The sequence below is a fragment of the Vicia villosa genome, unplaced genomic scaffold, assembly GCF_029867415.1.
Source record: "Vicia villosa cultivar HV-30 ecotype Madison, WI unplaced genomic scaffold, Vvil1.0 ctg.005573F_1_1, whole genome shotgun sequence".
NCBI lineage: Eukaryota > Viridiplantae > Streptophyta > Magnoliopsida > Fabales > Fabaceae > Vicia > Vicia villosa.
The window spans coordinates 35,898-107,986 of NW_026706647.1; the positions used below are offsets into that span (position 1 = coordinate 35,898).

General features: G+C 37.2%; 1 protein-coding gene and 1 pseudogene across 1 annotated transcript; one reads left to right on the forward strand and one right to left on the reverse strand.

Moving 5' to 3' along the window:
* Positions 1 to 25,654: 25,654 nt before the first annotated feature.
* Positions 25,655 to 25,753, reverse strand: LOC131642672 (small nucleolar RNA R71; annotated as a pseudogene).
* A 16,710-nt stretch (positions 25,754 to 42,463) lies between these two features.
* Positions 42,464 to 44,356, forward strand: LOC131642671 (uncharacterized). Its single transcript, XM_058912889.1, has 2 exons — positions 42,464 to 42,777; positions 44,302 to 44,356. Exons 1-2 carry the CDS (start codon positions 42,464 to 42,466, stop codon positions 44,354 to 44,356), a joined length of 369 nt encoding a protein of 122 aa, XP_058768872.1.
* The last annotated feature ends 27,733 nt before the right edge of the window (positions 44,357 to 72,089 follow it).

Sequence of the window (72,089 nt, forward strand, 5' to 3'; positions counted from 1 at the left end):
AGCCATTGGATAACGCACAAGAAAGAAAAAAAACTAGATCAAGTATAAGTTATCTCATGAATCCAATAGAACCCTTGATTTTGACTAATTTGTACTCTAATTAGGAATCCCCATTCAAAGGAGTCGGAACCCTAATGACGGCGAATTTAAACGTGACTGAAGGTATGGCTTTGCGGCGGCATCAGAGTGGAGTGATCGCGTCCGGTTGATGTGGTCTTCGCGTGGGGTCTGGCCGGTGGCTGGGTGTAGCGCGGTGGTGTTGCGTTTGCAGTGGCTGCGGTGGAGGGAGCGGTCGTGACTTGTTGTTTCTGCGATTGTTCGGCTGGCCGGAATCGGGAGGTGTGTACGAGCGCAAGGTGGTTCGTGATGGATCCAAAACGGTGGCGTCGTGACTCCTCTTCGATGGAGATATAGGATTCGTATGCGACTGCGGCGTTTTAACGAAACAGCAACAACTTCTTCTTCCCTCACCTTGGGATCTTCTTCCTCTTTTAACTGCAACCTGTAATTAGAATAAGAACAGCCACAGCAAGTATATCATGGAATGTATGGAGTTTTTCCTTTGACTATCCTGTGTGAAAGTTGTAAAAGCTATGCACCGGTTGCCCAAGCTATCGCTGAAAGGTGTCAAGATAGATTAGAATTTTCTCTCTTTTTTTGTCACATGCTTGGTAAAGAGTGTCAGCCAAAAAAAGTCGAGAGGGTCTTTGTGCTTGAGTCCTATTGGTCCGATCGGCCCCCCCCCCTTAGTTTGTTAGAAAGTTTTTCCTTTTATGTTAGTCAAATTAGGGTATTTCTACACCTAATGGGCCTATTACCCAACTAACTCCATAATTAAAAATAACCCTAATAATAATAATATCATCTAATATTAATATTAATATCAATAATAGAATTACTAATATTAAATACTAATAGTTAGAAATAATAAAAATTACTAATAAAAATAATAAAAAAAAAGTAAATGTTAGTAAAAGAAAAATAATATTAACAAATGATGAAACCTTGTAATAATTTGGGCCCCAGGTTTGGATCCCAAAACACCTGTTAATCGCACCCCATTCTGTTCTCAGGATATTTTATAAGAGGGCGGGTTTGACAATAGGAATGTCAAACCCCATGGCTCTTAATTCTAACCCTTGATGATTTCACAGACGTAGATTTGATCGGGCAAATTTTGGGGTACAACAGCTGCCCCTGTTCAATCTTCTTAAACCTAAAGAGTCAGATAGGCACGTCTGTCTATCGTAATCTAAAGGTAGAAGATGATTGAACACTGAAGTGCCCTAAAATATGCGTGTGTCGGGAAGAAATTCCGTGGGAGATGGGCTTACAGATGCCATCCAAGGTAAATACCATTCTCTTTTTTTTGTGTGATACATGATGCCTTTTGGAGTGCACCACGTGTTTTCTTGTTGTAGCACGGCCTAAAAAGGCAACCTGAAATTTATGCAATGTTATGATGCATGCGATGTATGATGCAGTAAGCCTCTCAAAATAAATGAGAGCGACGTATGTATGTGCATTATGTATGAATGAAGTATGTTAGTTGGATGGTGCATGATTGTCAGTTAAAGTATGTTAGTAGCTCTGAAAAGAAAGATAGCACCTTTGATTGTTATTGATGATGTTTTGGAGAATATCACTGCCGAGGGACTAACGTGATAAACCCAATTGAGAAACCTTTTGAAAATCTTTGTTGTAAAATCCTTTGTAAACCCCGTTTGCCTGAAAAAGCTCCTAGACGGGATGGAGTACGTCTTAAAGAAGACTGCTTGGAAAGACTCCTGCACCATTAGGATTACTTGTCATAGTTCTGACAAGCTCACCTGCACCATTTGGATCATCTGTCTTGGTTCGGACAAATTTACCTGCACCATTTAGGGTAATTTGCTATGCTTATAGCAACTTCACCTGCACCATTTAGGCTAATTTGCTATGCTTATAGCAACTTTACCTGCACCATTTAGGATCATTTGCCGTGCTTGTAGCAAATTCACCCGCACCATTTAGGATCGTTTGCCGTGCTTGTAGCAAACTCACCCGCACCATTTAGGATCATTTGCGAGGGTTATCGCAAATTCACCTGCACCATTAGGGTCATTTGCGAGGGTTATCGCAAATTCGCCTGCACCATTAGGGTCATTTGCGAGGGTTATCGCAAACTCACCTGCACCATTAGGATAATTTGCGAGGGTTATCGCAAACTTACCTGCTCCATTAGGATAATTTGCGAGGGTTATCGCAAACTCACCTGCACCATTAGGATAATTTGCGAGGGTTATCGCAAACTCACCTGCACCATTAGGATAATTTGCGAGGGTTATCGCAAACTCACCTGCACCATTAGGATAATTTGCGAGGGTTATCGCAAACTTACCTGCTCCATTAGGATAATTTGCGAGGGTTATCGCAAACTCACCTGCACCATTAGGATAATTTGCGAGGGTTATCGCAAACTCACCTGCACCATTAAGATTATTTGCTAGGGTTATAGCAAACTCACTTGCACCATTAGGATCCTTTGCGAGGGTTATCGCAAACTCCCCTGCACCATTAGGATCATTTGCGAGGGTTATCGCAAATTCACCTACACCATTTAGATCACTTGCCCTAGTCCGGACGAGCTCACCTGCACCAAAGGAATTACCTGCCATGATTCTGACAAGCGTACCTGCATGAAAGAGATTCACCTGTTTTTAGACTCACGACTCGAGGGTCGGAGACTGGGCTGTTGTCACAGTCAGACGGGAACTGACTACCAGACGGGAACTGGATTTTGATGTAACAGTCAGACGGGAACTGACTACCAGACAGAAACTGGATTTTGATGTAACAGTCAGACAGGAATTGACTTTGAAAATGATTTGGATGGCCAATAAAAATTGGGTTTTTTTGTGATATGTGAATGCATTAGATGATATGCATATGCTAGTGCGTATGTATGTTTGCTGATGCGTGAAAAGAACCGCAAGGTTGCTATCATCGGTGAGGTTACCGGAAAACATCAATCAGGTGATTGGAAAATAAATCTTAGTAAGGTTACTGGCATCGGTAAAGTTACCGGGAAGCAGATGGATAATATAGCTTAGCACCAGATTTTTGAATTGGATGTTTGGATGTATGGGATAATGCTTATGCTCATGCGTATGTTGAGTGGAACGAAGTAATGTCTTCTATAAGACTACCTGAAAAGGTTTCTGGAGTGGATGTGAATGTTTGTCTTAATCTGAAAAGATTTTTTAGAACTGATAGCAATTTGTCTTAGAGAAGACTACCTGGAAAGGTTCTTAGAATAGATAGAAATTTGTCTTGAAGAAGACCACCTGGAAAGGCTTGAAAAAGTTTTGCAAAGACTTCCTAAAGAGGTTCTTGGAGAGGGCAGTGAATGTTTTAGAAAAGACCACCCAGAAAGGTTCGTAGAATGTCTTAAAGAAGACTGAAAAGGATGCCAAATTGTTTTGAAAAAGACTACCTGAAAAGGTACTTAGAACAAGAATGTCTCGCAGAAGACTACCTCAAAAGGTACTTAGAGTAAGAATGTCTCGAAGAAGGCTACCTCAAAAGGTGTTTAGAAAAGGAATGTCTTGAAGAAGACTACCTCAAAAGGTTCGTAGAAAAGAATTTCTTGAAAAAGACTACCTAAAGAGGTTCTTGGAAATAGCGATAATTCGTCTTAAAGAAGACCACCTAAAAAAAAGGTTCCTAAAAAGGATCGTAGGATTTGTCTTAAAGAAGATTACCTGAAAAGGTGTGGTGTAATGTATCAACCAATGTATGTAATGCATGACTTATATGTATTCGCATGATACTCCGATGATAGGTTGTTGATAACCGAAGCGTATATAGCTCGCTGGAGTTGCAGGTTTGTTTGATAAGATGGGGTGCTAGCGCGATTCCCCAATACCTGCTTTTGAAGATCGTAGTCAGGAGAAATATTTGTTCGATGTTGTAAAGTGCGAGAACGCCTTTTTCCTTTTGTTGTGTGTCTTGCCCCAGTTTGATTTTTTTAGAAATACTCCACGCCTTTAACCTTTGGAGGTTCTCCACACCTTTAACCTTTGAATTGTTTGCCTTATGGATTTGATATCCGATTGCCCAATGTTTAGTGAAAATAGATGCCCCTGGTTGCCAAGTCATGAAGGAAATATTTCGAGAAATAACCTTATCATATGCCTGACGTTTAGATTAAAGGGTATGCTCTTGATCCCCAGAATATGGAGGGTTATCCATGGTGTTCTATCCTTTGAATTTGAATTCTTCCCATGTTTGACATGCCCCTGTTTGTCATGGCTTCGAGGTGTGCCCCGAGTCGATTGAACCTTAGAAAGAATGCCCCTGGTCAATAGGATGTTTGATTGCATGCCCCTGTGATCTTTGAAATTTTTACCCCTGTTTAGGAGAACCCTCTAGATGTGGTTCCCCCGACTCCAGGGTCTTTATTAGGAATGATCACCTTTGATTAAACCAAGTTTCGAGATTTCCTCGATGCTAAGTGTATATTCGTAGACGGTGTTGTACCTTTCGAGAAGTAACCCCAATGCGATGCGTATGCAAGTTTTGAAATCGAAGTCCGTTATGAATTAGGACTGGATGGTTTTGAAAAGAATGCTTGAAGAAGCATAGTGATTAGAAGTAGTTTTAACAAACATAGGAGTCAGTATAACAAATCCTGCTTAATATGCTTTCATAGTTAACCTTGCCTCAATTAGGACTTTTGAATGTTGTAACTTGGCCTGGTTCATGTTTTAAGAAACAATGGATATAAGGCTCGAAATTTTATTTAACCCATCCCTTTCTCCTTGATGTTCTCCAGATCCTAAAAATTCGCCTAATCCAATGAATGTGCTTTGTTTGTAAGACAATTTTTGCATGAACCAATTCCTTTGAGTTTGATCCATCGGGATGCCCTAATTTTTGCCTAAGTCATCTTTGTTTTTCTGAAATTCTCCATTTTGACTTAGCGGGCGTTTTTCTTTTGAAAGCTCCTTTTGAGATTTGATCCTTGGATATTGGATGTTGTGACTGCCATGTTGATTTTGATTTGTGAGCTTCGCCTTAGATACTTCCTCGATCTTGAATGATCTATTGAGGAAGAAGATTGTTGTGAATGTTATCTCCATTGCTTCCTCAATCTTGGATGAACGCGAGGAAGAGGATATGCTTGAACTTTATGCTTGAATCTTGCTTGAATTCTTGCTTGGATTGACTGATTCTCTTAACAACCAAAATACACCATTGAATTAATTGAAATCTACCCTGCCCCTGGTTAAAATCAAGGTTTATTTGACAAAGTAGAAACAAACTCCAACTCCTGGCTCGAGGGGGTAACTAGGGATTAACATCCTTATATCTCCATTGTTTGGGAAATGAAACAATGCCTGTACATCCTCGGCTCGGTCTTACTTTGAAAGCATATGTTTAGCTGGACTTAGTTATTTGTATTCGTCATTCTCCCTCAAGTTTGTTAATAATTGAAAGTTGAAATTGAAATAGAATAGAAGGGTGCGAGTGGAGAGTCGTAGTGGTGAGCGAATGGAGCGAATGAATTGATTTCAAAACATGCATGAATATTTCATTGAATTACTATTCGAGAGGTACAACGTGTTATATCAAATAGCATTTTGTGATCGTAGGAAATACAACTTGAAATGGTAAACCTATTGATCATAGGGGCAATCTCCTTTGTGGATCCATTGATCTTGTTTTACTCCTTAGCTCTTTAGACTTGTAGAAGTAAAAGGGTAACCTCGAATTCTTCTTGGGCACGTCAAACCTGTCGGAAGTAATTGTAAGCGATGGGTTTTCGTCGTATTGGAACTTCATGAGTTTCCTTTGACTAAACCTCTTTTGCTTTTCCTACGGATAGTACCACACCGTTTGCAACCTCTAGAGTTTGTAGATTGATAGAGAGAACCTATGACCCTTTTGCCCCTTGGTGTGGAGTTAACACACGTCGCCTTCTCTCCATCGTATTTACGCATCTTTGTTCAGGATTTTGCCCCAATTGGACTAATCCTTGCCCCCGGGTTATCGTAGAGCGTCCTCGAAAGTTTGATATGTTTTAAGATGAACCCCTTTATGACTAGATACATCTTGAGTGTATCTATGAGGGAAATCTTTGTTGAACTGGTCCTTGCTCGATGAAAACCTTTATTGTATTTATAATCCTGTTAAGCCAAGGCATGGACACGTGGCTGGCACGGTAAAAGACGTCCCCTTTTTTAGCAAGACCAAGATCTTTTATTCTCCTTTCTCCATAGTTTTTTTTTATCCTTTGATTTTTTGGCGAGTTTCGGGAAACCGGCTAGCACGGTTGGTATGGATGCGGGCGAAGATAGAAATGCAAATGTGAATGTATGAATGCATGAAAATGCAAATGCACGCGTAAGCGAGAGACTCCTTATATTGTAACTCCGTGTATGCAATGCAGACGTGTAACCTATGATCCTAGGGATAGCCTTAGAGGCGACATTAGACCCTCTTGGCATCTTTGCAGGGTAAATGTTATGACACGCTAAGGGAAATCCCTTGGATTCGAGAGTATGCAGAAGATAGCGGCTAGTGACCGTTCAAGACAGTCACTAAATCTCATGGTCATCGAGAGGCCAATCAATGTGTACCAATGACTTTGTCCCTCGTGGGAAGGTTCTCTATGCAGAACACAACCTATCTAAGGACGATATGGACGAAGAGAAATCCCTACAGGCTAGGGATGTGATGTGTAAATGGAGATCCAAACCCTAAAAGTTAGAGGGTGCGCGGGAATAAGCATGGAGTGACCGATCAGGACAGTCACTAGATTTCATAGCCATCGAGAAGCCAATCGAACGCATGCTAGTGAAGTTGTCCTTCGAGGAAGGACGCGTCGTTGTGAAAACACACGGGTGTGAAAGAAAATCCCTATAGGCTAGGGAGTGCGTAGGTGTAGGCACGAGGTGACCGTTCGAGACAGTCACTAGATCGCATGGCCATCGAGAGGCCAATTGACGTGCGTTAATGGAAATGTCCTTCGTGGGAAGGACGCGTAGTTGTAAGAATACAAGGATATAAAAATAAAATCCCCACAGGCTAGGGGATGCATAGATGGTGATGTCCTTCGTGGGAAAGACATGGTCTTTAGAAATTAGAGTCCCTACAGGCTAGGGACCACGTGGGGATACCTGCAAAATCGAAACGCATAGATATTCGAAGTATATAAATTGCAAACATATAAAGAGCACAGCAGCACAAAAGTCCTAGGTTCATAGGTTCGACGTAGCGGCTCTTGGGAGCCAACCTTTTATAGGGGGGTTCTAGAAGGTCTCATGGGGTCGTTCGTAGCCTCCGAGACTTTTTCGTCTCTTCGGATTTTGGAACAACTCATTTTATCCATGAGGTTCGAATTTTTGGGGTAGGTTCCCAGAGAGATCAGCTAAGTATCCAGTCCAGCCCTCCACAAAGTCAAGCTTCGTTTCGGACCTTTCCAAATACCTAACCCACTCCGAGTGGAGTTATCAGTGAGACTCGTAAGGCGATTCATGTCCCCTTTTGGTCTCAAAGTTAACCCCCACACTTAAGGTTTAACCGACATAAAAAATAGAGCAAATATATAATAATAAAGGCAAATATTTTCAGGCAGATGAAAACATAAAACAAATAAACAAATAAATAATTTAATGTTCATTAAAAGATAAACCTCCCCCCAAACCCTAAATGTGGCAATTTGCCAACCCTAAAGTGCGCCACAAACCCTAAACCACAAACCACGAGCCATAAACCTAAACCCACTCAAGCCTTAGGAGCATAATAATTAACTAAAAGTGTTGTCCCCAGCAGAGTCGCCAGCTGTAGCAACCTGCCCTAAAAATTTTAGCTTTAGAGTCGCCACCTATTCTACCAAGGCGAATAGGAAACCTTTAGTGATTAAGAGATCGGGGTAAGATACTATATTCAGGTCGAGGGAAGGTGTTAGGCATCCTCAACCCTTTCCTATTGGCTTTGAATCTAAGGACAAAGGTTTATGGCTAAATATTGAATAGGGGAAAAATTGAGATTTTAGGGTGGGGGACTCGCCTTATTGCCAAGTGCCTACGTACCTCCTTATGGAGGATCAGAGTCTACGTAGTTCGGGCACAGGATTGTACGCCTTAGAATTTGATTTGAATGGCTTGAAGTTGATTTGCAAATTGCAATTGTTTTTTAAATGCGAAGTTCGAAGGTATTTTGAATTACCTTATCGTAGTTTGAACATCGCGGAATTGAAGAGATGAAAATCCGTGGTTTGTGATTTGATGTATTTTAAGTGTTTTGGGCGTACAACCCTGATTTTAATTTGTACTATTAACCGCAACGATCAATAGATTCGATCGCCATAGTTAACAGATTAGTAAAGGATTGCTGGCAATTCTAATCGATTGATTCGATTATCATTTTTAGCAAATTGATGTATTTTAATTATTAATTTATTAATTTATCGTTACCCCTCATAACCGATAGTTTCGATTACAAATAATAACGAATTGATAAGGGGAAATATGCTAATCATCATAACCAATAAGATGGTTAAAACCATTTAGCAAAATAAATTTATTTGAATTTTAATTTATAGGATTTGATTAATTAAATTAATCGATTATTAACCATCGCGACCAATAGATTTAGTCGGAACGAATGATAAATTAAATCCTAATATCTTTGATACTTTTGGCAAATGGGATGGAGCAAACCCTAATACATCTAACCTTTCTGGTTTTTAGGTTTTTATTGTGATTTTTATAGTTAAAATTAATTAAATTAATTAACTCGAAATAATCGAGTAATCGGAGAAAATAATATAATCCTAAAACCTAATCCTAATTTATTCTAATCTAATTCTATTTAATTAATTAAACTAAACACAATAATTTAATTTAAATAATTAAACAAAACAAATAATTAAATAAATAATATAGAAACCTGGTTATGATCATGTGTGGCAGCCCTGGAAAGTCCATGGTGGAGGTGCAATCCCTGGACGTTAGATCTGGATCATTGGAGATCAGATGGCTATGAATTAGGGTGCATTATGGTCCCCTGTAGATGTCATGCGCTGAATCCAGCAGCTTGTCATTCATAAAAATAAATGTTGAGACCTGGGGTTCGAACCCAGAACCTTTGAATTACTACTCCTCACACATTGCCACCTGCGCTGACATATCAAGCTGTAAGTATAATGTTCCAAATTAATTAAATAAGAAACATTGTTTGATTGGTTAGTCCAAACAAATGGTCAGCCATGGGGCCCAGCGTGAACACGAGAGCCAATAGGACAGGGAGGGAGAATTGCGTTTGGTTGACCGGCCAGTAACATGATCACACGCATGATGGCAAAGGAGCAAGAAGTCAAACGCGCTGACTACCTAATCCAACGGTGCCACGCGTGCGAATTCCAATTCCTTGCACTGTTCATCGTCTTCTCCTTTTTTCTGGAATTATATTTGCTACGATTTGGCTATATTCCAGCTACGGTTTCTCCATGAAGGTTTGGTAGCAAAATCCTGCATTTCGAATACCTGCAAAAACCGAATCAAACACAGGTGCAAGTTACCCAGATCGACTAGGAATCCTCTTCTGAACACGAATATGGCCGTATCTTTCTCTGTAATGCGCTAGAAACTTGAATACGATGATGAAGCTTCATCATGCCCTAGCCATGGCAATGGCTTCTTTACGCGTTAAACGTCTACCACGATGACCCTAAACTTTCCTAAACATCCATGTGAACTCAAATCGATGGTTAGATTGAAGTGAAACAACTGTGCACACGTAAAACGAAAGGTGAGAAAAATGCTTGAACATGAGTATCATAATGCCATGGTTTCACGTGTTCAGGGACACATACCTTAACCCTTGCTTACCTTCTGAGAACAATGGTAGGGTTTATTTGCGCTTTTGATCCCTCCCACAAGGAGAACGAAAAAGTCAAGCTTTGGTGAATTTTTCCTTAGAAAACCCTAGCCTCTTTTCTCCAATCTTTTCATCCCCCCTTCCCCTTATGAATACTTTAGAATATATATCTTCAACTTAGGGCAAGAGATGGGCTTGGATCATATGTTATGGGAGAGATATAATTTTATTGAAAATTTATATTATTTTCTTTCTATTTTTTTGAATAATTTCTCTCCCTAACCATGAGCCATGAATTTGGATCCTCTTTGGATATTTCTTGGGCCCTTGGATGATTAGAAGTGGAAACCCATGATTTATTTCACTATTTTGTATTTCATTTTATTTATTTTGCATTTATATGAATAAAATTCAAATAATATATAAATAAAATACAAAAAGAATAAGAATGATTTTATAGACTCTTATATATATCATGGATGTGTTTGAAATATGAATTCTAGGCCCATTAGTTAAAAAACCAAGTTTTGAGCAATTAAGGTTTCATGCACATCTTGAAAATCGCCCCACTTCTAATCCTTGCATCTCCTTTACTTTTTGCCATATAACCATGTTCTAGGACTTTTTAGAAAGCCTGATGAGTCCTTTAAAACCTCCTTTTGGTTTCACCTCGATTGGATCTTCCATGCTCAAGTTATGAGCTTTGACCTAAAAGGTATTTCTTGTTGACTTTTTGGAGGACCTATAATCTCTTGTACCCTTCAGATGAAATGAGATGGGCAAATTTCGGGGTATGACAACGCTCAATAATCGACTAGTTAACCTAAAAGTCAAATTATGGTCAAACCATAGTCAAAACTTCTGATTTTTTGTCAATATCCTCATTATGAAGTATCATTCATCATTTGATCAAGTATTGATCATGATTCATCAAGAAAAGTTCAGAAATCAACAATTTCAAAAGTTTCTAAATTAGGGTTTTTCTAACTAAAAGTCAACCCAACTTTGACCAGCCATAACTTTCACATGGAACATCAAAAAATGCCCATCCAAAGCTCGTTATGAAGGAAATTGAATTTTCTACAACTTTGTCTCTCACATGCCAAGACCAAAAATGATTCATTTGAGAGATATGGGTCAAAACATTACAGGTCCTCCAAAAGGTCAACAAAAAGTCATATGTTTCAAAAGCTCATAACCTGATCATGGTAAACTCAATTGAGATGAAACCAAAAGGAGGTTTTATAGGACATCTTGAGCTTTCCAAAAGGAGGTTTTATTTGAATTTTTAATTCATTTAAATAAGAATAAATCATTATAAATATAAAAAAAATTAGTTTTAATCAAGGATTTGATTTCCAATCAATCTTAATCAATCAAGGGGATCAAATATTGAACAAAATTCGTGCAGAGGAGATTTGAAAGATATTTGGACCAAATTAGAAAGAAATATGTAATATTTTCTTCAAAATTCTCAAGGAACCTAAATGGCAAGGATCCAAGCCCAACTTCTTCCCTATGGCGAGTAAACGAAGATTTGAATCATTATCCATGCTTTAATGCCCTTTAGAACTCATATATCATGATCACCATGTTGACATACATTCTTGATTCTTGCACCTCGTGAATTACTATGTTTAAATAAGATATGATTACATGTACAAGGTCCTAGCAATGTATGGAGAAGAATAGAACCATTGGTTGTGAGTTTTGATGCAAGATACGAGTTGCACCATTGTTAGGGTTTCAAGAAGAAACTTTTCGTTTTACATGTTCCAAGCGTTTTTAGATAAAACTAACACCACCATTGGATTCAGAAGGTGCCAATTGGTGGATCTTGGTATGTTTTCATTTGTGTAGATCATGTTTTTACAGGTTTCCAAAACGCAACAATGGAAGAAGCAAACCTGCGGAAAAATCCGCAGGTAAAGGCGCAGCTATATTCATAAGAAAATCCACAGGTACCATTGAAGAGGACAGTGAATAGTGATTAAGCCCTTGAGATACGCGTGCGTTGTTTTGGTTGGTCGGTCAACCATTTACCCTCTCCTTCTGCGCGTGTCATGACTGGAATGGACAGACAATTCTTCTCCTTTATTCCCATTCGCTGGTCAGAAACACACGGGCCCCACGTTTGACCTTGTCTTTTCTGAATTTCTTTAATTAACATGTTTTAATATTTAACATTTGTTTTGTGTTTCTTAACAACTAACAATCATGGCATGGTTGGTCAGCGCATGGGATTGGAAGTGTACGAACCTGGGTTCGAACCCAGGTTTTTGCAAATATTTTCTTGTATTTTCTTGTCTACAGATCCAACGTCACCACTTCACGCGCGACTACGGTAGACCCCCAGAAACCAGCCTTCAGATCTCCCTGGTACTAGATCCAACGTCTAAGGATTCGGAGCTTAACATGCATCCTAAAGACTCACCTCACCTGATCAGAGTTGAGTCCCTTTTAATAATTTTTTTACTTTATTCTTTAATTGCATAAAGCACTCCTTTTTTTCTTTTCTATTTTTTCCTTTTTTCTTCTCTTCTTTTTTTATTTAACTATTTCATTTAGACTTTATATTTTTATTTAATATTTATATAGCCATTTAATCGAAGGCTCGATTTTCTCTTAACTTAAATTTTTTATTTATATATGATGAATAAATAGGGTTAACAATTAGTTTTCTTTTAATTTTTTTTATTAATTTTAATTTTTAGTTTGTTAATTTTAACCATTAATTGTATTTTTATGTTTGTTCATTAACCCTCAAGATTTAGAATTTATCACCATAAAAAACCCTCTGAACCTTATTGTTTGGCTAACCCTTATTTTAGGGCTGCAATGCACTAACCATTTCTCTTCTTTATACCCAGATTTTCAGGTTTAATCAAAGATCCGTCAGCCATGCGCGTTCAAGTCAAAAAGCTAAGTTTCTAATTATCTTTTGTTTAAAATATCATTTTAATTCTTATTTTGGCATTAAAATAGGGTTTGTTCCAATTACCAATGAATTTGTAATACACTCATCCCCCATGATTTTCATTTTAATTTTCAGGGTCAATCAAGGTTCGAGGAAATCAAGGCATTCAGTATTTAAAACTAATTATTAATCATTCTTATTTCTTCTGTTTGTTAATTTCCCCCATCCCCGCAGGTGTTTATTGTAATAGCGTAGGAACTTTAATTCCTGCCTTTAATTTCTGCCATTTTAACTGCGTGGTTAGTAAAATAGGGAGTGCAAGATTATTAATTGAATCTGGAATCACTTAACTACAAGATAAATGTCATCGAAGTTAACCACGTGATTGTGCCACACACACACCTTTAGGGTAATCCCTCTGGTTGCCTTGTTGCCTTATTATTGTTGCCTTAATTTTGTTGCCTAAAAAATAGTCAAGTCCCTCGATTCCGAGGATACCTAAAGCAATGTTGCCTGTCGCCTTCAAAGTTATTGAAACTCCCTTGATGTTGCCTTATAAAATGATTGTCCCAAATTGCTAAGGTATCCTCGCATGATGCCTTAAATGACTATTATATCCTTCCCTTAGACTACCTGCCCTCTTCATGGCATGGGGCAGTCTTATGGCGAACGATTTCTCTCGATGACCCGCACATCCAATTGAAAGGCTTCCTGCCCTCTTATGGCATGGATAGATCCTTTCGCCTGAAAACCACATAATTAAACAATCTCAAGGGATATTCGTGCTCCAATGGATATGTGATCATAAGGTGTTTGTATGTTTGTCTAAATTGAGTCTTATAGTGCATAATGCTATTTTTTTTTCAAAATGTGGGCAGGAAATCGATTTCCTCCAGAGGGAAATCAATTTCCACTCTGTTTTTTTGCGCCTGTTTTTGAAGTCTGAAGGCAGGAAATCGATTTCCCTCCGAAGGGAAATCGATTTCCTTAATGCAGAACACTTGTTTTTGTGGTTTTTGACTTGTTTTTGGTTCTAACTCTTCTTCTACTCCATTCTTTTGATATTTTCTTTGAATCACAAGTTAGAGGCCTAATTTCTCTCTAATTTCAATGGACTTAGGGCGTCGATAGGATGAGAATCAAAATCCGCAATATTAACTGATTGAAATTATGGATGAAAGGAGCTTTTAAATATGGTTCCATCTTTTATTTCTTTTTATTTTGATCGATGAAAGTCTTAATACCTTGAGAATTCTTATGGATTCTTGGTAAAGACTAGATCACTCCCTATTTTTCTTTTCGCGTGGTATTGCTTTCGGAGAGTGGTCTACATATCGCTTCTCTCGCATGCATTAGCACATAATGTTTTGACCGACCTCGTTGTAGGGTGATTTCTAAATAAATCACTTGGCGATCTGCTTAACATAGCGCAATATTTCGTGTCCAGAATAAAAAAAGATCAAATATGGAAGAGAATTGTATGCGGTTGATTTAAGACTTATGGAGGTTTATCGTGTAGTCGCTATGATTTCATCAAGCTTCTGATAAATGTCCATTGAATTTAAATCCGAGGACATCCTTCACTCACCATCGATCTTTATTACTAACTTTGATAACATACTTGACAAGTTTCAAGATGGTTATCTTTAACATCTAACAATTGACTTTAATTTCCGCAATTTATTATATTGCTCTTTATATTTTGCTTTATACTTTACTTTATCATTTCATCATATTTACATTCCGCTATTTTCTCTTTGTCCATTTGGACACTATGTTTATGTTTCCGCTATTTTCTTTTGTCCACTTGGACCATACTTTACTTTTATGCTAAAACACTAATAAACAACAAAAATCTAAAAAACGTTTAAGGCTCTTTCTTGGACTATCGGTTACTATCCTGGGCATTTTGGAGATTCGGACTTATGGACTTAGTACCTCTGGACTCTTATTCCGTTATTACTCTGTTGTTATTCTGTCCGTCTGGCATTGGATTGTTGTCATTTTATGTGTGCATGTTGTTAGAACAAGATTTGTTCTTATCAATTATCTTAGTTTTGATGATAACAATAATATGAATTTTGCTTAAGATAATATGGTACTCTAATCCAATGCAATTTCCCTTTCAGGAAATATATATAAAGAGTACGCATAATTCAGCGCTCAGAAGTTGTATCTCAAATGGTTCAGCATGCAACATCAGAACATGGTCTGGCAAGACATCAGAAGATGGTCGAAGCAGAATCAGAACATGGGTCTATGGAAGCATCAGAAGAACATGAGATCAGAAGCACTGAAGATCAGAAGATGGTATCACGCTCAGAAGCACTTCAAGGTCAGAAGATCAGAAGATGCTATGCACCAAGCTGTTTTGACTCTGATGATATTCAAACATCGTATTCACAAACATCAGATCAGAAGGAAGTACAGGTGGCAGACTACGCTGACTGACAAAAGGAACGTTAAAAGCTACTAAAGGCTACGTCAGTAGACACAGCGTGAACAAGGCTCGAGGTAGTTGACAAAAGCGTATAACATTAAGTGCAATGCTGTACGGAACACGCAAAGCATTAAATGCATTCAACGGTCATCTTCTCAACGCCTATAAATATGAAGTTCTGATGAGAAGCAAGGTTAACGATTCTGCACCAAAACAACTTATATCAAACTTGCTGAAACGCTGTTCAAATCTAAACTCAGAATCTTCATCAACTCACTACATTGCTGTTGTAATATTTTAGTGAGATTAAGCTTAAACGTTAAGAGAAATATCACAGTTGTGATTATCGCTTTTAAGAAGCATTTGTAAACTCTTGAATAGATTACATTAAGTTGTAAGAAACTAGAGTGATCGTGTGATCAGTATACTCTAGGAAGTCTTAGCAGTTGGCTGAGCAGTTTGTAACTAGAGTGATCGTGTTGATCAGAATACTCTAGGGAAGTCTTAGGAGTGAACTAAGCATAGAGTGATCGTGTTGATCAGTAGACTCTAGAAAAGTCTTAGAGGGTATCTAAGCAGTTGTTCCTGGAGTGATCAGTGTGTGATCAGAAGACTCTGGAAGACTTAGTTGCGGACTAAGTGGAAAACCATTGTAATCCGTGCGATTAGTGGATTAAATCCTCAGTTGAGGTAAATCATCTCTGCGGGGGTGGACTGGAGTAGCTTCGTTAACAGCGAACCAGGATAAAAATAATTGTGCAATTTATTTTTATCGTCCAAGATTTAAAGTCACACTTATTCAATCCCCCCCTTTCTAAGTGTTTTTCTATCCTTCAATTGGCATCAGAGCGCCGGTTCTAAGGTGCAAGCACTTAACCGTGTTTAGAAAAGATTCAGGAAGAGAAAAACGCTTCATTTAAAAGATGGTTGATGAAAGTGAAAAGTCTACATCTACACCTGCATCTACATCTGGCTCTGCTGAGCAATACAACGGTAACAATGGTTATACTAGACCGCCGGTATTTGATGGTGAAAACTTTGAATACTGGAAAGATAAACTGGAAAGTTACTTTCTGGGTCTAGATGGTGATCTATGGGATCTTCTAATGGATGGTTACAAACATCCAGTAAATGCCAGTGGCGTGAAGCTGTCAAGGCAAGAAATGAATGATGATCAAAAGAAGCTTTTTAGGAATCATCATAAATGTAGAACTGTTTTGCTGAATGCTATCTCTCATGCTGAGTATGAGAAGATATCTAACAGGGAAACGGCCCATGATATATATGAGTCCTTGAAAATGACTCATGAAGGAAATGCTCAAGTCAAGGAGACAAAAGCTCTTGCCTTAATCCAGAAGTATGAAGCCTTCAAGATGGAGGATGATGAAGACATTGAAAAGATGTTTTCGAGATTTCAAACTCTGACTGCTGGATTGAGAGTTCTTGACAAAGGATACACCAAGGCTGATCATGTGAAGAAGATCATCAGAAGCTTACCCAGAAGATGGGGTCCTATGGTGACTGCATTCAAGATTGCAAAGAATCTGAATGAAGTTTCTCTGGAAGAGCTGATCAGTGCCTTGAGAAGCCATGAAATTGAGCTAGATGCAAATGAGCCTCAAAAGAAAGGTAAGTCTATTGCATTAAAATCTAATATCAAGAAATGCACTAACGCTTTTCAGGCCAAAGAAGAAGATCCTGAAGAATCAGAATCTGAAGAAGAAGATGAACTGTCCCTGATCTCCAGAAGGCTAAATCAACTCTGGAAGACCAAGCAAAGGAAGTTCAGAGGCTTCAGAAGTTCAAGGAAATTTGAACGTGGAGAATCTTCTGATGAAAGAAGATTTGACAAGAAGAAGGTCATGTGCTATGAATGCAATGAGCCTGGACACTACAAGAACGAATGTCCAAATCTTCAGAAGGAAAGTCCCAAGAAAAAGTTTCATAAGAAGAAAGGTCTTATGGCAACCTGGGATGAGTCAGAAGATGATTCAGAAGATGAGCAGGCCAACTGTGCGCTGATGGCGACAGAAGATGACGGATCAGAATCTACATCAGAATCAGATTCTGAAGAGGTATTTTCTGAACTTACTAGAGATGAGTTAGTTTCCGGTCTAACTGAACTTCTGGAACTCAAGTCTCAGATTAGTCTCAAATACAAAAAGCTGAAAAAGCAATTTGAATTTGAAACAAAGAAGCTTGAGTTGGAGAATTCTGAATTAAAAGAAAAACTTTTAAAATTATCCAATAATGTTGGATCTCCTTCTGATTCAGAAAAATCCACTCCTAGTCTAAACCATATTCTGAAAGAATATGATTTAAGTTTCAGGAAGTTCTTATCTAGAAGTATTGGCAGAAGTCAGCTAGCTTCTATGATATATGCCGTATCTGGAAACAAAAGAGTTGGCATTGATTATGAGGGTGAAACCCCATACAAACTTGAACCTGTTGATGAAATGAAAATTACATACAAGCCATTGTATGATCAGTTCAAGTATGGCCACTCTCATGATATTAGGCACACTTCACATGCTCAAAGTTTTCACATAACACACACCAAGAAGCATGTGACACAACCTAGGAAATATCATGAAACTCATATTAAAAATTATCATGCTGTTCCTCCTATTGCTTATAATGTTAAACCCAAGTTCAATCAGAACTTGAGAAAATCTAACAAGAAAGGACCCAAGAAAATGTGGGTACCTAAGGACAAGATTATTCCTATTGCAGATATCCTTGGCTGCAAGAAGGACAAAGCACAACATGTCATGGTACCTGGACTCTGGATGCTCACGACACATGACAGGAAGAAGGTCTATGTTCCAAGACCTGGTGCTTAAGTCTGGAGGAGAAGTCAAGTTTGGAGGAGATCAGAAGGGCAAGATAATTGGCTTTGGAACTATAAAGTCTGGTAACTCTCCTTCCATTTCTAATGTACTTCTTGTTGAAGGATTAACTCATAACCTCTTATCTATCAGTCAATTGAGTGACAATGGTTATGATATAATCTTTAATCAAAAGTCTTGCAAGGCTGTAAATCAGAAGGATGGCTCAATCCTATTTACAGGCAAGAGGAAGAACAACATTTATAAGACAGATCTGCAAGATCTTATGAGTCAGAAGGTGACCTGTCTTATGTCTGTTTCTGAAGAGCAGTGGGTCTGGCACAGAAGATTAGGTCATGCTAGTTTGAGAAAGATTTCTCAGATTAACAAACTGAATCTGGTCAGAGGACTCCCTAATCTGAAATTCAAATCAGATGCTCTTTGTGAAGCATGTCAGAAGGGCAAGTTCTCCAAACCTGCATTCAAGTCTAAGAATGTTGTTTCTACCTCAAGGCCATTAGAACTCTTGCACATTGATCTGTTTGGACCAGTCAAAACAGCATCTGTCAGAGGAAAGAAATATGGATTAGTCATTGTAGATGATTATAGCCGCTGGACTTGGGTAAAATTCTTAAAACACAAGGATGAGACTCATTCAGTGTTCTTTGATTTCTGCATTCAGATTCAATCTGAAAAAGAGTGTAAAATCATAAAGGTCAGAAGTGATCATGGTGGTGAATTTGAGAACGGATCCTTTGAAGAATTCTTCAAAGAGAATGGTATTGCCCATGATTTCTCTTGTCCTAGAACTCCACAGCAAAATGGGGTTGTAGAACGAAAGAATAGGACTCTGCAAGAAATGGCTAGAACCATGATCAATGAAACCAATATGGCTAAGCATTTCTGGGCAGAAGCAATAAACACTGCATGCTATATTCAGAATAGAATCTCTATCAGACCTATTCTAAATAAGACTCCTTATGAATTGTGGAAGAATAGAAAGCCCAACATTTCATATTTCCATCCTTTTGGATGTGTATGCTTTATTCTGAACACTAAAGATCATCTTGGTAAGTTTGATTCCAAAGCTCAAAAGTGTTTCCTTCTTGGATATTCTGAACGCTCAAAAGGCTACAGAGTATACAATACTGAAACATTGGTTGTAGAAGAATCAATCAATATCAGGTTTGATGATAAGCTTGGTTCTGAAAAACCAAAGCAGTTTGATAATTTTGCAGGTTATGATATTGACATATCAGAAGTTGTTGAGCCAAGAAGCAACGCATCAGAAGCAGAGCTTCTCAGAAGCAAAGAACCAGAAGATCAAATATCAGCTTCTCTGGAGGATCTAAGTATTTCTGAAGAACCATCTGTCAGAAGATCATCCAGACTCATCTCTGGTCATTCAGAAGATGTCATTCTTGGAAAGAAGGATGATCCAATCAGAACAAGAGCATTCCTTAAGAACAATGCAGACTGTCAATTAGGTCTTGTATCTTTGATCGAGCCAACTTCTGTTGATCATGCTCTAGAAGATCCAGACTGGATAATTGCTATGCAAGAAGAACTGAATCAGTTTACAAGGAATAATGTTTGGGATCTTGTTCCTAGACCAGATGGATTCAATATAATTGGTACAAAATGGGTCTTCAGAAACAAGCTCAGTGAGAAAGGTGAAGTGGTAAGAAACAAAGCCAGACTGGTGGCTCAGGGTTATAGTCAGCAAGAAGGGATTGATTATACAGAAACCTTTGCACCAGTGGCCAGGTTAGAATCTATTCGTCTATTAATTTCTTTTGCCACTCAACATAACATCACTCTCTATCAAATGGATGTTAAGAGTGCCTTCTTAAATGGTTATATAGATGAAGAAGTTTATGTCCATCAACCTCCTGGTTTTGAAGACTCTATGTCTCCGAATCATGTGTTTAAACTAAAGAAATCATTATATGGATTGAAGCAAGCTCCTAGAGCTTGGTATGAACGCTTAAGTTCTTTCCTTCTAGATAATGGTTTCACTAGAGGAAAAGTGGACACTACTCTCTTTTGTAAAACCTTTGAAAAGGATATTTTAATTTGTCAAATATATGTAGATGATATTATTTTTGGAACATCTAATGCTACACTTGGAAAGGAGTTTGCTGAGTCTATGCAGGCTGAGTTTGAAATGAGCATGATGGGAGAACTCAAGTATTTCCTTGGAATACAAATAAATCAAACATCAGAAGGAACATATGTTCACCAAACCAAGTATGTGAAGGAACTTCTGAAGAAGTTTAATCTTCTGGATTGCAAAGAAGCCAAAACTCCTATGCATCCAACATGCATCCTAGGTAAGGATGAGGTAAGTAAGAAGGTAGATCAGAAGTTATACAGAGGTATGATTGGATCTCTTCTATATCTGACTGCTTCTAGACCTGACATTCTGTTCAGTGTTTGTTTGTGTGCTAGATTCCAATCAGATCCTAGAGAATCTCTTTTAACAGCTGTTAAGAGAATTCTAAGGTATCTGAAAGGTACTACTAATGTTGGCTTAGTTTACAGAAAATCTAAAGAATACAACTTAGTAGGATTCTGCGATGCTGATTATGCTGGAGATAGAATTGAAAGAAAAAGTACTTCAGGAAGTTGCCAATTTCTTGGAAGTCATTTGATCTCCTGGTACAGCAAGAAGCAAGCAACTATTGCTCTATCAACGACAGAAGCAGAATATGTAGCTGCTGCTGGTTGTAGTACACAGATGCTCTGGATGAAGAGTCAGTTAGAAGATTATCAGATATTTGAGAGTAACATTCCTATATTCTGTGATAATACTTCTGCTATATGTTTATCTAAGAATCCTATTCTTCATTCAAAAGCTAAACATATTGAGATTAAACATCATTTCATAAGGGACTATGTTCAGAAGGGTGTCATATCTTTAAACTTTGTTGATACAGACCATCAATGGGCTGATATCTTTACAAAACCCCTGGCTGAAGATAGGTTTAAGTTCATTCTGAAGAACATCAGTATGGATTTATGCCCAGAATGAGAAGATGAGAAGTTCTCATGTATGAGTATCTTCTGAAGTGAATGTGGAACATTTTTTTTTTCAGAAGTTCTGATTGAAATCTTTTAGAAATTATGATTCGGTTATTACTAACGTTTCATTGTCTAAGTTGATTCAGAACCTCTTTTAAAGCAAAACAGCTGTTACGTTTTATCTCGGGATGGTAAACCTGTAGTTACTATTCATGGATAAGCGCGCGTGCAGTTGAAGGGACGCCGACCATAGGTAACTGTGCTAGTCACCTCATTTGTCTTTATTATCTCTCCTCACGTCACGTAACATTAAATGCTATTCATCTTTCGTTTCATTTTATTTTCTTTTAAATACTCTTCAAACTCTCCTCTTTCCCTCTCATCTTTCTCTATCTCTTTGCATTCCTCATCAAGTTCTTCTCTCTCTCTCTTCCATATCAAACCCTAATTTTTTTCTGCAAACCCATCATGAACTCTTCATCAAGCCCAGGAAATAATGAAAATGATCAAAACAACAAAAGAAAAGCTGTTGAAACATCACCTTCCAAACCCAAAAAGATCAAAATCACCTATGATCCTCTCAAGGTGAATCCTTTCGAAGCAATGTTGTCTGGAAATTATTCTAGACGAGTGTTTCATCCTCCTGGTGAAAGCCCTCCATCATCTCCATCTTCTTCCTCATCTTTCGACCTTCAAGACTCAGCCTCCTCCTCATCTAACCTTTCCTCTCCCTTAATCTCTTCTGAAGAAGTCTCTTCATCTTCACCTGCTGGGAATGTTGTCTCTGGTAAAGATGGTGGCAGATCTGCATCAGAACCAAGTCTCCCTGACTCCTCGCCTGAAAGCCCGAGAAGCAGTCAATGAAGCGTTTCACTCCTTCATGGCATGCTGGCACAGACGTTGTCTTAGCTAGGGTCTTAGGATTTGGTCTTTGTAGTTTTCTTTTCCCTTGTTGCATCTGCTTGTTAAACATAGGAACTTCTTGTAATCCTTTTTTTGATTATAAATGAAAAGTTTCTTTGATTTACATTCCAGTAAATGTCTTATTTGTCGTTTTATGCATCTGAATTTTTTTTTAAAAATATTCTTTTTGATGTTATGACAAAAAGGGGGAGAAGATAAATGATAAATGATTTGATTAATCTATCAGTTGCTGGGTAAAGGCTCCCACACATTCACTAACAAGAACTGCAAGTTCTATATGGGTTGAGTGTTTTGCAGGTACAGAGAAGTGAAGTTAATCTTCAGAAGCAAACACAAGAAGCAAAACCATGGAAACTGAAGCAAGCTGAGTGCTGTCAAGCTTCAGAGATCAGAAGCAAGAAAGAAGAATGAATCAGAAGCACTGATAATAGAATTTGAATATCATTGTCTATCCTGTTCTGACAAAATTCTATTTGCTCTGATACATATAATATTATTGGCTCTGATACATTATTTGCTCTGATACATTATTTCAGCCTATATGGCTCTGATACATATAATGTGTACAAACATACATTTTATGTTCTAACTCGTTCATGCTGACTTTTGTCGTTTAGTTTTTGTTCTGTAACATTTCAGGATGTAGAGATGCTCTGATGATGCTCTGGTACATTCAACAATGTTCTGATACAAATCTAGCATGAAGTGATGATTGGTAGACATTCAAAGTTCTGAAGCTATCCGAGGGAAGCAGAAATCAGAAGATGTGAATGTTCTAAAAGATCCAGAAAATTCAAGTTCTGAAGCTGTCCTGAATGGAAGCAGAAGTCAGAAGCTGTGAATGTTCTGAAGATCAAAGAAATTCAAGTTCTGAAGTTGTCCACGATGGAAGCAGGAATCAGAAGCTGTGAGTATTCTAAGGATCTAAAGAAATTCAAGTTCTGAAGCTGTCCAATGGAAGCAGAAGTCAGAAGCTATGAATTCTCTGAAGGCAGAAGCTTATATGATCGTCTCTACCGAAATAATCAGGGAAGTCTTTTATCAAAGTTCTTCGAGTATTTATTTCAGGGGGAGATTATTTATCTCAGGGGGAGATTGTTAATCTCAGGGGGAGACATATTCATATGCTTATGCTATAGCTGTGTAATTTTGTCTTTTGCCGTCTACTCTTTCTGATCGCAAATTCATATCATTTATATATGTTTTTGTCATCATCAAAAAGGGGGAGATTGTTAGAACAAGATTTGTTCTTATCAATTATCTTAGTTTTGATGATAACAATAATATGAATTTTGCTTAAGATAATATGGTACTCTAATCCAATGCAATTTCCCTTTCAGGAAATATATATAAAGAGTACGCATAATTCAGCGCTCAGAAGTTGTATCTCAAATGGTTCAGCATGCAACATCAGAACATGGTCTGGCAAGACATCAGAAGATGGTCGAAGCAGAATCAGAACATGGGTCTATGGAAGCATCAGAAGAACATGAGATCAGAAGCACTGAAGATCAGAAGATGGTATCACGCTCAGAAGCACTTCAAGGTCAGAAGATCAGAAGATGCTATGCACCAAGCTGTTTTGACTCTGATGATATTCAAACGTCGTATTCACAAACATCAGATCAGAAGGAAGTACAGGTGGCAGACTACGCTGACTGACAAAAGGAACGTTAAAAGCTACTAAAGGCTACGTCAGTAGACACAGCGTGAACAAGGCTCGAGGTAGTTGACAAAAGCGTATAACAGTAAGTGCAATGCTGTACGGAACACGCAAAGCATTAAATGCATTCAACGGTCATCTTCTCAACGCCTATAAATATGAAGTTCTGATGAGAAGCAAGGTTAACGATTCTGCACCAAAACAACTTATATCAAACTTGCTGAAACGCTGTTCAAATCTAAACTCAGAATCTTCATCAACTCACTACATTGCTGTTGTAATATTTTAGTGAGATTAAGCTTAAACGTTAAGAGAAATATCACAGTTGTGATTATCGCTTTTAAGAAGCATTTGTAAACTCTTGAATAGATTACATTAAGTTGTAAGAAACTAGAGTGATCGTGTGATCAGTATACTCTAGGAAGTCTTAGCAGTTGGCTGAGCAGTTTGTAACTAGAGTGATCGTGTTGATCAGAATACTCTAGGGAAGTCTTAGGAGTGAACTAAGCCTAGAGTGATCGTGTTGATCAGTAGACTCTAGAAAAGTCTTAGAGGGTATCTAAGCAGTTGTTCCTGGAGTGATCAGTGTGTGATCAGAAGACTCTGGAAGACTTAGTTGCGGACTAAGTGGAAAACCATTGTAATCCGTGCGATTAGTGGATTAAATCCTCAGTTGAGGTAAATCATCTCTGCGGGGGTGGACTGGAGTAGCTTCGTTAACAGCGAACCAGGATAAAAATAATTGTGCAATTTATTTTTATCGTCCAAGATTTAAAGTCACACTTATTCAATCCCCCCCTTTCTAAGTGTTTTTCTATCCTTCACATGTATTTCCTTGAAAGCCCTTGATGGTTAATTCCAAGGCATTGATATAAGGATTTTACCCGAAAACAGCCGTTACTCTGCCCGATTTTCGTCAGAATTTTAATGTGCTTAATGCAAAGTGGTGCTAAAGATATTAAGTTCATCTGGATCCCCAAGTGATAATGTTGGTTTAGTATTGACATTCCAAAGGATGGGAAATCTACCTTGACTCTTAATGTCAAGTGTTGGCTTTTTATTTCGGTTAGGCTGTTCTTTTCCTTAGCTTTTATTTTACGCAATAGGATAGCCTCTTCATCTCCTCCCCTTCTTTAATTTTCAAAATCTTCTCTCTTTTAACAAAACCTTCTTATGTTTTCAACCTTTTCAAAACCTTTTTTTTAAAATATCTTTTGCCCTTAGTGGCCTTTTCTTCAAAACTTTAGACACGACTAATTGTTGAAACGAGTGGCGATACCCCACGATTTTGAAATTGATTGATATAATGAGATCTTTTCCGCGTGAGAGAGCTAGTGGCATACTCGTTGATTTTTATCCGAGTTGGAGCCCTTCTTTCATTTGCGATGCAAAGAACTCGTTTGTTCTCATGCTCAAGATCAATGGCTGAGTATTTCTCTCTAACGACGATAAAGTGTTTATTCGGTTTTTTAAAATGTTTTACCTTTAGGCGGAACTACATTAGCTTTGACTTCTCCATTGCACTGAGGAGGTATGTAGACACAAAGCTTAACGCTTTGCCGAGCTTAATTTAAAATTCAACCAAACTTTTTTTTAGCACACACGACACATATTTTCAAAAAGGTTCCTGTGGAGTACCACAGATATGAGGGGTTCTTAAAACCTTCCCCTCATATAATCAATACCCGTACCTGAGATCTCTTTTTGTTTTAAAAACAAACTTTGGGTTTTTTCATTCTTTTCCCTTTTTCTTTGGAAATAATAAAGCGCGGTGGCGACTTTCACTGAAATATTGAGTCGAGTCAATCCTGTGGCTTCGATCTCATATTTTCCCCGCTAAAATAAGACTACGCCTTTTTTCCTTTCTCCCTGAGAGATAGAGCTTGGGCTTGGTTGCAATCCTTGCCACAAAATTCTGTCACAACGTGAGAAGAACTGAAGACTGTTTACTTAGCACGTCATTTTCCTCCTAGCAAAACAGCTGCATTACGAGCCCAAATCAATGGATTCAGACAAAAGGACATTAAATCTCTTTTTGACGCATGGGAGTGATATAAGGACATGATGCAAATATGCCCACATCACGGATTAGAAGACTGGCTCGTCATTCACACATTTTACAATGGACTGTTGTACAACACGAGGTTGTCAATAGATGTCGTTGCTGGTGGCACACTTATGGATAAGCCGTATGACGAAGCCTATCAACTAATTGAAAACATGGCTCAAAATTATTACTAATGGGTAAGCGAAAGAACTCCTGTGGATAAATCTTAAACAGAAGGTGGAATGTACAAAATTAGGAGCCTAGACAAAGTGAACGCTAAGGTAGATGCCCTTACCCAAAAGATAGAAAGCTTGCCTTACCACCCGCAGCCACCGTGGCTGCTGTAACTCCAAACTTCGAATTATGTGGAGTTCTTGGACATGCTGCCCCCGAATGTGCTATTTTGGCAGGAGTCTCGGTTGATCAAGTTAACTACGCTCAAGGGAATCCGTATTCCAACACCTACAACCCTGGATGGAAGAATCATCCTAATTTTTCGTATAAAAATAACAACGCTATGTTTGTACCGAATCAAGCACCTGATGTACCGCCTGGTTACCAAAAACCTGTTGCTAACATCCCTAATATGCCTAATGTTCCTAGAAAGTCTAACCTCGAAATTATGATGGAAAATTTCATTGCTACCCAAGCTCAACAAAATAAGGATTTCCTTAACCAAAATGTTCACACCGGTGAACAATTGAATCAATTAGCAACTAAGGTAGATGCGCTAGCGACCCATAATAAGATGTTAGAAACTCAGATTTCTCAAGTGGCCCAACAACAAGCAACTACTTCCGCACCCGCTGGATCATTTCCTAGGCAACCACAACCCAATCCTAATACCATGACACTACGAAGTGGAACTGAGTTAGATGGACCAATCGATCCAGGGCTTCAGAACCCAACCATGTATAAGAAACCTGATAAAGCGATTGAAAAACCAAGAGAACAACCTGAAACTAAAAAGGAGGATGAGAATGAAGAGCATCTGAAAAAGAGAAACCTTATGTGCCTCCCCCACCATATAAACCACTGATTCCATATCCTCAAAGACTTGCTAAGTCTAAGAAAGAGGGCCAATTTAAGAAATTCGTAGAGCTTCTGAAGAAACTAAATGTTACCATTCCTTTCACAGAAGCTATTACCCAAATGCTCTCATATGCTAAGTTCCTCAAGGAGATCTTATCCAATAAGAAGAAGATAGTAGAGAATGAAACTGTTACGCTAACTGCTGAGTGTAGCGCTATAATTCAAAACAACATGCCTCATAAACTAAAATACCCTGGTAGTTTCTCTATACCTTGTGTAATTGGGAAATTCGTAATAGACAGAGCCTTGTGTGATTTGGGAGCCAGTGTTAGCTTAATGCCTTTATCCATTTGTGAAAAACTTAAACTAGGTGAATTGAGATCGACAAGGATGTCTTTGCAGTTAGCTGATTGATTTGTTAAATTTCCCGTGGGAATGCTCGAAAATGTACCTGCTCGCATAGGACAATTCTATATCCCCACTGACTTCATTATAATGGACATTAAAGAAGACTCTAATATCCCTATTATATTAGGTAGACCAATTCTAGCAACTACTAGAGCCATTATGGATGTGAAGAAAGAAAAGCTAACTTTCGAGGTCGGTGAAGAGAAAGTAGAGTTTATTCTCTCCCAATTCTTCAAAGCCCCATCCATAGACGATTCGTGTTGTTTCTTGGACATTATTGACGAATGCGTTAAAGAAATGGAAAAACAACAAAACACCTATTTTGAAGTGTTGAAAATACCAATGCCACCTATTATTGAGGACGATAACTGGCGTGAGGAATACTAAGACAATAATCTGAGCGAATGCCTTGCATTAACTCCTAATCCTATTCCTTGCCCGAAGAAACCTTCCATGGAACTTACGACATTACCCAAATATTTAAGGTATGAATTCCTAGATGAAGAACTTGAGCGACCTATTATAGTTAATACTAATCGAGGAAGACTGTAAGACCTCGAGAGAACATCAGAGACGGATTAACCCAATTCTAAGCGATGTAGTGAAAAAGGAAGTACACAAGTTGTTAGAAGCAGGAATCAAATACCCTATATCCGACAGTAAATGGGTAAGTCCTGTACATGTCGTACCTAAAAAAGGAGGTGTCACTGTCATTAAAACCCCTAAAGTCGAATCTATAGCACAACACACTCAAACTGGATGGCGAATGTGTATCGATTATAGAAAACTAAACAAAGCCACTCGTAAGGACCATTTTCCTTTACCATTTATAGACCAAATGCTCGAACGGTTGTCGAAACACTCTCATTTCTGCTACTTGGATGGTTACTCAGGATTCTTCCAAATTCATATCCACCCTGATGACCAAGAAAAGATGACATTCACATGTCCTTATGACACATTCGCTTATCGACGAATGTCGTTCGGACTGTGTAACGCACCTGCGACATTCTAAAGGTGCATGACGTCAATATTTGCCGATTTTCTAGACGGCATGATGGAAGTATTTATGGATGATCTCTCCGCGTGTGGAGAAAGTTTCGAAGGATGTCTTTCCAACCTTGAACTGGTACTTAAACGATGCGTAAGTGTCAATTTAGTGCTGAACTGGGAAAAATGCCATTTCATGGTAAGACAAGGAATCGTACTTGGACACATCGTGTCTAATAAAGGTGTCATACACCAAAATTTGCCTGATCCATTATGCGTCTATTAATTTATTAAAGGTATTAAAATTAAGAGTCATGGGGTTTAACATATCTATTGTTAAACCCACCCTCTTATAAAACCTTTTAATTGACTTTAGACGTGTAAATTTTGAGCCCAATCATTTGGCCCAATCCATCCCACTATAAGGTTTGGATCTTTATTTTTTTACAATAATCCATTAACCATTATTTGATATAATTATTATGATAAACTTATTAACTAATATTTTATTTTGTTTAATTATCATTAATGATTATTCTAATATTATTAGGATTATCATTATTATTATTTTCAATTATTATTATAAGTAATATAATTAGTTAATTGATTAGTTGGGCAATAGGCCCATTAGGTGTAGAAAATCTCAACACAACAGAAACAAGCTTCATGTTTATAAACAGGCTTCATGTTTCTTTGTTGGCATGAGAAAACAAAAGCGAAAAGAGAAGAATAAACACCATTCCAACATCATTGCCTTAAGTAATTTCTAATTGATTCAAGGATATTATCTCAAGCAAGATATCACCTCTAATACCAACCTTCAAATCACAAACTAAATCCTTGTGAGTTTAATTTTTCGATCATCACCTAGCTGCTCCGACCGATGCTCATCATATCCTCACCATATAACATAATCAAACACACAGACACTTGTTATTAGGAATTAGAGAAGTTTGAGGTGTCTTCCTGGCTTGTTAACTTCGACAAACCGACTCAAGGGGTTGATCTGAAACTAGCGAGAACGGGCTTGTCGGAGCTGACGACGGCATTGGAATCAAAATCATACAACACAACAACGACACTGTTGTCACCGGAACCTCAACATAGAAACAAAAACATAGTCACGACTCAATAGTGAGCCGGCTTCGCTTTAATTTCACGGCCACATCGTCATCAGTCAATCGCGTCTACCGTACCAGCAGCAACACACAACAAACAACAGTTCAGCTTCATCACTAAGCACCTATACTAACCATAACAACACGTCACTCAGAACCAAATTGGAACTCGATACAAACGCGCCTCCTTTCATCAAATTGGAACTCGATACACAACAACTCCGTAAATCTTCATCGATCCGCAGCCATGAGAACCAAAGTCGTTCCACCAATTTCAAGAACGGCGAGCATCAACGCATCTCCGCTGTAATAGGAGTTCTTGCCATAATTCAGCAGTCGTGCATTATCTCTGAATAAGAAATAATTCTAGAATAGAGAAGGAGAGTAAGGTATTGTTGTTGGCATTTTGTTAGAAGCAAAAATGGGTGTAGACAGATGATGGCTGAGAGAAGTTAAGGAACTAGAACTGAATTTTGAAGAAGAAGAGGGGCGGCTCAGATTAATATTTTAATTTTTTTATATAAATGCTTAGTTATATTAAACCAAATCATAATAATAGTGTAACTAATTTATAAATGTTAACGACTTAATTAGATGCGCGTTTAGCTTATACATAGAAATAAAGAGGAATTCAAAAAAATAGCATTCCGCATAAGGAACTTGAACCCGAATTCTAAAACATGTTAGAATTGTCGCTAGCGCTACAACGGATGATGTGATATTTATGTATAAATTGTTTTATATATTGTTGCGTAACAACACAAAAACCAATTTATATATAAAGAAGAATTTTAACAAAATAACGTTCCGCTGCCTAGATTCGAAAAGGAATTCTTGAACATGTTAGAATTGTCGGTACTGCTAATATGGATGATGTGATATTTAGGTGTAAATTGTTATATATATCCCAGTTGTTAATTAAATTAGACGAGCGTTTAGCTAATACATAGAAATAAAGAGGAATAAAAAAAAATAGCTTTCCGCAGCCGGGATTCAAACCCGAATTCTTGGATACGTAAGAATTGCCGGTAGTGCTACTGCAGATGATGTGATGTTTAGGAGTAAATTGAATTATTTATTGACGTGTATCAACATAACTACAAATTTTTATATAAAATATTCACACATTTTTGTTACAAAAATTTTCACCGAGTTATTCTAAAAATATTTTCAATAATTTTTCATAAAATATATATTTTTTCCGTTATATTTTTTACTCTAATAATATATATATTTATATTACTAAACATAAAGAGGAATTAAAGAAAAATAACATTCCGTAATCGAGATTCGAACCCAGATTCTTCAGAATGTTAGAATTGACGGCAGTGCTACTGCTGATTATGTCATATTTAGGGGTGAATTGTTTTTTATACCACTGTATATCAGCCTAACAACCAATTTTTATATAATTTTTTTACACATTTTTGTTACAAAATATTTCACCACAAGGTTATTCTAATATTCCTTTAAAACAACTTTAGTAAAATATGAATTAAAACATTTTATTTTTTTACTATCAAAATTTATATAATTGATTTAAGTGCAAAAATATTTAAGTAGTTTTTTTTTTACAAAAAATTGAGATTTTTTTTTAATTATTTGGTTTTGACAATATTTTACTTTATTAATATATATGTATATTACTTAATATAAAAACTAATATTTTAATTTTTTTTATATAAATGCTTAGTTATATTAGACCAAATGATAATAATAGTGTAACTAATTTATAAATGTTAACGATTTAATTAGATGCGCGTTTAGCTTATACATAGAAATAAAGAGGAATTCAAAAAAATAGCATTCCGCATAAGGAACTTGAACCCGAATTCTAAAACATTTTAGAATTGTCGCTAGCGCTACAACGGATAATGTGATATTTATGTATAAATTGTTTTATATATTGTTGCGTAACAACACAAAAACCAATTTATATATAAAGAAGAATTTTAACAAAATAACGTTCCGCTGCCTAGATTCGAAAAAGAATTCTTGAACATGTTAGAATTGTCGGTACTGCTAATGTGGATGATGTGATATTTAGGTGTAAATTGTTATATATATCCCTGTTGTTAATTAAATTAGATGAGCGTTTAGCTAATACATAGAAATAAAGAGGAATTAAAAAAAAATAGCTTTCCGCCGCCGGGATTCGAACCCGGATTCTTGGATACGTAAGAATTGCCGGTAGTGCTACTGCAGATGATGTGATGTTTAGGAGTAAATTGAATTATTTATTGACGTGTATCAACATAACTACTAATTTTTATATATAATATTTACACATTTTTGTTACAAAAAATTTCACCGAGTTATTCTAAAAATATTTTCAATAACTTTTCATAAAATATATATTTTTCAGTTATTTTACTCTTATAATATATATTTATATTACTAAACATAAAGAGGAATTAAAGAAAAATAACATTCTGTAACCGAGATTCGAACCGAGATTCTTCAGAATGTTAGAATTAACGGCAGTGCTACTGCTGATTATGTCATATTTAGGGGTAAATTTTTTTTTATACCGCAGTATATCAGCCTAACAACCAATTTTTATATAATTATTTTACACATTTTTGTTACAAAATATTTCACCACAAGGTTATTCTAATATTCCTTTAAAACAACTTTAGTAAAATATGAATTAAAACATTTTATTTTTTTACTATCAAAATTAATATAATTGATTTAAGTGCAAAAATATTTAAGTAGTTTTTTTTTTCATAAAAAATTGAGATTTTTTTTAATTATTTGGTTTTGACAATATTTTACTTTATTAATATATATGTATATTACTTAATATAAAAACTAATATTTTAATTTTTTTTATATAAATGCTTAGTTATATTAGACCAAATGATAATAATAGTGTAACTAATTTATAAATGTTAACGACTTAATTAGATGCGCGTTTAGCTTATACATAGAAATAAAGAGGAATTCAAAAAAATAGCATTCCGCATAAGGAACTTGAACCCGAATTCTAAAACATGTTAGAATTGTCGCTAGCGCTACAACGGATGATGTGATATTTATGTATAAATTGTTTTATATATTGTTGCATAACAACACAAAAACCAATTTATATATAAAGAAGAATTTTAAGAAAATAACGTTCCGCTGCCTAGAATCGAAAAGGAATTCTTGAACATGTTAGAATTGTCGGTACTGCTAATGTGGATGATGTGATATTTAGGTGTAAATTGTTATATATATCCCTGTTGTTAATTAAATTAGACGAGCGTTTAGCTAATACATAGAAATAAAGAGGAATTAAAAAAAATTCTTTCCGCAGCCGGGATTCGAACCCGGATTCTTGGATACGTAAGAATTGCCGGTAGTGCTACTGCAGATTATGTGATGTTTAGGAGTAAATTGAATTATTTATTGACGTGTATCAACATAACTTCAAATTTTTATATAAAATATTTAAACATTTTTGTTACAAAAAATTTCACCGAGTTATTCTAAAAATATTTTCAATAATTTTTCATAAAATATATATTTTTTCTGTTATTTTTTTACATTATTTTACTCTAATAATATATATTTATATTACTAAACATAAAGAGGAATTAAAGAAAAATAACATTCTGTAACCGAGATTCGAACCCAGATTCTTCAGAATGTTAGAATTGACGGCAGTGCTACTGCTGATTATGTCATATTTAGGGGTAAATTGTTTTTTATACCGCTGTATATCAGCCTAACAACCAATTGTTATATAATTTTTTTACACATTTTTGTTAAAAAATATTTAACCACAAGGTTATTCTAATATTCCTTTAAAACAACTTTAGTAAAATATGAATTAAAACATTTTATTTTTTTACTATCAAAATTTATATAATTGATTTAAGTGCAAAAATATTTAAGTAGTTGTTTTTTTTTTCAAAAAATTGAGATTTTTTTTAATTATTTGGTTTTGACAATATTTTACTTTATTAATATATATGTATATTACTTAATATAAAAACTAATATTTTAATTTTTTTATATAAATGCTTAGTTATATTAGACCAAATGATAATAATAGTGTAACTAATTTATAAATGTTAATGATTTAATTAGATGAGCGTTTAGCTTATACATAGAAATAAAGAGGAATTCAAAAAAATAGCATTCCGCATAAGGAACTTGAACCCGAATTCTAAAACATGTTAGAATTGTCGCTAGCGCTACAACGGATGATGTGATATTTATGTATAAATCGTTTTATATATTGTTGCGTAACAACACAAAAACCAATTTATATATAAAGAAGAATTTTAACAAAATAACGTTCCGCTGCCTAGATTCGAAAAGGAATTCTTGAACATGTTAGAATTGTCGGTACTACTAATATGGATGATGTGATATTTAGGTGTAAATTGTTATATATATCCCTGTTGTTAATTAAATTAGACAAACGTTTAGCTAATACATAGAAATAAAGAGGAATTAAAAAAAATAGCTTTCCGCAGCCGGGATTCGAACCCGAATTCTTGGATACGTAAGAATCGCCGGTAGTGCTACTGCAGATGATGTGATGTTTAGGAGTAAATTGAATTATTTATTGACGTGTATCAACATAACTACAAATTTTTATATAAAATATTTACACATTTTTGTTACAAAAAATTTCACCGAGTTATTCTAAAAATATTTTCAATAATTTTTCATAAAATATATATTTTTTCAGTTATTTTTTTTATTCTAATAATATATATTTATATTACTAAACATAAAGAGGAATTAAAGAAAAATAACATTCCGTAATCGAGATTCAAACCCAGATTCTTCAGAATGTTAGAATTGACGGCAGTGCTATTGCTGATTATGTCATATTTAGGGGTAAATTGTTTTTTATACCACTGTATATCAGCCTAACAACCAATTTTTATATAATTTTTTTACACATTTTTGTTACAAAATATTTCACCACAAGGTTATTCTAATATTCCTTTAAAACAACTTTAGTAAAATATGAATTAAAACATTTTATTTTTTTACTATCAAAATTTATATAATTGATTTAAGTGCAAAAATATTTAAGTAGTTTTTTTTTTTACAAAAAATTGAGATTTTTTTTAATTATTTGGTTTTGACAATATTTTACTTTATTAATATATATGTATATTACTTAATATAAAAACTGATATTTTAATTTTTTGTATATAAATGCTTATTTATATTAGACCAAATGATAATAATAGTGTAACTAATTGATAAATGTTAACGATTTAATTAGATGCGCGTTTAGCTTATACATAGAAATAAAGAGGAATTCAAAAAAATAGCATTCCGCATAAGGAACTTGAACCCGAATTCTAAAACATGTTTGTAACATCCCTATTTCTAGAAGCATGAGAACTAAACTATAAGACCTATTAATATTGAGAATGGTTAAGAGGACTGGATAGAAGTATGACATTAATAGAAGATTAGTTAGAATCAAAGGATTTGGTTAGAAATGAACCAAGTGGCATCTTAGTAAATATTTCATAGTTGAAGGGTAGTATGGTCACTCCACTCTCAAGCATGGGACTTAAGGACTTGTTTGGTTGCAATACTTCATTATTGTATTTCCAAAATCAGAATTTGGTGGGAGAGCTAGAGAGAGAGGACGTGAGGCAAGAGGAAAAAGGAAATTGTCAACTCAAGTTCATCCTCCATTGATGCATGCATGAGGTTTTGATGATTTAGGATGAAGAGCCATGATCAAGTGTAAAGAACAAGGTTGTAATCATCTCTATTCTTCCATCATCAAGTCAGAATCTTCTTCACATCTTCATCAAGTTCAGATTATTGAGGTGAGTTCTATTAGTTAGAACCTTGGGTAGAGTTTGGGAATAATGCATGATTTGGGAAATAAGGGTTTAGGTTGTGATAAATCCTTTGCATGTTGATTAAATGTTGAAAATCATGCTCCTATACTGATAAATTGTGCTTGGGGTTGTTTTATATGTTGAGGTTTGGATTGGGATGGATTAGGATGTGTTGGAACTGGTATATTGCAAGAAAAATGTGATTTTTGCTTCTGGTTCAGTAAGCAATCGATTGCAGGGGTCAAGCAATCGATTGCACTGTGAAAAATTGACATTTTGCGCTTCTGGTTCAGCGAGCAATCGATTGCACACTGGTGCAAATCGATTGCACCTGACAGAAAATTATTCCTTTATTGTTTCGACCGTAACTTGAGTTCTACAATTCGAAACGAAGCCCGGTCGGAAGCGTTGGAAAGGTCTTTTAATGATCTTTATGAATGTGCTTCGATATAATGCTTTTAATTGATTTAAAAGTTATGTGAAATGGACTTTTAGTTGCATGATGTTGGATTAACATTAATAGAATTAAGAAATGTATGTTTAATTCACCGAGTGTGGTTCCATTCCATGTCGGGAATCGGAAGCTTCTTTGTTATGAGACTAATGTGTGTCCATGTACGTTCTAAATAATTATATGGTTTGATAATGTTTAATATATTCCATGATCGAAACATATTTAACTCACATGTGACGAGTATATATAAAGGACATGATATTTATATGATGGATTTTTGTCTAATATTATGTGCATATAATACAATATAAATTGTTTTCCCGTCGTTCCGGTTGGACGTTCGGATGCTTGATTTTGTGAACTTGCCTTGGTTGAATATGCGTGAATCAGAGTATAACCGTACTACTAGGATAGTAAATCCTGTTTACCCACTATGTGGATGCCCATTGGTAGCCCGTGTGGCGTTTGTGATATGTATTATATACCATGGATGATTTGGCTTTTATACCTGTTGTATATACGTGTCTATATCTGTATATTTTGTGTTACCTGAGCTACTATTGCGGTGGAAGCAAGTGAGGGTCTTTAATGGCGTTTCCCACTTGGTAACTCACCTGCGTGATTAGTATGGTAAGTGGGTGATGCCACATAGGCAATCACTGAATTACTTGCCTCTAGTAACGTCAATTAGACAATGTTACTAGGCTTTCGCCCAGTGGGCTTGTACGTCGAATAGGACATATTGCACCTGTTTACTCACCTGCGTACAGAGGATGAATACCATTGCAGTGGAAGCAAGACCGGGGTCCTTAATGGCGTTTCCCACTTGGTAACTCACTGGCGTGCTTGGTGATGAGGTTGTAAATGCCACGTAGGTAATGGTACAACTTAACTCATCTCGGGTGGAATTCCATATAGGAATGACCCGAATTCATCGTGCGGTGTGCTTGTGCAAGTCTTTCGACATACATGTACTTGGATACTCACCGAGGGTACGTGGCAGAGGTAGCCTAGTCAGATGGGTATAACTCTTTGATTCCTCACATAAGGATGTGAGTTTTCATATTGTGAATTGTTGTTTTATTGAACGCCTCATTGGATATTTAAGGGACTTCCAATGGTGGTGTATCCTTGTTTGTACTTGTACCTGACCGTGAGGAAGCCTGGATTCTCGGTGAATCTGTTTGTTTTCATGCACCTTGTAGAACCGAGCGAACCCGTAAGATAGGGGAACTCACTAAGATTTAGTAATCTCAACCCAATCCTCTTAATATTTTCAGGAACAGGTTAAAAGTAGATGGATTACTTGATGGACTGCCTTGAAGACCGTGGACAAGTAATTGGCAGGAAGACCTAGTCAGACGTTATTTTTCCGCTGTGCATTGTTGAAGACAAGCCAATCATATACGTTTTCAGTTAGATATTTGAATTGTATATGATTTTAATTTCTTTTATTTATCGCTTATGTATGTTTCTTGTACCATTTATAGCATCACCACATATTATTCTAGACATATATGTATGGGGTGTTACAACGTTAGAATTGTCGCTAGCGCTACAACGGATGATGTGATATTTATGTATAAATTGTTTTATATATTGTTGCGTAACAACACAAAAACCAATTTATATATAAAGAAGAATTTTAAGAAAATAACGTTCCGCTGCCTAGATTTGAAAAAGAATTCTTGAACATGTTAGAATTGTCGGTACTGCTAATGTGGATGATGTGATATTTAGGTGTAAATTGTTATATATATCCCTGTTGTTAATTAAATTAGACGAGTGTTTAGCTAATACATAGAAATAAAGAGGAATTAAAAAAATAGCTTTCCGCAGCCGTGATTCGAACCCGGATTCTTGGATACGTAAGAATTGTCGGTAGTGCTACTGCAGATGATGTGATGTTTAGGAGTAAATTGAATTATTTATTGACGTGTATCAACATAACTACTAATTTTTATATAAAATATTTACACATTTTTGTAACAAAAAATTTCACTGAGTTATTCTAAAAATATTTTCAATAATTTTTCATAAAATACATATTTTTTCAGTTATTTTTTTTACTCTAATAATATATATTTATATTACTAAACATAAAGAGGAATTAAAGAAAAATAACATTCCGTAATCGAGATTCGAACCCAGATTCTTCAGAATGTTAGAATTGATGGCAGTGCTACTGCTGATTATGTCATATTTAGGGGTAAATTTTTTTTTATACCGTTGTATACCAGCCTAACAACCAATTCTTATATAATTTTTTTACACATTTTTGTTACAAAATATTTCACCACAAGGTTATTCTAATATTCCTTTAAAACAACTTTAGTAAACTATGAATTAAAACATTTTATTTTTTTACTATCAAAATTTATATAATTGATTTAAGTGCAAAAATATTAAAGTAGTCTTTTTTTTATAAAAAATTGAGATTTTTTTTAATTATTTGGTTTTGACAATATTTTACTTTATTAATATATATGTATATTACTTAATATAAAAACTAATATTTTAATTTTTTTATATAAATGCTTAGTTATATTAGACCAAATGATAATAATAGTGTAACTAATTTATAAATGTTAACGATTTAATTAGATGCGCGTTTAGCTTATACATAGAAATAAAGAGGAATTCAAAAAAATAGCATTCCGCATAAGGAACTTGAACCCGAATTCTAAAACATGCTAGAATTGTCGCTAGCGCTACAACGGATGATGTGATATTTATGTATAAATTGTTTTATATATTGTTGCCTAACAACACAAAAACCAATTTATATTTAAAGAAGAATTTTAACAAAATAACGTTCCACTGCCTAGATTCGAAAAGGAATTCTTGAACATGTTAGAATTGTCTACTGCTAATGTGGATGATGTGATATTGAGGTGTAAATTGTTATATATATCCCTGTTGTTAATTAAATTAGACGAGGGTTTAGCTAATACATAGAAATAAAGAGGAATTAAAAAAAATAGCTTTCCGCAGCCGGGATTCGAACCCTAATTCTTGGATACGTAAGAATTGCCGGTAGTGCTACTGCAGATGATACGATGTTTAGGAGTAAATTGAATTATTTATTGACGTCTATCAACATAACTACAACTTTTTATATAAAATATTTACACATTTTTGTTACAAAAAATTTCACCGAGTTATTCTAAAAAGATTTTCAATAATTTTTCATAAAATATATATTTTTTCAATTATTTTTTTTACTCTAATAATATATATTTATATTACTAAACATAAAGAGGAATTAAAGAAAAATAACATTCCGTAATCGAGATACAAACCCAGATTCTTCAGAATGTTAGAATTGACGGCAGTGCTACTGCTGATTATGTCATATTTAGGGGTAAATTGTTTTTTATACCACTGTATATCAGCCTAACAACCAATTTTTATATAATTTTTTTACACATTTTTGTTACAAAATATTTCACCACAAGGTTATTCTAATATTCCTTTAAAACAACTTTAGTAAAATATGAATTAAAACATTTTATTTTTTTACTATCAAAATTTATATAATTGATTTAAGTGCAAAAATATTTAAGTAGTTTTTTTTTTTACAAAAAATTGAGATTTTTTTTAATTATTTGGTTTTGACAATATTTTACTTTATTAATATATATGTATATTACTTAATATAAAAACTAATATTTTATTTTTTTTTTATATAAATGCTTAGTTATATTAGACCAAATGATAATAATAGTGTAACTAATTTATAAATGTTAACGATTTAATTAGATGCGCGTTTAGCTTATACATAGAAATAAAGAGGAATTCAAAAAAATAGCATTCCGCATAAGGTACTTGAACCCAAATTCTAAAACATGTTAGAATTGTCGCTAGCGCTACAACGGATGATGTGATATTTATGTATAAATTGTTTTATATATTGTTGCGTAACAACACAAAAACCAATTTATATATAAAGAAGAATTTTAACAAAATAACGTTCCGCTGCCTAGATTCGAAAAAGAATTCTTGAACATGTTAGAATTGTCGGTACTGCTAATGTGGATGATGTAATATTTATGTGTAAATTGTTATACATATCCCTGTTGTTAATTAAATTAGACGAGCGTTTAGCTAATACATAGAAATAAAGAGGAATTAAAAAAAATAGCTTTCCGCAGCCGGGATTCGAACCCGGATTCTTATGTAAGAACTGCCGTGTAATATTCTAATTTTTCATTAAGAGATTAATGATATGAATTTCATTTAGTTGAGATGGAACCAAGGGGCATTATGGTAAATAAAGTTTAGTTGGGGGATACTATGGTCTTTACCTTTTTGCTCAAGAGAAGTCTTTCCTTTTGGTTCTTACGTCGGACTCCAATGATAAGAAGAGTGTATCGGAGATTCCAGTTGTGTGCGAATTTTCCGATGTATTTCCCGATGATGTTACTTCTCTTCCGCCGGAAAGGGAAGTTGAATTCTCTATTGATCTTGTTCCGGGTACCGCTCCAGTTTCTATTGCCCCTTATAGGATGTCTCCTGCAGAGCTAAGGGAATTGAAGAGTCAGCTGGAAGAGTTGTTGGCGAAACACTTCATTCGTCCTAGTGTTTCTCCATGGGGAGCTCCAGTTTTGTTAGTGAAGAAGAAGGATGGTAGTATGCGTTTGTGCATCGACTATCATCAGCTGAACAAGGTAACCATAAAGAACAAGTACCCTCTACCGCGAATTGATGACCTTCTGGATCAATTGAAAGGAGCCTGCGTGTTCTCGAAGATTGACCTCAGGTCGGGATATCATCAGATTCGGGTTAAGAGTTCAGATGTATCGAAGACTGCTTTTAGGACGAGATACGGTCATTATGAGTTCTTGGTTATGCCATTCGGGGTAACCAATGCTCCTACTGTCTTTATGGATTACATGAACCGGGTGTTCCAACCATATTTGGATCAGTTCGTGGTAATTTTCATAGATGACATCTTGATCTACTCTCGGACTATTGAAGAGCACATGGAGCATTTGAAGATTGTGTTGTCAGTTCTTAGAGAAAAGCAGTTGTTTGCAAAGTTTAGCAAATGTGAGTTCTGGATGTCTGAAGTCAAGTTTCTTGGACATGTCATATCTGGCGGCGGCGTAGCTGTAGATCCTTCAAAGGTAGAAGCAGTGATAAATTGGGAACGACCCAAGAGTGCAACTGAGGTCCGTAGTTTCCTAGGCTTGGCAGGTTACTATCGGAGGTTCATTATGGGATTTTCCAAATTGGCATTACCTTTGACCAGACTTACAAGGAAGGAAGTCTCATTCGAATGGAATTCTGAATGTGAGAAGAGTTTTCAGAAACTCAAGGAGAAACTGACTACAGCTCCAGTGTTGGTGATCCCTGATCCAAACCGATCCTATGAAGTGTTTTGCGATGCTTCTAAGAAAGGTTTGGGTGGAGTGTTGATGCAAAATGGACAGGTTGTAGCTTATGCATCTAGACAGTTGAGATCTCATGAAGAGAATTATCCTACTCATGACCTTGAACTCGCTGCAATTGTGTTCGCGCTCAAGGTTTGGCGACATTATTTGTATGGAGTTCACTTTGAGATGTTTAGTGATCACAAGAGTTTGAAGTACCTCTTTGATCAGAAGGAACTTAACATGCGTCAAAGGAGATGGATGGAGTACTTGAAGGACTTTGACTTTGATTTGAAGTACCATCCCGGTAAAGCTAATAAGGTAGCAGATGCCTTGAGTAGAAAGGAGATTAAGGTTGCAGAGCTGATGATGTTAGAATTTGGCCTTATGGAGAAGTTTAGAAATTTGGATCTGCAATTTGAATGGGCACCAACGGGTGTATTGATTAGTAACTTGTGTATTGAGAATGAGTTGAGGGAAAGGATCCGTCAAGCACAGTGGGGTGATGTGGAATTGCAGGCTAAAGCAAACCTTCCAGAATTCGCTCGTACATCTGATGGACTAATTCTTTTTGGACGAAGGATGTGTGTGCCAAATGATGCGGAGTTAAGGAGGTTAATTCTGGACGAGGCTCACAAGAGAAAATTCACCATCCATCCCGGATCTACCAAGATGTATCAAGACTTAAAAGGGAATTTTTGGTGGCCTGGTATGAAGAGAGATGTGGCTGATTATGTAGAGCAGTGCGTGATTTGCCAACAAGTGAAGATAGAGCACCAGAGGCCCGGGGGTATGTTGCAACCATTGGATATTCCTGTTTAGAAATGGGACAGTATATCCATGGACTTCATTGTGGGACTACCTCGAGCCTTAGGTGGCCATGACTCTATATGGGTGATAGTGGACCGTTTTACTAAGTCCGCGCATTTCTTACCGGTTAAGACAACTCACAAGGTTTCTCACCTTGCGAGGCTTTTTGTTGTAGAAATTGTAAGATTGCACGGTGTACCTTCTAGCATTGTGTCGGATAGAGATCCGAAGTTCACCTCCCGATTTTGGAAAGCTTTTCATCAAGAGATGGGTACAGATCTGAATTTGAGCACTTCTAACCACCCTCAGACAGATGGACAAACAGAAAGGACTATTCAAACCATTGAGGATATGCTAAGGGCATGTATCTTAGAAATTGGTGGAAGTTGGAAAGATAACTTACCTTTGATAGAATTTGCGTATAACAACAGTTATCATGCGAGTATCGGTATGGCCCCATACGAAGCCTTGTATGGAAGGAAGTGTCGATCACCGTTGTGTTGGTCTGAAGTTGGCTAGAAGGGAATTCTTGGGCCGGAGATAATTCAAGAAACCACGGAGAAGGTTAAGATGACTCGAGATAAGATGAAACAAGCTCAAGATCGACAGAAGAGTTATGCGGACAAACGAAGGAGACCGTTAGAGTTTGATGTGGGAGATCATGTGTTTTTGAAGGTGACTCCGAGGTTGAGGTTGAAAGGACCGTTTAAGACGCGCAAACTTAGCCCGATATACGTAGGACCTTATCAGATCATGAGACGGATAGGTGAAGTCGCATACCAGTTAGCGTTGCCTCCTTCACTATCCGGGCTGCATGACGTTTTCCATGTGTCTCAGTTACGGAAGTTTGTGCCGGATTCATTTCATCCTATCCTATCGAATACAATTGAAGTTGAACCAGATCTTTCTTTTCAACCGAAACCTTGTCGTATCTTGGAGTATGCTAGCAAGTCGTTGAGAAGCAAAGAGATACCTCTTGTGAAGGTGTTGTGGGAAGAGTCGCGTCCTGACGAAGCAACTTGGGAGCTCAAGTCAGAGATGCGGGAGTTGTATCCTCACTTATTCTGGTAAGTTTTCGAATTCGAGGACGAATTCTACTTAAGGGGGGGAGAATGTAATATTCTAATTTTGCATTAAGAGATTAATGATATGAATTTCATTTAGTTGAGATGGAACCAAGGGGCATTATGGTAAATAAAGTTTAGTTGGGGGATACTATGGTCTTTGCACTTTATCTAAGTCTTAGGGATTGTTTGGTTTTGGGACAATTCTGATTTTTAGAAGCTAAAAACAGAATTTTGGAGAAAGAAGAGGAAGGAAACGTGAAAAGCAAGAGGAAGGAGAAGGAGGCCCATAACACAACTTGATCATCAACCTTGCATGTTTAGAAGATCATCATCTCAGCTCTAATCCATCTTCAAGCAACCTGATAGCAGCTTCTTCTCTTCTGATTTCAGGTGAGTCTCATAGATAGAGACCATGTGGAATATTTGAGGGTTTATGCTAACTTTGGGGATTAAGGGTTTTGTGAGTAAATGCTTTTGATCCTCATTATTTTGCATGTGTTAGATCATATTGGTAGCAATAATTCGTTTACATATTGTTTCTATGTCTCATTTTCGTTTAAGAATGGATGCATGTTGAAATTTGGGGCTTGGGGACCCCAAATACGTTTCTGCATTTTTGCTGTTTTGCAGAGTTCGCTGCAGCGAACTTTCATTCGCTGTAGCGAATGATTCGCTGTAGCGAACTGTGTAGCGAATAAACCTGGGAGCTGAATTAATTCATTCGCTGTAGCGAACTTTCCTTCGCTGTAGCGAATCGGGGCTTCGCTGGAGTTCGCTGTAGCGAACTGACCTGGGTTTGAAGAAGTTTAGCTTCTGTTTGAGTTCGCTGTAGCGAACAGAAGTTCGCTGTAGCGAACTAGTCTGATGCAGAATTGATATTTCCCCATTTGAGTGCAGCTTCGTTTTGTATCGAAATCGAAGGCCTCTTATGACTTATATGGCATTCTAACGTGTGTTTTAATTATATAAGACCATGATATGACTGAAATCCCTTGGATATGTTTGTATGTTGGGAAATACAAATTGTGTGGATTATATTGTGGCATTATTATTTTATGATTTCGTTTGTTCCGGTTGAGCATTCGAATGTGATTGCTTGTGTGATGGCTTATACCGTGCTGTGTGATCTCGGTGTTTTGTGTATGCTTGAATCGGAGTAAGCTTAAGCTACTAGGTGGTAAGTTCTGTTTATGGACTTAGTTCCATCATTACCGTTGCGATGTGCTTGTGAGGGCCTACGAGGGGTATCCCACTCGACGTTAACTCATCTGCGTTCTCGGTATGTTTTGCACACCTGGGCTACCATTGCGATATGCTTGTGAGGGCCTGCGGGGCGTATCCCACTCGATGTTAACATATCGGCGTGCTTGGTATGGTGGAAAAGTAATGCCACGTAGGTAATATTACTTCCGATTCACCTCTAGTGATGCCATGTAGGCAAGATCACTAGGCTTTCGCCCGGTGGGCTCGTATTGTCAAGATGGCGTATTTGCACTCGATGTTAACTCATCTGCGTATGGACAGTGATGGGGTCGGACGCCATTTAGGCAATGTCACGGCTGTAACTCATCTCGGATGATTTCAATTTAGGAGGAGTATCCGATTAGTCTTGCGATGTGCTTGTGCAAGTCTCTTGATGCGATGTACGGGTGTAACCCACCGAGGGTGTGGTTGGGCAGCCTAGGTAGACAAGCAGATTCTACTCCTGGATTCCTCGTACATGGGTACGGGTCTGCATACTTGTTGTGGCGGCGTTGAGCCTGTTGTTGTTGATGCCTCCTTGGATAGTTATGGGACTTCCATTGGTGGTGTACCCTTGATTGTATTTGTACCTGGCCGTGAGGTAACCCGGATCCTCGGTGGATCCGTTAATTGCATGTTCCCTGTAGAACTGAGTGAACCCGTAGGATAGGGAGACTCACTGAGGTTTAGTAATCTCACCCCATTCCAATTATTATTTTCAGGTGGTTCGAGGCAGGATCGAGGCAAGGGTAAGATGACTTAGCTTCGAGTTGATGTTTCTTGGCGATGCATGGCGTTGTAGTCTATGATCTTTTGTATCTCCATCTTTTGTACTATGGATATGTATTTGTACCAGTTGGAACTCTTGTATTTTGGCCATGACATTTTGGGCTTTTGTACTTGTACTTATACATTATCTATTCCGCTGCTTATGTTTATGATTTTTTTCGAGTACCATTTTAATGCCATATACGTATATCCTAGGCAATGTATGTATGGGGTGTTACATGCCGGTAGTGCTAGTGCAGATGATGTGATGTTTAGGAGTAAATTGAATTATTTATTGACGTGTATCAACATAACTACTAATTTTTATATAAAATATTTACACATTTTTGTAACAAAAAATTTCACTGAGTTATTCTAAAAATATTTTCAATAATTTTTCATAAAATACATATTTTTTCAGTTATTTTTTTTACTCTAATAATATATATTTATATTACTAAACATAAAGAGGAATTAAAGAAAAATAACATTCCGTAATCGAGATTCGAACCCAGATTCTTCAGAATGTTAGAATTGATGGCAGTGCTACTGCTGATTATGTCATATTTAGGGGTAAACTTTTTTTTATACCGTTGTATACCAGCCTAACAACCAATTCTTATATAATTTTTTTACACATTTTTGTTACAAAATATTTCACCACAAGGTTATTCTAATATTCCTTTAAAACAACTTTAGTAAACTATGAATTAAAACATTTTATTTTTTTACTATCAAAATTTATATAATTGATTTAAGTGCAAAAATATTAAAGTAGTCTTTTTTTTATAAAAAATTGAGATTTTTTTTAATTATTTGATTTTGACAATATTTTACTTTATTAATATATATGTATATTACTTAATATAAAAACTAATATTTTAATTTTTTTATATAAATGCTTAGTTATATTAGACCAAATGATAATAATAGTGTAACTAATTTATAAATGTTAACGATTTAATTAGATGCGCGTTTAGCTTATACATAGAAATAAAGAGGAATTCAAAAAAATAGCATTCCGCATAAGGAACTTGAACCCGAATTCTAAAACATGCTAGAATTGTCGCTAGCGCTACAACGGATGATGTGATATTTATGTATAAATTGTTTTATATATTGTTGCCTAACAACACAAAAACCAATTTATATTTAAAGAAGAATTTTAACAAAATAACGTTCCACTGCCTAGATTCGAAAAGGAATTCTTGAACATGTTAGAATTGTCTACTGCTAATGTGGATGATGTGGTATTTAGGTGTAAATTGTTATATATATCCCTGTTGTTAATTAAATTAGACGAGGGTTTAGCTAATACATAGAAATAAAGAGGAATTAAAAAAAATAGCTTTCCGCAGCCGGGATTCGAACCCTAATTCTTGGATACGTAAGAATTGCCGGTAGTGCTACTGCAGATGATATGATGTTTAGGAGTAAATTGAATTATTTATTGACGTCTATCAACATAACTACAACTTTTTATATAAAATATTTACACATTTTTGTTACAAAAAATTTCACCGAGTTATTCTAAAAAGATTTTCAATAATTTTTCATAAAATATATATTTTTTCAATTATTTTTTTTACTCTAATAATATATATTTATATTACTAAACATAAAGAGGAATTAAAGAAAAATAACATTCCGTAATCGAGATACAAACCCAGATTCTTCAGAATGTTAGAATTGACGGCAGTGCTACTGCTGATTATGTCATATTTAGGGGTAAATTGTTTTTTATACCACTGTATATCAGCCTAACAACCAATTTTTATATAATTTTTTTACACATTTTTGTTACAAAATATTTCACCACAAGGTTATTCTAATATTCCTTTAAAACAACTTTAGTAAAATATGAATTAAAACATTTTATTTTTTTACTATCAAAATTTATATAATTGATTTAAGTGCAAAAATATTTAAGTAGTTTTTTTTTTACAAAAAATTGAGATTTTTTTTAATTATTTGGTTTTGACAATATTTTACTTTATTAATATATATGTATATTACTTAATATAAAAACTAATATTTTATTTTTTTTTATATAAATGCTTAGTTATATTAGACCAAATGATAATAATAGTGTAACTAATTTATAAATGTTAACGATTTAATTAGATGCGCGTTTAGCTTATACATAGAAATAAAGAGGAATTCAAAAAAATAGCATTCCGCATAAGGTACTTGAACCCAAATTCTAAAACATGTTAGAATTGTCGCTAGCGCTACAACGGATGATGTGATATTTATGTATAAATTGTTTTATATATTGTTGCGTAACAACACAAAAACCAATTTATATATAAAGAAGAATTTTAACAAAATAACGTTCCGCTGCCTAGATTCGAAAAAGAATTCTTGAACATGTTAGAATTGTCGGTACTGCTAATGTGGATGATGTAATATTTATGTGTAAATTGTTATACATATCCCTGTTGTTAATTAAATTAGACGAGCGTTTAGCTAATACATAGAAATAAAGAGGAATTAAAAAAAATAGCTTTCCGCAGCCGGGATTCGAACCCGGATTCTTATGTAAGAACTGCCGTGTAATATTCTAATTTTTCATTAAGAGATTAATGATATGAATTTCATTTAGTTGAGATGGAACCAAGGGGCATTATGGTAAATAAAGTTTAGTTGGGGGATACTATGGTCTTTACCTTTTTGCTCAAGAGAAGTCTTTCCTTTTGGTTCTTACGTCGGACTCCAATGATAAGAAGAGTGTATCGGAGATTCCAGTTGTGTGCGAATTTTCCGATGTATTTCCCGATGATGTTACTTCTCTTCCGCCGGAAAGGGAAGTTGAATTCTCTATTGATCTTGTTCCGGGTACCGCTCCAGTTTCTATTGCCCCTTATAGGATGTCTCCTGCAGAGCTAAGGGAATTGAAGAGTCAGCTGGAAGAGTTGTTGGCGAAACACTTCATTCGTCCTAGTGTTTCTCCATGGGGAGCTCCAGTTTTGTTAGTGAAGAAGAAGGATGGTAGTATGCGTTTGTGCATCGACTATCATCAGCTGAACAAGGTAACCATAAAGAACAAGTACCCTCTACCGCGAATTGATGACCTTCTGGATCAATTGAAAGGAGCCTGCGTGTTCTCGAAGATTGACCTCAGGTCGGGATATCATCAGATTCGGGTTAAGAGTTCAGATGTATCGAAGACTGCTTTTAGGACGAGATACGGTCATTATGAGTTCTTGGTTATGCCATTCGGGGTAACCAATGCTCCTATTGTCTTTATGGATTACATGAACCGGGTGTTCCAACCATATTTGGATCAGTTCGTAGTAATTTTCATAGATGACATCTTGATCTACTCTCGGACTATTGAAGAGCACATGGAGCATTTGAAGATTGTGTTGTCAGTTCTTAGAGAAAAGCAGTTGTTTGCAAAGTTTAGCAAATGTGAGTTCTGGATGTCTGAAGTCAAGTTTCTTGGACATGTCATATCTGGCGGCGGCGTAGCTGTAGATCCTTCAAAGGTAGAAGCAGTGATAAATTGGGAACGACCCAAGAGTGCAACTGAGGTCCGTAGTTTCCTAGGCTTGGCAGGTTACTATCGGAGGTTCATTATGGGATTTTCCAAATTGGCATTACCTTTGACCAGACTTACAAGGAAGGAAGTCTCATTCGAATGGAATTCTGAATGTGAGAAGAGTTTTCAGAAACTCAAGGAGAAACTGACTACAGCTCCAGTGTTGGTGATCCCTGATCCAAACCGATCCTATGAAGTGTTTTGCGATGCTTCTAAGAAAGGTTTGGGTGGAGTGTTGATGCAAAATGGACAGGTTGTAGCTTATGCATCTAGACAGTTGAGATCTCATGAAGAGAATTATCCTACTCATGACCTTGAACTCGCTGCAATTGTGTTCGCGCTCAAGGTTTGGCGACATTATTTGTATGGAGTTCACTTTGAGATGTTTAGTGATCACAAGAGTTTGAAGTACCTCTTTGATCAGAAGGAACTTAACATGCGTCAAAGGAGATGGATGGAGTACTTGAAGGACTTTGACTTTGATTTGAAGTACCATCCCGGTAAAGCTAATAAGGTAGCAGATGCCTTGAGTAGAAAGGAGATTAAGGTTGCAGAGCTGATGATGTTAGAATTTGGCCTTATGGAGAAGTTTAGAAATTTGGATCTGCAATTTGAATGGGCACCAACGGGTGTATTGATTAGTAACTTGTGTATTGAGAATGAGTTGAGGGAAAGGATCCGTCAAGCACAGTGGGGTGATGTGGAATTGCAGGCTAAAGCAAACCTTCCAGAATTCGCTCGTACATCTGATGGACTAATTCTTTTTGGACGAAGGATGTGTGTGCCAAATGATGCGGAGTTAAGGAGGTTAATTCTGGACGAGGCTCACAAGAGAAAATTCACCATCCATCCCGGATCTACCAAGATGTATCAAGACTTAAAAGGGAATTTTTGGTGGCCTGGTATGAAGAGAGATGTGGCTGATTATGTAGAGCAGTGCGTGATTTGCCAACAAGTGAAGATAGAGCACCAGAGGCCCGGGGGTATGTTGCAACCATTGGATATTCCTGTTTGGAAATGGGACAGTATATCCATGGACTTCATTGTGGGACTACCTCGAGCCTTAGGTGGCCATGACTCTATATGGGTGATAGTGGACCGTTTTACTAAGTCCGCGCATTTCTTACCGGTTAAGACAACTCACAAGGTTTCTCACCTTGCGAGGCTTTTTGTTGTAGAAATTGTAAGATTGCACGGTGTACCTTCTAGCATTGTGTCGGATAGAGATCCGAAGTTCACCTCCCGATTTTGGAAAGCTTTTCATCAAGAGATGGGTACAGATCTGAATTTGAGCACTTCTAACCACCCTCAGACAGATGGACAAACAGAAAGGACTATTCAAACCATTGAGGATATGCTAAGGGCATGTATCTTAGAAATTGGTGGAAGTTGGAAAGATAACTTACCTTTGATAGAATTTGCGTATAACAACAGTTATCATGCGAGTATCGGTATGGCCCCATACGAAGCCTTGTATGGAAGGAAGTGTCGATCACCGTTGTGTTGGTCTGAAGTTGGCTAGAAGGGAATTCTTGGGCCGGAGATAATTCAAGAAACCACGGAGAAGGTTAAGATGACTCGAGATAAGATGAAACAAGCTCAAGATCGGCAGAAGAGTTATGCGGACAAACGAAGGAGACCGTTAGAGTTTGATGTGGGAGATCATGTGTTTTTGAAGGTGACTCCGAGGTTGAGGTTGAAAGGACCGTTTAAGACGCGCAAACTTAGCCCGATATACGTAGGACCTTATCAGATCATGAGACGGATAGGTGAAGTCGCATACCAGTTAGCGTTGCCTCCTTCACTATCCGGGCTGCATGACGTTTTCCATGTGTCTCAGTTGCGGAAGTTTGTGCCGGATTCATTTCATCCTATCCTATCGAATACAATTGAAGTTGAACCAGATCTTTCTTTTTAACCGAAACCTTGTCGTATCTTGGAGTATGCTAGCAAGTCGTTGAGAAGCAAAGAGATACCTCTTGTGAAGGTGTTGTGGGAAGAGTCGCGTCCTGACGAAGCAACTTGGGAGCTCAAGTCAGAGATGCGGGAGTTGTATCCTCACTTATTCTGGTAAGTTTTCGAATTCGAGGACGAATTCTATTTAAGGGGGGGAGAATGTAATATTCTAATTTTGCATTAAGAGATTAATGATATGAATTTCATTTAGTTGAGATGGAACCAAGGGGCATTATGGTAAATAAAGTTTAGTTGGGGGATACTATGGTCTTTGCACTTTATCTAAGTCTTAGGGATTGTTTGGTTTTGGGACAATTCTGATTTTTAGAAGCTAAAAACAGAATTTTGGAGAAAGAAGAGGAAGGAAACGTGAAAAGCAAGAGGAAGGAGAAGGAGGCCCATAACACAACTTCATCATCAACCTTGCATGTTTAGAAGATCATCATCTCAGCTCTAATCCATCTTCAAGCAACCTGATAGCAGCTTCTTCTCTTCTGATTTCAGGTGAGTCTCATAGATAGAGACCATGTGGAATATTTGAGGGTTTATGCTAACTTTGGGGATTAAGGGTTTTGTGAGTAAATGCTTTTGATCCTCATTATTTTGCATGTGTTAGATCATATTGGTAGCAATAATTCGTTTACATATTGTTTCTATGTCTCATTTTCGTTTAAGAATGGATGCATGTTGAAATTTGGGGCTTGGGGACCCCAAATACGTTTCTGTATTTTTGCTGTTTTGCAGAGTTCGCTGCAGCGAACTTTCATTCGCTGTAGCGAATGATTCGCTGTAGCGAACTGTGTAGCGAATAAACCTGGGAGCTGAATTAATTCATTCGCTGTAGCGAACTTTCCTTCGCTGTAGCGAATCGGGGCTTCGCTGGAGTTCGCTGTAGCGAACTGACCTGGGTTTGAAGAAGTTTAGCTTCTGTTTGAGTTCGCTGTAGCGAACAGAAGTTCGCTGTAGCGAACTAGTCTGATGCAGAATTGATATTTCCCCATTTGAGTGCAGCTTCGTTTTGTATCGAAATCGAAGGCCTCTTATGACTTATATGGCATTCTAACGTGTGTTTTAATTATATAAGACCATGATATGACTGAAATCCCTTGGATATGTTTGTATGTTGGGAAATACAAATTGTGTGGATTATATTGTGGCATTATTATTTTATGATTTCGTTTGTTCCGGTTGAGCATTCGAATGTGATTGCTTGTGTGATGGCTTATACCGTGCTGTGTGATCTCGGTGTTTTGTGTATGCTTGAATCGGAGTAAGCTTAAGCTACTAGGTGGTAAGTTCTGTTTATGGACTTAGTTCCATCATTACCGTTGCGATGTGCTTGTGAGGGCCTACGAGGGGTATCCCACTCGACGTTAACTCATCTGCGTTCTCGGTATGTTTTGCACACCTGGGCTACCATTGCGATATGCTTGTGAGGGCCTGCGGGGCGTATCCCACTCGATGTTAACATATCGGCGTGCTTGGTATGGTGGAAAAGTAATGCCACGTAGGTAATATTACTTCCGATTCACCTCTAGTGATGCCATGTAGGCAAGATCACTAGGCTTTCGCCCGGTGGGCTCGTATTGTCAAGATGGCGTATTTGCACTCGATGTTAACTCATCTGCGTATGGACAGTGATGGGGTCGGACGCCATTTAGGCAATGTCACGGCTGTAACTCATCTCGGATGATTTCAATTTAGGAGGAGTATCCGATTAGTCTTGCGATGTGCTTGTGCAAGTCTCTTGATGCGATGTACGGGTGTAACCCACCGAGGGTGTGGTTGGGCAGCCTAGGTAGACAAGCAGATTCTACTCCTGGATTCCTCGTACATGGGTACGGGTCTGCATACTTGTTGTGGCGGCGTTGAGCCTGTTGTTGTTGATGCCTCCTTGGATAGTTATGGGACTTCCATTGGTGGTGTACCCTTGATTGTATTTGTACCTGGCCGTGAGGTAACCCGGATCCTCGGTGGATCCGTTAATTGCATGTTCCCTGTAGAACTGAGTGAACCCGTAGGATAGGGAGACTCACTGAGGTTTAGTAATCTCACCCCATTCCAATTATTATTTTCAGGTGGTTCGAGGCAGGATCGAGGCAAGGGTAAGATGACTTAGCTTCGAGTTGATGTTTCTTGGCGATGCATGGCGTTGTAGTCTATGATCTTTTGTATCTCCATCTTTTGTACTATGGATATGTATTTGTACCAGTTGGAACTCTTGTATTTTGGCCATGACATTTTGGGCTTTTGTACTTGTACTTATACATTATCTATTCCGCTGCTTATGTTTATGATTTTTTTCGAGTACCATTTTAATGCCATATACGTATATCCTAGGCAATGTATGTATGGGGTGTTACATGCCGGTAGTGCTAGTGCAGATGATGTGATGTTTAGGAGTAAATTAAATTATTTATTGACGTGTATCAACATAACTACTAATTTTTATATAAAATATTTACACATTTTTGTTACAAAAAATTTCACCGAGTTATTCTAAAAATATTTTCAATAACTTTTCATAAAATATATATTTTTTCAGTTATTTTACTCTAATAATATATATTTATATTACTAAACATAAAGAGGAATTAAAGAAAAATAACATTCCGTAACCGAGATTCGAACCGAGATTCTTCAGAATGTTAGAATTGACGGCAGTGCTACTGCTGATTATGTCATATTTAGGGGTAAATTGTTTTTTAAACCGCTGTATATCAGCCTAACAACCAATTTTTATATAATTATTTTACACATTTTTGTTACAAAATATTTCACCACAAGGTTATTCTAATATTCCTTTAAAACAACTTTAGTAAAATATGAATTAAAACATTTTATTTTTTTACTATCAAAATTTATATAATTGATTTAAGTGCAAAAATATTTAAGTCGTTTTTTTTTTATAAACAATTGAGATTTTTTTTAATTATTTGGTTTTGACAATATTTTACTTTATTAATATATATGTATATTACTTAATATAAAAACTAATATTTTAATTTTTTTTATATAAATGCTTAGTTATATTAGACCAAATGATAATAATAGTGTAACTAATTTATAAATGTTAACGATTTAATTAGATGCGCGTTTAGCTTATACATAGAAATAAAGAGGAATTCAAAAAAATAGCATTCCGCATAAGGAACTTGAACCCGAATTCTAAAACATGTTAGAATTGTCGCTAGCGCTACAACGGATGATGTGATATTTATGTATAAATTGTTTTATATATTGTTGCGTAACAACACAAAAACCAATTTATATATAAAGAAGAATTTTAACAAAATAACGTTCCACTGCCTAGATTCGAAAAAGAATTCTTGAACATGTTAGAATTGTCGGTACTGCTAATGTGGATGATGTGATATTTACGTGTAAATTGTTATACATATCCCTGTTGTTAATTAAATTAGACGAGCATTTAGCTAACACATAGAAATAAAGAAAAATTAAAAAAAAATAGCTTTCCGCAGCCGGGATTCGAACCCGGATTCTTATGTAAGAATTGCCGGTAGTGCTAGTGCATATGATGTGATGTTTAGGAGTAAATTAAATTATTTATTGACGTGTATCAACATAACTACTAATTTTTATATAAAATATTTACACATTTTGGTTACAAAAAATTTCACCGAGTTATTCTAAAAATATTTTCAATAACTTTTCATAAAATATATATTTTTTCAGTTATTTTACTCTAATAATATATATTTATATTACTAAACATAAAGAGGAATTAAAGAAAAATAACATTCTGTAACCGAGATTCGAACCGAGATTCTTCAGAATGTTAGAATTGACGGCAGTGCTACTGCTGATTATGTCATATTTAGGGGTAAATTGTTTTTTATACCGCTGTATATCAGCCTAACAACCAATTTTATATAATTATTTTACACATTTTTGTTACAAAATATTTCACCACAAGGTTATTGTAATATTCCTTTAAAACAACTTTAGTAAAATATGAATTAAAACATTTTATTTTTTTACTATCAAAATTTATATAATTGATTTAAGTGCAAAAATATTTAAGTCGTTTTTTTTTTTTTATAAAAAATTGAGATTTTTTTTAATTATTTGGTTTTGACAATATTTTACTTTATTAATATATATGTATATTACTTAATATAAAAACTAATATTTTAATTTTTTTTATATAAATGCTTAGTTATATTAGACCAAATGATAATAATAGTGTAACTAATTTATAAATGTTAACGATTTAATTAGATGCGCGTTTAGCTTATACATAGAAATAAAGAGGAATTCAAAAAAATAGCATTCCGCATAAGGAACTTGAACCCGAATTCTAAAACATGTTAGAATTGTCGCTAGCGCTACAACGGATGATGTGATATTTATGTATAAATTGTTTTATATATTGTTGCGTAACAACACAAAAACCAATTTATATATAAAAAAGAATTTTAACAAAATAACGTTCCGCTGCCTTGAATCGAAAAGGAATTCTCGAACATGTTAGAATTGTCGGTACTGCTAATGTGGATGATGTGATATTTAGGTGTAAATTGTTATATATATCCCTGTTGTTAATTAAATTAGACGAACGTTTAGCTAATACATAGAAATAAAGAGGAATTAAAAAAAATAGCTTTCCGCAGCTGGGATTCGAACCCAGATTCTTGGATACGTAAGAATTGCCGGTAGTGCTACTGCAGATTGTCATACCCTAATTTTTGACCCCCCTGAGATGACATATCTTCAGGATTTTTCATCAAGTCAAAGCAAGTACCCAGAACAGCCTGACATTCAGTCGAGGGTGTTCAAAGACAAAAAAAAACTCAGGCAAAGGATCAATCAATAAAGGGATTAGTCTCTAATACAATCATGAGACTCAAGAGCTTCATTATTTCACCTATGATTGATTAGACACCCAGTCATCTAAACACAGAATTACTCAGATCCACAGACTAGGGTTTGGAGCCTATCAAGGACTAAAATCAGGGATCACCTTTGGGAAACCCTAAAAAGCCCCAGGGAACCATTCAAAGACATCAATCATCTCCAAATAACTCATATGACAAGATCCACTGGACATTACACCTCAATTCAAAGTCTACAGTCATCATTGTCCTCTGGTCGACAATTAGGGTTTTTGACCTAGTTCACCAAGATAGTTGACTTTTAATCAGGGCATGGATCCAAAACTCAAGACATGATTCAAGAATCTCTACTACCTCAATATAATCCATTTACATCATTCATTTGAGGAAAAGATCTTGTTTCTACACAAAAGCCCAACAATTCACTTTGTCAGGAAAAGTCAACTGTGTGGGATCATCATTGACTTTTAAGGTTTTTGGTCAAAAAATGACTTTCAAAGATCAATATCATCAATATATGGATGTCAAAGTCATTTGACCAAAGAAATTCAAAGAAATTCATCAAGGAGCAAAAAGTCGGGAATTAGGGTTTTTGAGGGCATGGTGAGAACTCAAAATTTCACCTACACAACTCAAAAAACTTCCAACATGAAAGTTGTAGATCTTGCAAAATAAAACAACATCTCACATAAGAACTTTTTGCAAAAGATCAACCATTTAAGGGTTTTGAAAATTTTGAAGTTTTAGGTCATAAACACTTAGAAAATTTGTGTTTTAACCTAGTTTTCATCCAACTTTGGGCTCATTTTTCACAAATTTCCCAAATGATTCTGAAGAAGACATAAACTAATGATTTGAAGTAGATCTTTAGGGCTTTCCAAATTGTGTTCAACCTTCTCCAAATTTAATTTGAGCTAAGAGATATGCTTGTTCAAAGTTGGCCTCATGAAGTAAAATTATAGGTCATGCATCATTTTTGAACTTTGAAATTTTGTGCACATGATCTCAATTATGGATGCTACACGACCCATAACATATCTGAAACAATGCCATGCATTCATTTTCACCATGCCATAAGAATTGAAGAAGATTCTAAAAATAAGAACATGTGATTATGTAATGATTACATTTGTGAATTTATGGCAAATTGATGAATCACCCAAGGAATCTTCTCACCAACCAATTAGAGCTTATTTCTGGCTCAGAATTGTCCCCTAAGATCAAGCAAAATCGAGGGCTAGGGGATTGATCAAATGGAATCAAAATTCTCATCATTGCACTTGGGATATTCTTTGAATTTCTTCATGGCTAAGAAACCAAAACTCTCCCACTAAGCAAGCTCACTCTCTCAATCAGTACTGAACCAATTGCCTATAAATAGAGGCCTCATTCTCATTCAAAAAACACACCAAAGCAACAGAATTCTTGCTTTCTCTTTTCTTTCTTCATACTTAGTTTTTTTCAAAGGTCCTTTGGCAAGAAGACTCGGATTCTTCAAACCAAAGCTCTCTCTTTGAAAATAAGTATTCAAACACATTGAGGGAGGCATTTGGAGGTGATCCAAACCTCTGGAACACTGCTGGGCGTGGAGAATCATCATCTCCACCTCTCATTTGGAGCACTTGCAGTTGGAGGACCACAGAACAATTCAGGAGGTTCCAAGCAAGGTTAGGCATCCAGGCACGTTCCTCAGGTCATAGTGAAGCTAACCATATGGCTGCAGCTCATCTGTAACTCGAGAATCATCACCCTCCATGTTCACTTGAAGCTGAAATCGAGGGAGGTCCATAGAGCAATTCAGGAGGATTCAAGCTCCAATAAGCATTCAGTTAGCATCATTGAGTCTCAGGGAAGCTATTGAGATCATTCATTCAAGCCTAGGTGCTCTCTATCATCCTCACGACCTCCATTTTCAGAGGTAAGTTTCTGAACCTCACCTCTTTAATTTAAGCACTCTTTGTGATAAAGCTCGATTCTATTTTGTTCAGCATCATCAGAGGATTAAAAACCCTCTATCATCATTCATTTATCTTTCAGTATAGTCATTTAATTTGATTTTCAAAATTTAGGGTTCTTCACGATTTCTGGTAAATTAGTTAGATGTAGTTAATATAAATAGATATTAGTTACATATTTAGATTCGTGAGGAAATTTGGAGTGAAATTCATCTTTACATCATCACGTTTGGTTGAGAAACGAGTAAGTTCAGAAATTCAAATTTGAAGAGCTTGAGGTTAAAGATGAAGATGGTGGGTGGCGCCATTTTTGAATTCTCAGGGGAGGGTTTAAAATATATTTAACTGAAAGCGTGTTTTTAACGAATACATCGTTTGCCCTAGTGGCCTCACATGCGCTCTTAGTCTCCTCATGCCTCAAGTCTGGGGTTCGAATCCCCCTCGCCCCAGACTTTTTGTTTCTTTTATTTTTCCATGATTAACCACTTGTTTGAAAATATAATGAACTGGATGTGTGACAATAACACCAAGCGCGCGTTGGCCCAGTGGTGTTATTTTGGGTAAGTGACTTGGAGGGCGTGAGTTCAATCCCTCTAGGTGACAAAACATTATTTTTTATCACTTATTTCCTTCAATTTTTTCACAACTTCACACAACTAATTAACCTATCAAACTAATTTATTTTCACTTCATTTTTCACACACTTGTCATTTAATACATCTATTTTGTGAATAATCAAAAAAATCATAAAATATTATTTATTTCATATATTTTTATTAGGTTTAAAATAGTATGTTTTAAGTGCTTTATTAAAAAACTTTAAATATATACATTCACTTTGTTTTAACCTAATCATTTTGTAAATAAAGTTTATGATAAAACCCTAATTGTTTAGGTCTTAATTAGGCATAGATCTTCATCTTTACCTTAATTAAGTTGACCTTTTTGTCAAATTTCAAAACTGTTTTCAATCTCCGAATAAATCAAATGATTAAGGTTTTCAAACAACAAAACCTTGTATCATTCCAAATCATTTTTCAAATTGCTTTTACACCAGTACTATAAAGTACTGGGCCTCTAATAGAGTGTAAGTCCCAAAAACCTTCTCTTCTTAGCCTGTTTTCAAAACTGTATTTTCAAAATCTTCTTTCTGTTTTCAAAACATTCTTCTGGTATTTGAAGGGCATTATTCCCGGTGAAACTCTTCAGATACCTATGTGACCTCTGTCCATCTTCACTTCTTCTGTTTTCAAAAACCCTTAACTGTTTATCAACTGTTATCAACAAAACAACAAAAATTACTGTCGAGGCTCTGTACATAATTCTTCAAAGGCCTCCACTCCATCCAGGTTAGGCTTTACAAGCTTTCAATTTACAGTCTTTATTTAAATTACTGTTAAATATAAATTGTGCATATATATTAGTTTAGAACTACGTTTGAGTATAAACCTTAGGACAGTTAAACTATATATATATTATAGGAATATGGCCTAGGATTGAGAATGTCTTCCCGGTGAAGGCTCTTTCCTAATTAGAGATCTGTAGTTCAAACCCCCAAGATGAATTATTCCCGGTGAAATATCTTGGCAAAAACCTTAGAATCCAAATAATAGGACACATCCACCCAAAGAGGAATTATTCCCGGTGAAACCTCTTACCCATTTGCTTAGAGCCAAAATAAGTTCAAAACCACATAGCTTTCTCTTGTGCTATAACAAGGACCCTCGATTAGCCTCCTCTTGGGCTTTGTACAAGGACCCACAGGCTTCTTAAAAGCATTTCCAGCTTCCTCTTGAGCTTGTATACAAGGACCCATCAGGTTTCTTATAAACATAGGAACAGGTCTTTAGTCACCTTTTAGCCTACCCTGGTGAGTTTCTTCCAATTTAAACCAGACTTTAAACAAGCTAAGTTTGTCTCAATTCTACATTGAGTACATTTTTTGGAATGAGAGACATGGACAGTCTCTGTCACCCTTATCTTCATCAATCTTCCTTAGCAGAGTCTAGGATCTATGTTTATTTTTTTTCCTCAGCATGAGTCAGCCTTCATCTTGGGCTTTAAACAAGAAGTCTCCATTAGATAATCTTTCTGCCATTCATTTCAATAAAAATCCCTGGAAAGGGTTAGCTTCCACACATTCCTTCATGTTAATAAAACCCCTGGAAAGGGTTAGCCTCCAAAGTCAATCATTCTATCATTTTCAACAAAACCCCTGGAAAGGGTTAGCCTCCAAAGTCAATTAATAAAAAAAATGTCAAAAAATAAAGATTCATCTAGGAGATAATTTCCCCAAAAGAGTCAAAACCCCTGGAAAGGGTCAGCCTCCAAAAAACATGATAAAGTCACTCTTTTATCAAATAATTTCTCCAGCTGAGTCAAAATCCCTGGAAAGGGTTAGCTTCCAAAGAAAAACAGTCTTTCAATAAATAAAATCTCCTCAGTAGAGTCAAAACCAACAAAAATAGTTAGCCTCAACCTTGGGCTTCATACAAGGCACCAAACAATAAAACTCCCCTGTCAACAGTCAGCCTCAACCTTGGGCATTGTACAAGGCAGATAATAGAGTCTCCCCAGTGAGTTCTTCATCACTCAGTAGCCACAACCTTGGGCTTTGTACAAGGCAGATAAACCATATTTTCATGTGTCAAAGATTCCTAACACCTAGGATCTTTTCCCCATAGAGTCATCCATACTCAGTTTATTTAAGAGTCTGCCACAACCTTGGGCTTTGTACAAGGCAGAAAATAATGTTTTCCCTAGCTAGAGTCAGCCACAACCTTGGGCTTTGTACAAGGCACACAAAATAGAGTCATTCATAGTCTCAAAAATTCAGTTATCCTCAGCAGTCAGCCACAACCTTGGGCTTTGTACAAGGCGCATAAATAGAGTCTCCCTAAGTAGAGTCAGCCTCAATTCTGGGCTTTGTACAGAACACAAAAATACCCTGTAATTAATCCCCAGTGGAGTCATCTCCCAGAGTCAATAATATTAATAAATCAATCAAAAAAAAAGCCTCAAGCTTGGGCCTCATACAAGCCAGCTAAAGTCAAATCTTTTATACAGTAGATAGACATAGCTTATCTCTATAGGGAGATATTTTTACTACTCTACCACATTCAAACAAACAAACATTTCAATTTCAATTTCATTCAAAGTCTCCCATTTAGGACTCTGAAAGACATGCTCTGGCACATCCCCAGACTTGTACACTTTCCCTAATTTGGATGAGCATCTTTCTTTCATTTTAGAGGCACGATGGCTGTCATAATTGATCAACCAAGTAGACTCCCCTCTTAATGAAACATCATTTTTTTTTAACTTTTCTGTCACTTTTAAATGTTTGTGGTAGAATAGTACAAATACCTCTCTGTAAAGATGATTTCATGTCTCTTTACTGTAAACAGAGATTTAATTCCAAGCTTCAACCTTGAGCTTCAAGCAAGGCACCAAAAAACAATTAATTTCCCTAGTTAGTTCCCCGAACTACATTAAGCTCTGACTTCCACTAGGGATATGTAGGCATGAGGTTCACAAGGAATCTCAGCGAGCTAATAAAATACCAAAAATAGTCAGTCTGTCTGTCTGTCTGTCTTTTCAAATCAATTCAATTCCTTCTCCTAACACAAAGGAGAAACTTTCCCAATCATTAGCAGCAAACACAATCACAAATGACACAGAGAAGGTTCCTGTAGAGTACTACAGATATGTAGGGTGTTTAAACACTTCCCTATGTATAACCGACCCCCCGGACTCCAGAATTTCTAGTCTAGGTGAAATCCCCACACTTAGCAAACTCCTAGGGTTTAGTTGAGATCTTTTTTTCCCTTTCCTACTCGTAGGACCAATAAGAAAGTTCGTGTGATATCGTAGGAAGAACTGAAATAAAATTCATCCCACCACGGGCGCATTCTCCTTCCAAATTTCGCGTGAAGGGTTTAGCGTGCCGTCCTCCCAAGTGAAACGGGGAGGTAAAGAAAAGGACCACCACAGAAAAATGGCGACTCTGCTGGGGATATAAGTGTTAAAAACCTTGGTTTTTCATCCAAACCAATGGTTGACCTGTTGCTGGTCCAGCCCCAATGAGGAATTAGGGATGCCAAATTCCCCCTCAAACAAGAGAGGTCCTGCCTAACCTCTGTGTCATATCATGTGTTTGTTGCATATATATTTGTTTATTTTGTTTATTCTGTATCGGGAAAGGGCTTGATTCCCCCTTGTGGTGAGAAATCCTATACCCGGATTTGAGTGCAACATAAGATAGGATGGAAGATGTCTTCCCGGTGAAGGCCCTCTAATCTTGGTTCACAATTCTACTCTTGGGATTTGCCTGGCTGGTTGTGATTAACTGCGCCACTGCATTCCGAGACTGATTTGTACCAGGAGGACCTAGAAACACATTAACCCCACTTAAAGCCTTTTTTTTAGGACGTAGAGCGGTGATTACGGAGGTAATTGTCACGCAGATACTACACTCAGAGAAAACTCTCTTATAGATACCAATCAACGTATCTTTAAGGTTGAGCAAAAACTCTGAGACCCCTAGAACCCGTTCTACAGGTACAAAAATCCTTAACCTTAGTTTACCATTGGGGCGGGGATTGCGTTTGGACTTCATGACCACTATACCCTTCAACGCCATGTTTGTTCAAAACTCTTGTGTGTGCATTCATGCATTCATGCATCATTCATTAATAAACAACTAAAAACAAAAAGAGTCTTTTTCGAGTCGTTTTTCAAGGAAACTAAATAACGAACGTTTTGAACTTCATAGAAAGAGAGAAACGGAGAAAGGACTTAAGGATCTATACCATGGATTACGGAAGAAAGAGAGCTAGGAAATACACCTTCAAGATTCCCCAGGTCGAGGAACTGGGAAAGCTCGGAAAACTGGTGGTCAACCCCCAGGCTTTCAAGGAGAAGTATGGAAAACTTCTGCCTTTGCTCAATACCAACATGGTGGTTGGGATCCTTCCCACCTTGGTACAGTTTTACGATCCAACGTATCACTGTTTCACCTTTCCAGATTATCAGCTCATGCCTACGTTGGAGGAGTACTCTCGTCTGATTGGAATACCCGTGTACGCGCAAGATCCGTACTCCGGTTTGGAAAAGAATCCTGACGACATTATTATTGCTACAACTACTCCTTTGAACGTAGTCGACATCAGAACTCATATGGTGAGTAGAGGAGGAATTCAAGGATTGCCCTCCAAATTCCTGTTTGATCAAGCTCGGTACTTCGTCAGCATCCAAGATATGAGCGCATTTGAGGAAGTCTTGGCTTTGCTTATCTACGGATTGTTTTTGTTCCCTAACATTAACGATTTCGTCGACATCAACGCAATTAAGATCTTCTTAATTGGAAATCCAGTTCCAACCTTGCTTGCGGATGCTTATCACTCTGTACATTCAAGAAACCTGCAGCGAGGAGGATTAATCACATGCTGCGTACCGTTGTTATACGAATGGTTCTTTTCGCACCTGCCAAAGTCTAGCACTTTCTGGAATATGAGGGATGGCCTTTACTGGTCACAGAAAATCATATCTCTCACTCATACAGACATTGATTGGTGTAGTCCTGACAACGACGAAACCAAGATCATTTTCAGTTGCGGAAGTTTTCCCAACGTACCCCTTATTGGAACTAAGGGAGGAATCAGTTACAATCCAGCTTTAGCCCGTCGTCAATACGGCTATCCCATGAAAAATATACCAAGTAACATCCAATTGGAGGGTCTGTTCTTCAAGAACATCGACGATCATGGCAACATGCTGAAGAAGGAAATTGTCCAAGCCTGGCGTCTTGTTCACACAAAAGGGAGAAGATTGTTAGGAAAACATCTTTGCATCTCCCTGGATCCTTACCTTCAATGGGTACGCGTCAGAGCATTCAAGCTCAGGATGCCATATCAACATCAAGAACCTATTCCCCTAAGGGAACCAATTTACCTTTTCTCCACCGATGTTGAAAAATTACAAGCGGCATTAAACAAGGTATGCCAAGAAAGGAATGCTTGGAGGAACAAGTATCGAATCGTCAACACGGAAAATGTTGAAATTCAAAACATCCTAAGATGGAAGGATGAGTTACTTGAAGTACTCGATCGACAAGTGACACAATCGTCACTTTCTCATCATATCCCTCCTGCTTCCTGGATCATCGATCAGCTCACGTCAGAGAACGCTCAGCTCAAGAAACAGAAGAAGATGTTAGAACGTGAAGTCGGCTCTTCGTCAAAGTTTTAGAGTCCTTTCTCTCAGTTTCTCTGTATTTCCATTTTCAAAGTGTGTAAAAAAGGGCGTTTTCGCTTAATTAATAAAAGTTTGATGTTTCATAACGTAATTATGGTGTTTCCTTGAAAAATATTAACTTAATTGCATATCATACATCGCTTTAGTTGTACGCACTGACACGAGAATTGTCGCGGATCTAATAGTCACTTTCCTTTCTCCAGAAAGAGAGGAGGAGAAGGAGGTGAACCAAGACTTTCAAGCTGTCTCATCAATACAACACTCGTTCAAGTCGCAAGAAAAGAATGGAAGACTTTGAGCAAGAGAATGAAGAACTCAGGGAAGAGATTAATACTCTCAAAGGTACTGTTGAAAGGCTCAATAGTATGGTAGAAGCCCTGGTAGTTGCGCAGAATCGACCAACGCCAAAAGAACCACAAAGGACTGTGGTTTCCGAGATTGTTTCTACTCCTATTCCTCAGTATACCATGCCGCCTGATCGACCTTGGGGCATGCCGTATAACTTTACTCCAGAAGGGTACATACCTCCAGCTTCTGAAGCTCCAAAAGTCACCATGGATATGCGTCCACCGGAGGGTTACAAACCTCTGGAAATTGAAGTTCCAAGAGCAACGGCAATGGGTTTCGCACAACAGAATGCTGAGATACCGAGATCTGCTGTCATGACTTCTCCACAGCCCATTATGCATACTATTCCCCCGCAAGGCGGACAAGTATATCATCACGCTCCAAGTGAGGATGCTGGCGTGTATGAAAGATTGGACGAGTTCCAAGAACAGTTTCTGCAAATGCAGAAGGAACTCAAGACTCTCCGAGGACAAGATCTATTTGGAAAGAATGCTGCAGACCTCTGTCTGGTTCCGAATGTTAAGATTCCTCACAACTTCAAAGTACCAGAGTTCGAGAAGTACAAAGGGAATTCATGCCCACAAAGTCATCTCGTGATGTACGCTCGAAGAATGTCAACTCAGACCGATAATCAACAATTGCTCATTCATTATTTTCAAGACAGCCTAACTGTTGCTGCACTCAAATGGTACATGAACTTGGACAGTTCAGAGATTCGTACTTTTCGAGACCTCGGAGAGGCCTTCGTCAAACAGTATAAGTACAATCTGGATATGGCTCCCGACAGAGATCAACTCCGGGCCATGACTCAAAAGGATAGAGAAAGCTTCAAGGAATACGCTCAGAGATGGCGTGAAGTTGCTGCTCAAATTTGTCCACCACTTGAAGAGAAAGAAATGACAAAAATCTATCTCAAAACTTTGAATCCATTTTACTACGGACGAATGGTTGCAAGTGCACCAAGTGACTTTACCGAGATGGTAAACATGGGTGTGCGTTTAGAAGAAGCAGTTCGAGAAGGACGCTTGAACAAAGAACCAGAATCTTATGTTGGTCCAAGGAAGTATGGAAGTTCTTTCCAGAAGAAAAAGGATCAAGATGTTAGCAATGTCTTGCACAAAATCAAGAAGAAATTCCAACCTCAAGTTGCAACAATAACTCCGGTTGTTAACTCAGCGCCAGCTCATCAACCTCAGGTTTCGCAACAACAAACTCAACAAAGGTCGCAGCAACCTCAGCAACAGGTTCGACCTCCAAATTACAACAATCGGGCTCCAAGGTATCCTGCCTTTGATCCCGTACCGATGCCGTATGCAGAATTATTTCCAACATTACTGGCAAAAGGACTTATTCAGACAAGAAGTCCTCCAAATCCTACAAACAGTTCCTCACCATGGTATAAGGCTGACCAATCTTGTCCCTATCATCAGGGGGCACCAGGTCACAATATTGAGAACTGTTTCTCTTTCAAGATTGACGTCCAACGATTAGTGAAGAGCGGAATGCTATCCTTCAAAGATACTAATCCAAATGTCCAAGCAAATCCTTTGCCGCAGCATAAAGAAGCTTCAGTAAATCTGATAGATCAACACCCCAATGTCATTCAAATCTACGACATTCGTCAGATAGGGGAAAATCTTGTCAAGATGCACGCTAGACAAGCTGGGTACGGTCATGTACCACCTCACAACTACTTCACATGTGAAATTTGTCCAAAGAATAATCAAGGATGTGCCGTAGTTCAAGCTGCATTACAAGAACAAATGGACTTAGGATGGATTCAGCATATCCGAGTCAGGACTGAACATGACATCAACATGGTTCAAGGATGTCCAGGAGAATACAAAATCTACAAAGTTGAAGACCTTGAAGGATCGGTAGTCAGGTTCCACAAAACTTTAAATGGACTTGCTTACTTTGGAACAGATTTCCACGCTTACAGTAGATGCGAAATCTGTCAAAGAAATTCACGAGGATGTTTGCGTGTTCGCAACGACATTCAAAAGCTGATGGATGACAATACCATTACTGTTCTTGCCAACATAGAAGATGACGAAGTCTTTACCGTATCTCCTCAAATTAATCAAGTTGAACCTATGCAAGTTAGGTATGATAGCAGGAAGACAGCAGCTGCACCATTAGTCATCTACTTACCAGGTCCTGTACCGTATGAGTCCAGCAAGGCTATACCATACAAGTACAACGCTACATTCATTGAAAATGGTAAGGAAATACCATTACCGTCTGTTGTCAACATTGCTGATGTTAGTCGAGTCACCAGAAGTGGACGAGTCTTCAACAGAACAACAGAAAATGTGGAGAAACCTTCGGAGGAAGTACCACATAGGCAAGACAATCATCCGACCAATGCTGTTCAAGCGAAAGAAAATGATGAGATCTTGAAGTTAATCCAGAGGAGTAAATACAACATTGTAGATCAATTACTACATACTCCGTCTAGGATTTCTGTTCTTTCCCTGCTATTGAGTTCTGAAGCTCATAGGGAAGCTCTACAGAAAGTTTTGGAACAAGCTTTCGTAGAACCAAGTGTTACTATAAGCCAATTCAACAACATCGTTGCCAACATCTCCGCCGGAACTAACCTAAGTTTCTGTGACGAAGATCTTCCTGAAGAAGGAGTGGACCACAATCTTCCACTTCACATCTCAGTTGGCTGCATGGGTAATACACTCACAGGAGTCCTAATAGACAATGGATCCTCTCTCAACGTCATGCCTAAATCAACATTATCAAGATTATCTTTCGAAGATTGCCCTCTAAGAAAAAGTCATGTCATCGTCAAAGCATTTGATGGATCAAGAAAGTCAGTTTTCGGAGAAGTAGATCTTCCCATAACTATTGGACCTCAGACGTTCAAAATCACTTTCCAAGTTATGGATATTCCAGCACAATACAGTTGTTTGCTAGGTCGCCCATGGATTCATGAGGCTGGGGCAATTACTTCAACACTTCATCAGAAACTGAAGTTCATAAGAAATGACAAATTGGTAACCGTATGTGGAGAACGAGCTCTGATCGTCAGCAACCTGTCATCATTCTCCGACATAGAACCAAAAGAAGTTGTTGGAACTAAATTCCAAGCACTTTCCTTGGACAAAGGAAAGGAGAAAGCAGCGTCTATCTCTTCATACAAAGATGCAATCCAAGTTGTAAAGGATGGCACTACCAGTGGTTGGGGGCACATTAATATTCCTACCAACAACAAAAACAGAACAGGAATTGGATTCTTTCCAACATCATCAAGAGCTATCCCAGGGATTGAGGTAGTTCTCCCCATTCAAGAAACTTTCTACAGTGGAGGTTTTCTTCAACCTGTTCAACAAACAGTCAATACCATTGGTACGGAAAACACCGATGAAGAGGAATGGTTATCCTATCTTAACAAAGCAGGATATATCTCCCTACGAGAGTCTGATCCACCTTGCTGTTATCCGACTAAAGGATCTGAATGTAAGACTCAACCAAGCAGTGATGAAGTTACTGACAGCTTCACCACCAGAAGTCATGGTTCATCAGAAGAAGTTCCTCCTATCCCCGAAGAGACTTGGGATACATTAGGAGAACCAAGCGGAAAATTCGACTACATGGTAAAATACTCCGCTCCTGAAAGTTCAAGAATCTCTCTTGAAGACATTGTTCCAACTGGATGGAACATTGATTATGAGTACCTCTCTCAGCCAAAAGAGATGTATAACCCTTGCTATTCATCATCATCGACTGGTGAAATCATCATTGAGGATTATATCCCCAAGTCACCTTCCAAGGCTACAGACCTAGAGTATACATATCTAGTCAATGCCATCTTGGGAGAAGAGCAAGACCAAAATACAGAAGAGGATGATCTCGAAAGTGTCTCCGACAACGAGTCTCTCCATTCAGAAGATTGGAAGTTTCCTCAAAAGAAAAACCGACATACTCCACTTGGAAATGGGTATGCTCACACAGCTCAGTCTGCTGAAGTAGAAGAAGATCGTCTGAGTGTTGCAAAGACAGTGGTTGGTAAATCAAGACCTACCACAGGCCAGCTTAAGCCTAAGGTTCCAGATTACTTAGTGCACAATGGGGTTCGCCACTACTGGACAGCTGTTGAAGTTTCAAATGTTGTTCGCACTCCTAAGTAGGAACTTTCACCGTTATTTTGTCCTCTCACCATAGCCCAGGGTGAAGAGATGTTTCATAGGGCTTTGCATTTTACTATTTCTTAGGAAAATGTCCCTCTTTGCTTCGCCCAAAGCAATAGAGTTTTGTTTTATAGAGTCTTTGTTTCAAGAAATGACTGTCAATAAATAAAAATGTCATTCTGTTCCTTCGTTTAGTTTTCCCTTTTCTTTTTTCGGAAATTGGTAATCCTAAAAAACACCCTTAAAAAACATCAAATATTATTAACTGCATACACCGAGTCTTCCCTCGTTGTCTAAATAAAACTTATCACACATATGCAGATTAATCATAAAATACCCCGTTGAAACGTGCGACCGTATGACTTCTCCAAGCTTTGAGTTTCCTGTATTCGAGGCAGAGGAAGAAGAAGACGAAGAAATATCAAAGGAAATTTCACGGTTACTTCAACAAAAGGAAGAGGCCATTCAGCCATACAATGAGCCTCTAGAGATCATTAACCTTGGTTCCGATGGAAACAGAAAAGAGGTTAAGATTGGAGCTTCGCTCAGTTCAGAGATCAGAGAGAGTTTGATACAGCTACTCAAAGAATTCTCAGATGTCTTCGCTTGGTCTTATCAAGATATGCCAGGGTTGGATACCAGTATAGTGGAGCATCACTTGCCATTAAAAGCAGAATGCCCTCCGGTCAAGCAAAAATTAAGAAGAACTCATCCGGAGATGGCCATGAAAATCAAAGAGGAAGTTCAAAAGCAGATCAACGCAGGTTTCCTCGTCACTTCAGAATACCCTCAGTGGTTAGCTAACATTGTTCCCGTTCCTAAGAAAGACGGAAAAGTCCGCATGTGCGTCGACTACAGAGATTTGAACAAAGCTAGCCCTAAGGATGATTTTCCTTTACCACATATTGATATGTTGGTAGACAGTACAGCAAAATCCAAAGTTTTCTCATTCATGGACGGATTTTCAGGATATAACCAAATCAAAATGGCACCTGAAGACATGGAAAAAACAGCTTTCATCACCCCCTGGGGCACGTTCTGCTATCGAGTTATGCCTTTTGGACTGAAGAACGCAGGGGCAACTTATCAAAGGGCCATGACTACACTTTTCCATGATATGATGCATAAGGAAGTGGAAGTCTATGTGGACGACATGATTGCCAAATCAGAAAATGAAGAAGATCACATACAGAATCTGACAAAGTTATTTCAACGCTTACGGAAGTTTCAGCTTCGCCTGAACCCCAACAAGTGCACCTTTGGTGTCTACTCAGGAAAACTCCTTGGTTTCATTGTCAGCAAACGAGGAATTGAAGTAGATCCAGACAAAGTCAAGGCAATTCAAGAAATGCCTTCGCCCAGAACCGAGAAACAAGTTAGAGGATTTCTTGGACGTCTGAATTACATCTCGAGATTCATATATCTCATGACAGCAACTTGTGCTCCTATTTTCAAACTTCTACGGAAAAATCAAAGTTGCGTCTGGACAGACGATTGTCAGAAAGCGTTCGACAGCATTAAGGAATATCTGCTCGAACCACCCATCTTGTCTCCTCCAGTGGAAGGAAGACCTTTGATAATGTACTTAACCGTCTTAGAAGACTCCATGGGTTGTGTCCTTGGACAGCAAGACGAGACAAAGAGAAAAGAGCATGCCATCTACTACCTGAGCAAGAAATTCACTGACTGTGAATCCCGCTACTCCATGCTCGAGAAGACGTGTTGTGCTTTGGCCTGGGCTGCCAAGCGTCTCCGCCAGTACATGATTCGACATACTACTTGTTTGATCTCTCATATGGATCCAATCAAGTACATCTTTGAGAAGCCTGCCTTAACCGGGAGAATTGCCCGTTGGCAGATGTTGTTATCAGAATACGACATTGAGTATCACGCACAGAAAGCCGTGAAAGGAAGCATTCTAGCTGAGCACCTGGCTCACCACCCACTCAATGGTCATGAATCAACCAGTTTCGACTTTCCGGACGAGGACGTCATGTACCTCAAGATGAAAGATTACGACGAGCCACTACCAGACGAAGGACCTGAGATAGGATCCCAGTGGGGCTTAATCTTTGACGGAGCTGTCAATGCTTATGGACGAGGAATTGGGGCAATCATTGTTACACCTCAGGGTACCCATATTCCATTTACTGCCAGATTAACTTTCAAATGCACAAACAATGAGGCCGAATATGAAGCTTGCATCATGGGTCTCGAAGAAGCCATGGATCTAAGAATCAAACACTTGGATGTATATGGAGATTCTGCTTTGGTCATCAATCAAATCAAAGGAGAATGGGAAACACGCCAACCAGGGCTAATTCCTTACAAAGACTACGCAAGAAGATTGTTACCATTCTTCGACAGGGTAGATTTTCATCACATTCCTCGTGAAGAAAACAATTTGGCTGATGCATTAGCCACACTCTCTTCCATGATTAGGATAAATCATTGGAATGACATTCCTCGGATCGATGTTATGCGCCTGGATAGGCCCGCTCATGTGTTCACAGTAGAAGCAATCATCGACGACAAACCGTGGTATCACGACATCAAGAACTTTCTTCAAAAGCAAGAGTACCCTCTTGGGGCGTCAAAGAAAGATAGAAAGACTTTGAGAAAGTTAGCTTGTAGATTCTTCCTGAATGAAGATGTTCTGTACAAGAGAAACTTCGACATGGTTCTGCTCAGATGCGTTGACAGAAAAGAAGCAGAAATACTCATGAGAGAAATACATGAAGGTTCCTTTGGTACTCACACCAATGGACATACCATGACAAGGAAAATACTGAGAGCAGGATATTATTGGCTGACGATGGAGTCAGATTGCTACCAGTACGCAAAGAGGTGTCACAAATGCCAGATCTACGCCGATAGAATTCATGTGCCACCATCTCTTCTCAACATACTCTCTTCCCCTTGGCCTTTCTCCATGTGGGGAATCGACATGATTGGAATGATCGAACCAAAAGCGTCCAACGGACATCGCTTCATCTTGGTAGCCATAGACTATTTCACCAAATGGGTTGAAGCAGCTTCATATGCAAACGTTACAAGACAAGTTGTCGTCAGGTTTATCAAGAATCACATCATCTGTCGCTACGGCATTCCTAGCAAGATAATCACTGACAATGGGTCAAATTTGAATAACAAAATGATGAAGGAGCTTTGTGAAGAATTCAAGATCGAACATCACAACTCATCTCCTTACAGACCAAAGATGAATGGAGCTGTAGAAGCAGCTAACAAAAACATCAAGAAAATCATTCAGAAGATGGTCATCACTTACAAAGATTGGCATGAAATGCTCCCGTATGCTCTTCATGGTTACCGTACATCAGTACGTACTTCGACTGGAGCAACTCCTTTCTCCCTTGTATATGGCATGGAGGCAGTCCTACCTATAGAGGTTGAGATTCCATCAATGAGAGTTTTGATGGAGGCAAAATTAACAGAAGCCGAGTGGTGTCAAAGCAGATTCGATGAATTGAACTTAATCGAAGAAAAGCGCATGACAGCTTTATGCCACGGACAGCTATATCAACAAAGAATGAAGAAAGCTTTCGACAAAAAGGTTCGACCTCGCACAATCAAAGAAGGCGACCTTGTACTCAAAAAGATTCAATCTTTTCTCACAGATTCGAGAGGGAAATGGACTCCCAATTATGACGGCCCCTACGTGGTCAAGAGAGCTTTCTCAGGAGGAGCCTTAATACTCACGACTATGGATGGAGAAGAATTCACCCGTCCTGTGAACGTCGACGCAGTCAAGAAATACTTCGCCTAAATAATTAAAAGAACAGCTCGCTAAGTTGAAAACTCGCAAAGAGCGGCTTAGGCAAAAAAGAGCGTCTCGGTGAATCGAAAACCCGAAAGGGCGATTCAGGCAAAAGTTAGAGACATAAAAAAAAAATAAATAATCAATCCCGGTAAACTTAAAACCCGAAAGGGGTAGTTTACGCAAAAGTTAGGGATATATGGCAAGTAACTGTGTTCAGGACAAACTTGATCATTCAAAATCCATAGCGGAGTATTCATCAGCAGTAGGTCATCTTCTACGAAGCACGAATACAGCGCAACTCGGAGTGGAAGGGAAAGATAACGGTCGTCACGTTTCATCGTAGCCCTTTTCCCGAAAATTACCAATTTCCAACTTTGTAAATACTCCATGGAATCAAGCATTTGGCTGATTACCATTCCATATATAATAATTTGAGCCTTGTGCTTTTCCTTTGCAATCTAGTCT

Excerpts from the sequence above, each read along its gene's own strand:
- LOC131642671 (XM_058912889.1), top strand. The coding sequence starts at position 42,464 with ATGAGACGGATAGGTGAAGTCGCATACCAGTTAGCGTTGCCTCCTTCA. Across the intron at positions 42,778-44,301 it reads TTGTATCCTCACTTATTCTG|TGATGGGGTCGGACGCCATT; the intron begins GTAAGTTTTCGA and ends GCGTATGGACAG.